Source organism: Lycium barbarum, chromosome 12, assembly GCF_019175385.1.
Source record: "Lycium barbarum isolate Lr01 chromosome 12, ASM1917538v2, whole genome shotgun sequence".
In the NCBI taxonomy this organism is placed as follows: domain Eukaryota; kingdom Viridiplantae; phylum Streptophyta; class Magnoliopsida; order Solanales; family Solanaceae; genus Lycium; species Lycium barbarum.
Genome location: NC_083348.1, coordinates 74,486,813 through 74,558,901, shown reverse-complemented (window position 1 = coordinate 74,558,901; position 72,089 = coordinate 74,486,813). Strand labels below are relative to the sequence as shown.

The following is a 72,089-nucleotide window of genomic DNA, read 5'->3' as shown; positions in this document are numbered from 1 at the left end:
TTATTTGAGGTGTTTGACTAGAAATCGAATTACTTCTTCTTTGAAAAAGGAGAAACTTATTTTTTAAGACAAAATTATACTAAAAATTATATTTACCAAACAATCCTTCATTAATTTAACACATGTATCTCCCAAATATAAATACAACACTGTTCTCCTTTTTTTTTTTTTTGGTTTAACTATATTTATATTATGCAAATTTACTAGTTATTCATAAAGAGGGCCCAGATTGGAACTTCTTCCTTTTGGCTTTTCCATTATAAATGACTTTATTTCTCAGAGATGAGATAGGAAAATTATACTAATATAAACAAATTACTTCTCAGTGCAAGTCCAAATCATAAAATTCCTCTGTTCTGTCCCCCCCTGGGTTTTAGAAAGAAAAAAAAATGATTCAACCTTTTTTGAACTCTTTCTTTTTTCTTGTCTGGAAAATTAATTTCCTAAACAAGCAAAAGAGGAAAATTAAATTATGATAGTTCCTGTTGCCTTCAATTTATTTGTTCTCATTCTCCTACTTTTTTATTAAAAAAATACTCCATGTCCTAATATATAGCTTAAGGAACAACATATAAAGGGTAAAGAGAAGAACGAAGAAAGTTAGAGAAGGAAACATACCTTGGATAACTAGAACACGTCCTTATTTTAGTTGTCATTTAAATTGGAGTAGACAAAATACCCAGAAAGATAGGATTTCTGACTTGTCATTTATAATGTTGAGGCTCAGTCATCTCCGATCTTAAAGTCAACTGATATTAATAAAATAGTTGTACTAATATTTTAACTGTAGTTGGAGCCGTTTAGACATGATTTAAAATTATGAGATGAAATTATGTTTGAACATGCAATTTGAATTTTTTAAGTTGTATTTTTTTTATAGACATAAAAAATATCACAAGTTGTGAAAACTATCAAAACTTTCTCAATTTTTATACAATCTTACCAAATAACCAAGTCATAGTTCATAACAAAATTAATAATACGCTACTAGAAGACCTTTCTAAAAAATACAACATCAATTGATCAAACTTAACCCATAAAAAGAAAAATTTAACATGAATAGTAATGTAACTACTCTTTAATACAATCCTCCCATATGATACGAACATAAATAACGGTTGGTAGAAGTTAACGGGGTTGGTAAATGGTTGATGGAGTAATTGTTAAAGATATCTATCAACTTATGGGTCTTTTTTTACAAAATATAACCTTATGGGTTAAGTTTTACATTTAAAAAATTTGAAGTTATGATTTGAAATCTCAAATCATGCCTTTTTGGATGATGTGAGATTTCATCCCATGAGATGAAATCGCATGTCCAAACGCTGGTTTCATCTCATGACTTGAAATCATGACATGAAATCGCATGTCCAAACGCCTACTTAATATAGGAGTATATTTTCTTCGGAGATATCCTATCAAGTTTCGTTCACAACACTAAAACATTCCTTATGGTTAATGATAATATGCTTATCTCTCTTATTTTGATTTTTTTTTGTAATAATTTTTTTAACATATTTATAACCAGGGATAATTTCAGAGACCTCCCCTCAGGTATGAATTAATAACACAACCTCTCTCGTGATAGGTATGAATTAATAACACAACCTCTCTCGTGATTTACGAAATTACGATTACCTCCCTGATTTTTTTTTAACGATTCTCTGAAGTTAATTATTATTAATGTAAAAATTATGTTTCGACTAAATTGCCAATCGAGAGACCAACCTAACCTCTTTTCTTGATCCTGACTCATGATTTACATGTAGTATGTTTTGCCAGGAGACTTCGTTTCGTGGTTTGCAAATGTTCAATTTATAAGGGGAAATAGATTAACAGCAAATTAGACCAAGTTTTCCAAAACTTTGTTCTCCATAGAGTTAAAAAATTTACCGAGTCTCTAGAGTCTAGACCTCACCAGTTTTATTTTCCAAGATTAGAACATATAAGTTTACTGTGAAAATAACATATATGAGAACATTTATGCCATTAATTAGACGAGAGTTGGAAATATAAAAAGGTTAACAAACATATATGTATCAAATAAAAAGTTTAACTGCTTCTCAAAATAACAAGTTATTGGCTGCAATCGTTCAATACATACAGGGCAATTTGCAGGATTGCCCTTCGCTGGGGGTGGTCTTTAATTTTTACCCCTCAAATTTGTGGTCTTTAACTTTCGTTGCAAATTCTGCCTTGCGATTTTTATTTTTTTTACTGAGCTGGAGTTCGAACCCACAACCTCGGGATATTAAGCGAAGGCCAAAACTTAAAGACCACCAATTTGAAGGGAAAAAATTAAAGACCACCCCAAACGAAGAAAATCCACCCAAAAAAAAAAAAAAAAGATACATACAGGCACATCTCATGATCCTAAGGTTTTGATGGATTAAGAACATAGGTGTCTTAAAGGGCAAATTAGCTCAAAGATAACTTCTTACACTAAAATAAATAAATAATTTAAAATGATTGTTGCAAAGAAATCAAAATGAGGGAGGTAACCGTAATATCGTAAACCACTAGAGAGGTTAGTGTTATTAAACCATACCTGATGGGAGGTTTCTGAAATTATCCGTTATAATTAATATAAAAGAGATAATTTACCCTTATTAATATAATCTTTTGTTTTAAATTTATAAACATCTTTATTAAAGAATTTCTCTTTAATAAAAACCTAAATCCCTTGGCTAAAAAAAATTGAAAATAGCATAACAATGGAGGAATAGATTTATAAAATTGAAAATAGTGTTTTAAATTTATAAACATCTCTCGTTCCCCGGATGCAACAAAACTTGTGTATTATCCCGCAAGGAAGTTAGCATCTTTGACACTGGTTCGTTAGTTTTGTTACCTTTTTTTAAAGTAAAAACTATTTATGTACATTCTTGTAATTCTTTTTCTTGCTTTTGGGGTTTCTTAGAATTGTATCAATTGTTGAGTCTTTTGTTTGTGCAAAGTTGCGATTGCTCCACAAACGCAGTGAACTATGCACAATCAGAGTTTTTAATCATCAAACTTGTCTAAAACTCATACCCGATTCTTTCGGTCTCAACCCAATTCATACTTAAAAGTTATAAATTGACTATATCAACATAACAAGTTCAAAACATAATCTAGAATGTAAATATACAAAATGAGAGGTCAAGTTAATTACATTAATTGCTACTATTAATTTCGATCGTGGAAAAGATCAAGTAACATGTGCATTTATGCGAGTATCCATTAATATCAAAGTACGTATTCCCACCGTTCACTTTTATTTGTCCAGTTTGGATTTTGCACATTCTTTAACAAAAAAATGATTGATATGAATATTTTATCACAATACTCATATTAATTGATGAGCTTTGAATTGCTTGTCCTTGTGCCGAGGGTCTACCGGAAACAACCTCTCTACCTCCCAAGGTAGGGTTAAGGTCTGCGTACACTCGACCCTCCTCAGACCCACTTTGTGGATTTCACTAGGTATGTTGTTGTTGTTGTACTCATATTAATTGATATTTATTCTTAGGTCTTGGGAAATTATTTGGGGATTAAGTAATTAATGTTAAGGGTAACAGATGAAAAATTATATATACGCCTTTCTCTTGATATGATAAAAGTGACAAGTAAAAGTGAAAGTGTATTTTTAGTATAGTGGACAAGTAAAAGTGAACGGGAGAGTAAAATATACTCCCTCCATTTTAAAATAAATGTTGTTTTAATTACCTTTTCATTTTGTTTCAAAATATTTGGTGTTTTACATAATCAAGAATGCATTAATGATGTTCTTCCAACTTTACCTTATTTAAATAAAGAGAGTTTTATATGATCAAGAAACTAATACTAAGGAGCTACATTTTTTTCAAGATACATTTTAGGAATAAGTAGTTTTCTTAAGAGGTGCGTCCAAATTAAAATCATCACTTATTTTGAAATATTTAATATTTGACTTACTGGCATTTGCATGTTCAATGTACCTCACAAAGTTATGACCTCGTGCATATAATAAATAGAAAGCTACTGGAGAATGGAGATACAGCTAAGACTACAGTTGCCAGATAGATTTTGATTAGGTCTATGGATTGAAGAGCTAATTGTATGAAAGTGGAGGAATTTCAAGGACCCGTTTGGCCATAAAACTTACTTCCTCCGTTTCTATCTTTACAAGTAAGGATAAGGTCTGCGTACGTTCTATCCTCTCCAGACCTCATTTGATGGCCGGTGAGATTATACTGGGTATGTTATTGTTGTCTGGTTTTGATTTGACATAAAGTTTAAGAAAGTAAAGAAGACTTTTAAATCTTGTGGTCTTAAATTAAAGATGTATTGAGTGTATCAAAATGTTCTTTAATCTTGTGGTCTTAAACTTATCACGTAGAAAGTTAGACTAAAAAGTTGCAAAAAAAACCCATTCTTTTTTAAACGGACAAAAAAGGAAAGTAAAACAAACACTTTGCAATAGAAGGAGTATCTTTTATTTTTAGAATAATTTTTCACTTTATTTGAAATCACTTTTTGATCATGAAAATTCCAAAACAAACTTAAAGTTGTATTACAAATTAAATTTGAAAACCAACTTATAACCTGTTTTCCAATATACCCTTCTAGCTTCTCATTCATTACATGATCAGCCCTCAAATAAAATAATAACCTTTCTCTCTTTCCTCTACTTTTCTTTACTATACTTCTTGCTTTATTATTTTATAACATGCTTTAATTATACATTAAAAAAAAAATTAAAAAAAAAAACTCCTTTTGAAGTTTATAATGTTGCCACGAGAATCTAGTAGTTGCTCACTGGTAAAGTTCTTGTAAAAACATATTGAGATCTGATGCAGGGACCAAAATAATGTATTCTTACATCAATTTATTATTGCTCATATTAAATAAATACATGACTTGATTAGCATGAAACTGCCCGTAAATTAACATGATCTGGTACATGAAGAAAGATCGATGAGCCCGTTTGGATTAGCCGAAAAAAAAAACGATTTTTAAGCATAAGTGCTTAAAGTACTTTTTAAGTGCTGAAACTTATTTAATAAATAAGCAATAACGTGTTTGAATAAAAGTGTTGAAGCTGAAAATAAGTTGTTGATGTGTTTGGTACACAAGTGTTGTTAAGCACTTTTTTCTATTAAAATGACTGAAATACCCTTAAAGTTGTTAACACTGTAAAGAAGCTGATTACTATAAGATTTTTAATTCTAAAATTGATTCAAATAAAATTAATTTATATTTTAATGAAGTTTCAAAATAAACTGATTATATAAGTTAAATTTATAAATATATGTTACTTTTATTTTTTGAAAATATAAAATTTGGATAAAGCACGGGGAAAGGCAGGGATCTTACTGGGACCTTTCCAATTCACGTTCATAAATAATAGTGGCTACCTATCTTTTGCTTTGAGGGATAGACTAAGCAGAGATATAGCAAACAAGCTGGGGCGGATTTAGAGCAACACCTTCGGTAAAAAAATTGCAGTGTATATATAGGATAGATTTTCTGTGTTTATGTACATATATCAACTTTTGAACACTTTGAATAAATGCAAAGGTTAGCTGAAGCGGTCCAGGGTATTCAAAATTGTCATTGCGTCCTAGGTTCGATTCCTATTGACAACATTATTTTTTATATTTAGCTTTTGTTATTATTTTGAACCCTAGTGAAAATCCTGAATCCGCCGCTGCAAACAAGTATCCCTTGTATTTATAAGGCAAAACAAGAAAAACGTTGCTACCTGTTGCAATCACATTTAGCCCCAGTGCAACTCCAATTACTAGCATTTAGCAGCAGTGAAACTACTTTTGGCTTCATTTAACTAATGGATGCAAAGATAGAGGAAAAGAAGAGGAGGAAGAGCTGGCAGTGGAGACTGAAGAAAAGAGGAGAAAGATAACACTTTAGAGGAGAAAGATAACACTTTAGGGCTTTTTGGCAGTGAGTGTAATATTGGAATTAAAAAAAATATAAGGGTTAAAAGAGTAAAATTGTTAGTTAAACTAAAATGGCTTTTAAGTCAAAAAGTAAAAAGTTAGAGTTCCTCAACTTTTTGCTTTAGGCTTATTTTAAGCAAATTTTAACTTATTTTAAGCATTTTTTTATTTTGCCAAACACTCAAAAAAAATTAAATTTGAATGCTGCATAAGACCTGAAATTTTTTGGCATCTAAATAATTAACCATGAAAGAGAAGTTTAAAAATATTTGTGATTTGTTTTATATATGCATTTTGTTAACCTATCGGTTCATAAAAGCCCCCAACATTATTATTTGTTTCAAATGTATCTTTGAACAAATTAAAAAGGTTCAAATATAAATTTGGGTCCATCAACTTGTGAGACAAAAAGAAATCATACACAACTAATATTGGTTATGTGCGGCATAAGATAAAGTTTTTCATATAAAAGTCTATTTGGCAAAGCTTCTTCGAGGCTAAAAGCACTTTTAAAAAAAATATATATATATATATACACACACTTTTTTTGAGATTTAAGATGTTTGACCAACCAAAAAAAAGTGTCTTTGAGCAGCAGTAATAGCAGTTTTCCTAGAAGATATGTCGGCATCCCTAGCGTCATTTGCAAAGCAGATATCTAGTGTTTCATCCTCCTCGTTCTTCCTAAAAAATATATACATCTTGCAGGATTGTGGAGAAAAAAAATTACTTCCAACAACTTGTAATTGCATAGGGTGTGCTTTAACACACTTTGATAATCATAGAGTATTTGGTTCTTTCAAGTTCTTAATTCTTACATGCTGGCTAGTAGTAGTAGAGGCGTTTAACCTCATTAAGATTTGCAAGGTAAAACTTCCTTACTTGTACTTATTCTTTTTTGAGGTTCTTTTACTATTAATAAAAAGATCACTCAGGGTAAATAGCTGAGTGATCCAATATTCACTTAAAAGAAGCAGTTTTCATGCGGTTGAAAAGAAACAAGTACAAATTATATTTTTTTCATAAAAGTAGAAGTAGAAGCAGAAAATTAAATTTTTTCAAGACAAAAATATTCTTACTATAAATTTGTATTTACCAAATAATCTCTCATTAATTTAAAAATCTACCTTTCAATTAAATTATACCTGTTAACCGGGTTAACCGGAACCGGACCGGTAACCGGTTAGGGAACCGACCGGTTTTCGGTTAAAAAATCGGAACCGCTTAACCGGTTTCGGTTTACCGGTTTGAAATCCCAAACCGGAACCGGTCCGGTTCAAAGTGGTTAAAACCTTTTTGTTTTTTGGTTTTTTGTTTTTTGTATTATATATATATATATATATATATATATATATATATATTATAGTATTTATTAGTATATTGTAGGTATATTTACAGATGTTATACAAGTTTATAATTAAAGTTTAAATATTTACTGACTAACAGGCTAACAGCAAGTCAGCAATACAGAATAGTGCTTTTCGTATACATATATATGTATAACTTATATATACTTAATATATGTACTATATACTATATATATATATATATTATAAGTATATTCTTAATATATTTTAGTTATTTTTCAAGTATATAACTTTCTAATTTTTAATTTAAGTAGATGTATATTATAAGTATATTCTTAGTATATTTTAGGTATATTCCTAACTTAATAAAAGTAAAAATATGAACACAAGTAAATAGAAGAAGGCTCAATGACCCATATATTTTATTCATTCTTGGATAACATTTATTTGCAAGTTGTATTTTTTTTTTTAACTTGCAAATAATACATGAGTTGTACAAAAATAGTAGAATAATAAATCACCAATTTTGAACCATTTCGTTAATTTCCCCCACATCATATTCGGTCATGGAAATATCTTCAAAGTCTTCCATTTGGTCTGGTCCACTAGCTATCAAATCTTCAATTTCTTCCTCTTCGCCTTCCTCCGCTTCTAAGTTTTGGTTGCGTCGTTCCGATCTAATCCAATCGCGAATGCACACTAGTACTTGCAAGCTAAAGCCGGATAATGAATGTCTATGGTCTCCAATTTGCTGTCTTCCTTGACTAAAGCCGTTTTTTTTTTTTTTAATTTCACCGGTTAAACCGGTTTAACCGGTCCGGTTCCGATTTTACCGGTTCCGATTTCAAAAATATCGGAACCGGACCGGTAAATTTTTAAATGGTTAACCGGAACCGGTTACTGGTTTTAACCGGTTAAACCAAACCGGTTTACAGGTTTAAATTAAATACAAACTCCTTTCTCTTTTATTTTGGTTTTGGGATCCATCATATATTTTCCTCTCTTTTGTTTTCTTTTCTATCTCCCTCCGCTGCTGTTCTTACTCTTTGGAATAGTTCGTTAATTATAAGTACGAATTACTTTTTCCTTTTTCTATCTGTCTCTTTGCTCTATCTCTCCGTTTTCTCTTTGAAATAACAAAATTATGGCTAGAAAAGCTGTGAGTTAATAATTTTTTTCCACATAAATTGAAAAAATTTCATAATAAATATTTAAATAAATTCTCTCTTTAAATAATCCTAAAATGTGTCTTGTATTGAGGAGCCCCACATCCGATAAAAAGGGATGGTTGATCTCCTTATATGAACTTGTACAATAATCCTTCCCTCATGAGCTAGCTTTTGAAGGACCGATGTCCATTTTTTTACATCTTGATACTTGTTTTTTTTTCATAACACTTAAGCACTTCTTGAGAAGATTGCTCAAACACAACATACTTATCAAATATTGAAAAAGTTAATTTTCAAATAAATTAACTAAACACAAATAGTTTTTCTCTCAGTATACTTCTCTGAAAAGTTGTTTCGATAAAAGTGCCTCTAGAAATAAATAACTTTTGGCAACTGGGCCAATCAAAATCTAAGAAGAAAGTATGTTTTTGAAATTTATGGTCTAAAATAAGATAGAGATATTTGTGTAACTATATAAAAAAAGATATCTCCTTAAGATTAAAATAAAAAGTTTAAAACTAAGTGGCAATTAGTAATTAGTAAGGGGGCAACATAATAAATGAGATAATATAAATTTTAGTCTCGCACTCACCAATATATATATATATATATATATATAAAGCAGAGACATAGACCCGTTAATGTGGCAGCCTCACAAACCAGCATTTGTATTTATCTATTTTCTCCTATTTTTGCCAATTCTACTTTTACAAAATCAGGGAAAAAAACCCCAACAATCGCTGATTACCCAGTAACGGATGGAAAATCAAAATGTAACCTCTTAATTTTTCCAGAATCGTCACTGCTTGTCTTCTTTTAAACCTCTTTCATATCCATGAAAAGGTGCTAATCATGCTAAATCCTTACAGATTTCCAGTAAACATGCAATGTCCAGTCGAACACCCGAAACAAACGAGGATCACAAACAAACACAATCGAACCGGATTTTCCCTAACATCGAGCAGGATCACAAAGAAACAAAAAGAAACACAATAGCACAAGATCACAAAGGATCAGAAAAGCGCAAAATCACAAAGAAACAATAATTCCTTCGACGGATATAATACAACATATTAACCCGTCGACTTAAGGTGAGTCTTCAACAAAAACCTAGGTGACGTGATATTCACGGACAAGTATCTGACTGGAACGGAGGGCGCGCGAATGGAATTGGCAACCTTATGGTGTTCCCAATACATTGGTTGGTGCTCTTTGGTGGTTTAACTTTCATGTTCGTAGATCTGATCAAGGATCCGGCAACCAAGGTTAAAGACATTTGGAGAAGATGAAGTTATACATGCATGCTTGGGTTCACAATCACAAAAATCATCTTTCCTTTTTCATTTTATCAGTGTGCTAATTATTAATCTTCCAGCACACATGTTAGGCCATGCGATTGTTAATTACTGACTTCCATAAGAGTTTGTAATTCATTTTGCAATTATTTGTAGGTTAAATCTATTGTTAAAACGTATTTGTGTAGAGCTTTGAGTTTGTTTTTGTTATATTCTCTGCTTTCATCTTGTGTTACAGAGTATCTCTTCTCAAGCATCTTATTTTTAGGAATTTTTCCAGCCATCTCCAGCATTATAACAGATGCACAAGTATTTTGAAGAAATGCCTTCAACTGTTCATGTCCACGTCAAAACAAAGTGGTAAAAGCATTGCCAAGTTCAGGTTTTTAAGTGCAGTTAACTTCAAGATCTCCAACTTTTTTTATATGAACTCGATATAGTGATGCTTGTGGGCGTTAGCAATACCTACAAATAAGCAATTAATGTTTATCTTCCTTAATATAGTAGTATCATTTTTTTTTTTGTCTCTTAGGCTTCACAATGTAAACACAATAAGAAAAAAAAAACTGAGATTATTAGTGCCAACGAAAATAATAGAATTGTGTTAAACAACTCCTAACCCAATTAAACTCGTGAATCGTGATATTGCCGATTGAACTCATAATTTATATAGGTAGCTCGAACAGGAGTTATTATGTTATTATTATAAAAATACAAAATATTGTAAACATTTAAACTACTACTCCTATATTATATGGAGGAAGATGGAAAAAGGGGATAACATCTCAGGTTTCATTCCCTAGATTTTCGCATTACCATTTCTTTTGCTTTTTCATTAACTATTTGTTTTATCTTCTATCCTTTCAGCCTTTCTTATTCATGTTTCACATAGTGTGTTGTGCGTTGGTTGCAACTGTAAGAATATAAGAGTGTGTTGACATTCCTTTTGTTTTTAGTCTTAGGTTTCTCCTTTAATTTTCTTTCTGCTACTGCAATTGTTTTTTCTATATTCTACTATGGATGTTCACAATAATAAGGATCCTTTATATTGGGATCGCTTCAGTTAAGGTTATAAATTCACCTCATCTAAATGATAATTAGGATTATATTTAATTAATCATATATTGTTGTAATACATTCTTAATCGTTTCATTATTTGTACTCATAACCAAATATGGCTTTATGATAGTGATTATGTTTAAATAATCTGTACGATTGCAGAATGGTATCAATGTTTAGTCTAAAATTCGTTTTGGTGACTTTTTGGTTGAAAACATTCTTGACTGTTGAGAAGAAGATGATTTCCCATGTATTAAAATTTGACCTCTGTTATGATCTGCTAGCGCTTGCTTCGTTAGAGGATTGTTGTTGTTTATCAATGAGTGTATTTGTCGTGTTTGATATTTGGTTTCAATTTAGGATCGGTTATGATTAATGTCAAAGACTTACATCTATGGGACAACATAATTACTCAGTAATGCACATGTCTCTTCTTCTCAGGAGGGGAACAGAGGTACCAAATATGTTGTTAAAGCAATGAAGCCCCTTTATGATACATAAGTAATATTGTTTCATGTTTTTGTTTTCATGCAGTAGCTATCTGTTATGGTCCTCTGTAAGTTCTTGCTAATATGTTTTATAAAAAAGCAATTAACCGAGAAAGGACAATTGTATCGAGGCACAACATAGTGTGATAGCTGAAAGATCAAAGAATATTGCTTCTGGCATTTCCAGTTGGAGGTTTTCAAGAGGTGTGATAATCTGTAGTTTCTATTTTATGATTTAAACCAATACATCTAAAATATATAGGCAACTAAAAATTTAGGTCATACTTCGTCGGAATTTTAATAACCTCAGTCGAAACTTGTGTTCCCACTTCTTTTTTTTGTGCGTTTAGTTTCATTTTTTTTAGAGTGTTTAATTTCTTTACTTTTCAGTATTTCATAGGGGTGTCAATGGTACGGTTCGGACGATTATTTTATAAAATTTATACCATACCAATTTTTTAGTTATTTGATTTTGTAAAATCAAAATTAAACTTTTCGAAATCGTCCCATCTTCTTGGTTTTTCTTCCGTATCGGTACGGTTCGGTTAACTTTCGGTTTCTTTTTAGAAAAAGAACATCATGTTATAGTCACTAGTAAAAGTTAAAGACACGATATCATACATACTTCTATAGAACTTTGGCAAAAACTCTCTAGACATTTTTACTATTTAAAGGGTGATGAATCAAGAAAACAATAAAGATTGATCCCACTATTTACGATAGTGTAAAACAATGTTAAAGTATAATTTAGATCGCACAAGGGGGCAAAAATAAAAAAAGATGAAACTCAAGAACGGAGTCTACTAAAATTAAGAATCCAATAAGATAAATTTAAAATCATACAAGAAGAAAGATATCTAATACTTTGTAGCTTTCTATCCAAGATCGTTGAAATACGTTGTAACTTACAAGCTAGTTACTACTCGAGATGTTAGAACTAATTTAATTTCAATAGGAGTAGTATAATAGGTTTCAACGTTGGTACTTTAGGTGTTAATTATGTTGCCGGCTTGTAGTCGTTTTCATCATCCCGAAGCCAAGGCGAAAATTTTAATCTTTTAAAATATTTAAATTTAATATATAGAATATATTTTATACATATAAACTTATTCGGTACGGTTCAGAATTTTTCGGTTTATTTTTATAAAATTAAAAACCAACCTAATTATTTGGTACGGTTATAAATTTGTATAAAAACTGTCGGTTTTATTAAAAAAATCTAAAAATCAGTTCGGTAGGGTACAGTTCGGTCGGTTAAGTCAGTTTTTGAAAACCATTGACACCCCTAGTATTTCATGTTTTTTAATGTTTGAATAGAAGAAAACTTTAGAGAAACAAAATCTTTATACTATTTAATGAATGAAAGAAAGAAAATACCTAAATTTAATATATACTCGACTAAGAGAACTATGTGTTAAAACCACATATACACACATTATATCTAAATAAAAGTGAAATTATTTTCAGTTTTTGTAAAAATAATATTATAATGAAATATGCAATTTGTCAAGGCTCTAATTCTAATAATGATACAGTTGTGATTTCATCAATTTTTAGAATTAATGTTTTCTGCATAAACATGAAAATTTTACCCCAATTATTTTGACAAAATTTATAAAATAGAAAACTTTATAAATTGACTAGTGCACCGCGCGAAGCGCGGATATATTCCCTGGTTAGTAATAACAAAAAGAACTGAAGATGGCCAAGTAATTTATATTCCGTTTAAACACTATAACAGAGTTCCTTTAGTTAAGGGATCAACTAGATTACTGGTAGTGGTGCTAACGTGTTCAATTATAATTCTCTGCTTGCTTATTCACAAAATTTCTGACATTCAAATAGTCATATTTAGTACTCTATTGGTGTTTGTGCACGACATTACGCCAACTCTCAAATATGAAGTAGATTGTCAGCCAGTCAACCTATCTTATTAAGGTAATCGAACTTAAAATTTTAAAGAAAGGACACGAATAAATAGAATTAATAAAAATTGACTTGCAATATTCCTTTCTTTATTATCTCTTTTGTCATATTTACGAGTATAACATTACAAGATTAGTTGTCAATCAAGAGTTCACATTTCAAGTCAACTATCCTTTGATAGATCCAAAAAAAAAAAAAAAAAAAAAGATTGCCTGATTAGATGTCAAGGAGAAAATAGTTAGGGGTTCAAAATTACTGCATGATGATGGATATTGAAGATGAAGTTAATTTCAAGCCGTTGACTAAGAATGTATATCTCGAGAAGTATGACAAATTATTGTTGACGATAACACTATACCACCTACAAAGTGGCAAAGCGGAGACAAATGGATTTACAAGACCAAATATAAATTAACAGAAAAAGCAGGTCGCTTTATGACACGATTAGTTGTTATAGAATACAATTACAAGGAAAATATGTTGGTAAATAACCCATGTTGAAGAGAAATTTACTAAAAGAAATTGACACTCGTGATTTTTTTAATACTCCTACTACATTTTTACCAAGGTGTTTGACTTCTACCAGGCTTAATATTACTTATAGCATGCTCAAGTTTGAATATTTTGGTCTAAGATAGCAATGTTGATATTAAATCAAAATTAATAATCATAAAGTATTTAGTATTTGATACTTATTAATTTATTTTAATTCATGTTTAAATAGGTTAACATTTCGATCGAGACAAAAGCAAAGTCAACCCTGATTGCCTCTATTTAAAATTTGGTTCTTAATTAACAGTCAAGTGGTATGTAGACATCAGCAGATGGCTTGTTCTTTCTTGATGATCAGTTCCACATCGGATAAAAAAGAGAAGAGTGGTCTTCTTAATTATATGCACTTAGACAATTCTCCTCTCATGAGCTAATTTTAAGATTTAGTTAGATCTAAAAATTATATTGTAATCGACTTCATTTCGCGCCAAAAGCAAAGTCAACCTAATTGCCTCTATTAATTAAATTTGCTTCTTAATTACTAAAATTTGGACAGCGGAGAGATGACTTCTTCTTTGTCCCCTCATTAAAAGGCACTTGATGTGGTATCACATACTCTAATTTGAGATTCATCATCTCAAGATACAAACGCAAGCATAATCGTAAGCACTGCTTGCGTAATAACTATACACGACTTTATCTTAATTAATTATTTACCTATATATTAATGCAACTATTTCATTTGACAGTATTTTCTTATTGGTCTTTTTCAAAAATTATTGTAATATATTTGCTCTATCTCTCCTCTTTCTCTTTGAAATAACAAAATTATGGTTAGAAAAATATGAGTTAATATATTTTTTTCTACATAACTTGAAAGGCTTTCATAATAAATATTTAAATAATTTCTCTCTTTAAATAATCCTAAAATGTGTCTTGTGTTGAGGAGCCCCAAATTGGATAAAGGGAGGATCTCCTTATATGAACTTGGATCCTCCCGTCATGAACTAGTTTTTTAGTTGAGTTAGGACCAAGGTCCTTTTCTTTTTTACATATTGATACTTGTTCTTTTTCGTAATTTGACACTTAAGCACTTCTTGAAAAGATTGGTCAAGCATAAATTAACCAAACACAAATAGTTTTTCTCTCAATGTACTTCTCTGAAAAGTTGTTTTGATAAAAATGCTTCTAGAAATAAATAACGTTTGACAACTTGGCCAACCAGAATCTAAGAAAGAAAGAATGCTTTTGAAATTTATGGTCTAAATTAAAGACATAAATATTTGTGTAACTATAAAAAATATCTCATTAAGATTAAAATATGAAGTTTAAAATTAAGTGGCAATTAGGAAGGGGCAACATGATAGATAAGATGATATAAATTTTAATCTCCTACTGACCAATTAGTCATAACAAGAAGAACTGAAAATGACCAAGTAATTTTTATTCCGTTTAAACACTATAACAGAGTTCCTTTAGTTAAGGGATCAACTAGATTACTGGTAGTGGTGCTAACATGTTCAATTATAATTCTATGCTTGCTTATTCACAAAATTACTGACATTCAACTACTTCATATTTAGTATTCTATTGGCTGTGCACGACACTACGCCAACTCTCAAATATGAAGTAGATTGTCAACCCGTCAACCTATCTTATTAAGGTAATCAACTTAAAATTTTTAAGAGGACCCGAATAAATAGAATTAATAAAAATTGACTTGCAACATCCCTTTCTTTATTATTTCTCTTTTGTCATATTTATGTATAACATTACAAGATTAGTTGTCAATCACGAGTTCACATTTCAAGTCAACTATCCTTTGATAGATCCAAAAATTGCCTAATTTGTTGTCATTTGTCAAGGGAGAGGCAGGTCGCTTTAAGACACGACTCATTGTTATAGAATATAAGTTGAAGGAAAATATGTTGGTAATAATTTGAAGAGGTTTAAAATAACCCATGTTGAAGAGAAATTTACTTGGCACTCTTGATTTTGTTAATACTCCTAGTACATTTTTACCAAGGTGCTTGACTTCTACCAGGCTTGATATTACTTATAGCATGCTCAAGTTTGAATATTTTGGTCTAAGATAGGCAATGTTAGTATTAAATCAAAATTAAATCATACTAATGTATTTGTATTTGATATTTATTAATTTTATTTAATTCATGTCTAAATAAGCGAATGTTTCGATCGAGCCAAAAGCAAAGTCAACCTTATTGCCTCTATTTAAATTTGGCTCTTAATTACACAAAATTTGGAAGTAATTCACAGTGAAGTGGTATGCAGACAGCAGCGGATGACTTATTCTTTGTCCCTTTAGTGATAGACACTTGATGTGGAATCACATGCTTTAATTTAATTAGTTTTTATAATAACAACGTAATTTAGATACTTTGTATTGTCGGTGTTATATGTCAAAACGTGTTCCTTTTGTTGTATTACCTAAAACGTGAGACTCAAGGAGTAAATATTACTGTGATCGACTTCATTATCTGGCCAAAAGCAAAGTCAACCTGATTGCCTCTATTAATTTAAGGGCAAAGGGGCAAATATACCCCTCAGCTATAGGATATGGAGCAAATATACCCTCCGTTAAAAAAAAAGGAGAATTTATGCCCTCACCGTTAATGAAAAGGGACATATATACCCCTCAACTATAGGATATGGAGCAAATATACCCCTCGTTACAAAATTGGTGCAAATATACCCATGTCATTTTAAAATGGTGCAAATATACCCCTGTCGTTTTAAAATGGTGCAAATATACCCTTTTCACTGACAGATTTAAAAAAAAAAATTTAGGTTATTTTTTAATTAAAAAATATCACGTGACTTTAAAAAAAAGTCTACCCATTTTTTTGTGTAGACATACTTTTCTAAGGCCACATAGTAATTTTTTCTTTGGATAGGTGGGGTCTGTTCGTTTAAAAAAAATATCTCCGTGACTTTAAAAAAATTAAGTCTACTCATTTTTTAAAAAGAACCAGACCTTACCCATCAAAAACAAAATTACTATGTGGCCTTAGAAAAGTATGTCTACACAAAAAAATGGGTAGACTTTTTTTAAAGTCAGGTGATATTTTTTAATTAAAAAATAACCTAAATATATATTTTTTTAAATCCGTCAGTGAAAAGGGTAGACTTATTTTTTTAAAAGTCACGGAGATATTTTTTTTAAACGACCAGACTCCACCTATAAAAAAAAATTACTATGTGGCCTTAGAAAAGTATGTCTACGCAAAAAAATGAGTAGACTTTTTTTTAAAGTCACATGATATTTTTAATTAAAAAATAACTTAAATATTTTTTTTTAAAAAATCCGTCAGTGAAAAGGGTAGACTTATTTTTTTAAAAGTCAAGGAGATATTTTTTTTAAACGAACAGACCCACCTATAAAAAAAAATACTATGTGGCCTTAGAAAAGTATGTCTATACAAAAAAATGGGTAGACTTTTTTTTAAAGTCACGTGATATTTTTTAATTAAAAAATAACCTAATTTTTTTTTTAAATCCGTCAGTGAAAAGAGTATATTTGCACCATTTTAAAACGACAGGGGTATATTTGCACCATTTTAAAATGACATGGGTATATTTGCACCAATTTTGTAACGAGGGGTATATTTGCTCCATATCCTATAGTTGAGGGGTATATATGCCCTTTTTCATTAACGGCGAGGGCATAAATCCTCTTTTTTTTAACGGAGGATATATTTGCTCCATATCCTATAGTTGAGGGGTATATTTGCCCCTTTGGCCTTAATTTAATTTGCTTCTTAATTACTACTAAAATTGGACAGCAGATGTGACTTGTTCTTTGTCCCCTCAGTGAAAGGCACTTGATGTGGAATCACATACTTTAATTTGAGATTCATCATCTCAAGATAGAAACGCAAGCATAAACGTAAGCACTGCTTGCGTAATAACTATACGCGACTTTTTCTTTAATTAATTGTTTACCTATATATTAATGCAACTGTTTTATTTTGTTTCATACTATTTTCTTATTATTCTTTTTCAAAAATAATAGTAATTTATTTCTATATCTTTTTAATAAAAAAAATTTATGGTCACTTAAATATTATGTTATATTTTATATCGTAAATTTTGTTAAAAAAATTATAACCATACAAATATTATGACATATTTAACAAGGAAAAGCTCAAATATGCCATCGAACTATCCGAAATAGCTCATTTATATCACTCATTAATAGTTGAGCTCATTTATGTCATTATCGTGACCGAAATGGCTGATCCATGCCACTTACCGTTAACAGCTCAAATGGTTGGTTTTAGAATACCAGATTTTACACGTGACATCCAATTAAAGTTCAATGTCACTAAATTAACCCATCCCCTATTAAATTAAAACTCATCCTGAACTGACCCAATACCCCGACTCATTTCCTTTTAACCCAAACCCAAACTTATTTCCCTCATTACAGAGGTGATCAAAACCCAAAACCCAGCGTTGAGGGTCCATCACAGTGGATTGCTAACTTACGATGAACAGACGATTAGCTCTATTAAACTACCACTCTTCAATTACTAGATGAATTAACTTGGTGCTTAGTCAAATAAAAATAATGTGAACACTATGCAAAGAATATTAACGGCAAGATCTATTACAGTCGATTGCTAACTTATGATAAACTGAAAAAAAGAGGTTCTTGATCTCACCCTACTAAGAGAGATAATTCACTTTCGAAAAGATACAAGACCACTGGAATTAGGTCAACTCCAACTCAATGTTGGGTCTTCATCACCCCCCGCACTACAAGAAAGAAGACATTTGACAATAATTTTTTTTTTGTTGCCATAGATAGGTTATTGTTGCAAAAAGTACTATTGGCGACAATATTTTTTTTGTTGTTGCATAAATTTTTCCCAACGGCTGTTACTGCAACGACGTGCACCAACCTTTTTTTTAGTTGTCAAAAGTACTTTTTACAATAACAGTCAATACTATATGGCAACAAAACTAAATTTTTGGTAACAAAAAAAAGTTCATTTTTAAAAGATTCATCATATATGCCAACAATAAAACTAAGTTGTTGCTAAATATTAACTTTTACCAACTATATTATTTTTGTAGCCAAAAAAGCTGTTGCAATTTCTATACTTTCTTGTAGTGCGATTTTCAGTTTTGATTTTTGTAGTGAGGGAAATAAGATTTGGGTTTGGGTTAAACGGGTTCTGGGTCAGGTTCTAATTTAATTTGGGAAGGGTTAATTTAGTGACATGGAACTTTAATAGGACGCCACGTGTAAAATTTGGTATTTTAAAACTAATCATTTGAGTTGTTAACGGTAAGTGGCATGGATGAGCCATTTCGGTCACAACAATGGCACAAATGAGCCAAACTATTAACGAGTGACATGGATGAGTCATTTCGAATAGTTCGATGGTATATTTGAGTTTTTCCCTATTTGAAATCATAAACTTTTAACAAGAAAAACTTTTAAATTCGGTATCGAGCCAAATTATACTTAAAAAAATTAAAAACATGGATGAATTATTAATTAAACTCCATAAGGTTAAAGGATGTGGTACCGTACTTTTCACTCTAGGTTATGTTTGGCACGACACACACATCTTTTATGTTTAGTTATTTTGAAAATCTGAAACAAAAATTTGACCGGAAACAGTTTTCGTTAAATTAGAAAAATTAACTTCCTTCCTTCACTTATATGAAACACAACTTTAATTGTACGTGCGTTACTCGTGAACTCTGCGTCTTTCAACTGAAAAAAATACATAAAAATTGAATAAGGATGAATTACATAAAATAGCAATTGACGACGAGATAATGAGACGACATTCATCTAAATGGAAAAATAATTATTCTTATTGATGCAATAGTTGAATTTAAAGTAATTAAATAACCCGCAAAGAGGAGGATTTTATGTGAGTTAGTTATAGTAATATTTTTTATTATAGATATTTTATTGTATAAGATTTTAATATATTATGTTGTTGTATCGACCTAATATATAAATTGAACTTTGGAGATAAAGAAATGCTTGAAATCATTTTAGATATGCGTGTTACCCATGTATTCCTATCAACTAGTATAATTTGACCAAAAAAAAGCACATAAATATGCTTAAATAATATATTTAAGTTAGAAAATAAAAACTAAAGTAAAAATTCAGATTCCCTAAAACAATAAAGGTTAATGATATTTAACTAACTCTGCAAAGGAAAAATTCATACATCACAACTCACAAGTCTTCCAAATTCAAATGTCTTATTGAGACCGACACATTAGCGAATTTCGCAAAAGCAACACGAGTGCCACATTTTTCATTAATTGAGTTTCTGGTTTAAAATAAAATGAAAAAAATACCAAAATACGTTAAAATGATACACATGCAAATTTTTACACAACTAAATTCTTTACTCAAATTTAAATTTTTAAATATTACAAATTCCTAAGCACTTCAAATAAGAAAAAATCTAATATCTAAAACTCTAACTAATTTAACACATTTTACCAAATTCACATTCATTAAAGAAAAAGACAGAATATAGAGGGATACAAACAAAATTGCAAAATCATTTTAAACAATGAAGCCAATAGAAGAGATAGGTATACTTTGTAACCATAAATTGAAAAAAGAATCAGAAGAGCAAATGACTCGTGCATTATTATCTTCGACTATCAAAATCATTATCGGTGTAGCTGTATCAAGCCTTTCCTCGAGGGATATCCAGAAAAATCTCACAAATTATCATATCTAACTCCCTATATAACCTTATGAGTATGAAGTTCAATTTATTTTTAAGTAATTAGATTTTTGGAACGTCTTCCGTTTACCCCGTAACTCTGCATTCCAATTAAAAATCAAAATTTATAACACAATCACTTGCATTGGTTATCTTCAGCAAGTCAAGAAAAAAAGCAAACAAATTGCCAAAGAAACTTTCAAATTCTTAGAACTTGTTATAAAGTTTTGTCATAATAATTAGTCTTTAGTTATTTTCTATAAAAAGAAGACTCCTGATCCTAAAACGAGTTTTATATATTTCTCTGAAGGATTAAAATATCGACCTGCATTTCGCTAAGGAATTTGGACTTTTATATATAGAAGTACATTAAATAAGAAATATGAATGTTTCTATATATAGGTATATATAGTATATAATATCTATATATATCGTGTGATATATTGATTCCAACTATACTTACATTATTGGTGATCAAGAGAGTGCAGACATACAAAACTATAATGGAGAGCCAGCCTTCCCGGTATTACTCAGCATCTAATTCAGATTATCAACCTCCTAATTCCAGTCCCCAGCCTGTTCTATTTCTTAGTAAGTTACAGCCTCTACTATGAATTTTCTTAACTTACTCACCAAGAATGCTTCTTTTTAATTTACTTTTCAGATGGCAAGAAACTGAAGTATCTTACTGTATATCAGATACTATATCAAGCTGCTTTGAAAGATAATTGGAGAATTGCTGAACCAATTTTAAAGAAGGATCCAAGTTTTGCCACTCATCAGATATCGGAGCGGGGTGAAACAGTGCTTCACATAGCAGCAGCAGCAAGAAGCACCAAAATTTTGGGACAGCTAATGAAACTAATGAAAACAGGTGACTTGGAACTGCTAAATCTTGATGGAAGTACGGCATTCTGTTTTGCAGCTGCATCGGGGCTTGTTGAAATTGCTAAAGCAATGAAGGAAAAGAATCCGAATCTGCCTAACATCCGCGGTGAGGACAATGCATTACCAATCACTGTGGCTGCTATGGTTGGGAACAAAGCTATGGTTTCATACCTTTATGGGGTCACAAACCTTGATGCGCTACAGGAAAAAGACCGATACGATCTTCTGGAAACGTTTATCCAGAACGAGATGTATGGTACGTAACATTATATTCCCTCCGTCCCATAATAAGTGTCACCTTAGTCAAATTTTTTTGTCCCATAATAAGTGTTATCTTAGAAAACCTAAGTCATAAATTGGCTAGTTTTTTTCAATTTTACCCTTAGAAAATAAATTAACATCTAAATGAAGATTGAAAAAGCCACATAGTAACTTGATATTGTTGGATTCCCAATGTTAAAAGATTTACTTTTTGTGCATGCTCTAATCAAAAGGTAAAAGTAATTTATTTTTATTATATAGGGATAGTTTGGTAAACTTCACATTGCATTATTGATTTCTTAATATGCGTATTTTTGGCTAAGGTGATACTTATTGTGGGATCGAGGGAGTAATATGTTTCTTGACTGAACATGAAACCTTATAAATGTTAATTTGCAGATGTGGCATTGAATATATTCGAGAAGGACCGGAAATTAGCCAGTCAGGTGTTAGAAGGAGATACACCAGTCTTAAATGCGTTAGCTAGGAAGTCTTTAGTGATCAGTAACCAAAATCAAGGAGGAAACTGGGAGAGATATCTCATTGTACGAGCTTGTTCGCCGGCGTGGAGAATGTTTAAGAGTGCGATTTCCATGGCCAGGAGGCAATTCATTCCATGTAAGATCTACTAAATCAACTACTATTTTAATTAATTACTTGACTGGAAACACCTTACTGTAATTGCTTAAACGATTAACTTTAAAAACTTGATAAATTACCCCTTCCAGTTCCTCTAGCTAAGTCACTGATTGGTTAAAAGTTTCCTAGTTAAAATTTTGATTTCCCTTCCACGAAAATCAAGATTATTACCCTCCAGAAAATTCAACGTCCTGTGTTTTTATTATACCTTTTTGTACTTTGGATTGACTGGTAGCTGAACCTCTGTTGAAAAGCTTTTTCGCTTAGTCTCCCGTTCTGTTCATGTGAAATTTAATCATATCTATTTTGACTTAATTTTATAATATTGGCTCTTAAGTAGGTTAATTTTATAATACTAGTTTCTAGACATGTGCGTTGCACGTGTATCCTATGCTGATCGGTACAAACATTTTAAACAATACAAATAATATGAAAATATGATTGTGATGAGTTACACCAAATTTTAAGGGGAATATATAAAGCTCAAATGGATGAATGATGAGTCATTCGAGCGTAAAATGATTAGACCGATGTCGTTTAAAAGCTAGATTTGGTTAGATAAATACAAATGCCATACCAAATATGCAACTTGATAATTGTCTTGCCTTTTTATGTTTCAACAACATATAGTTTACATGTGACTATGACCAGCATGGTAAATAATAACTAATTGAAAACTTGAAAGGGAAAATTACAGTTGAAATGGATGAATAGTAACCAAAAAAGGATTGACAAACAAAAAAGAATACATAATTACATGTGTAATTACAAAATAAATAAATGAAGAGTGAACGGTTCTCAAGTTGTTCAAATATAATAACGATTCTCAAGTTGATCGAATGCAATAGAATAACCGGTTTTAAGGTCATTTGAATACTCCGAAAATTAAGCTGATAAATTAATGGACGAATAAGGCCGTATGAAGTAATTTGACGGGCCTGAAAGTTCTTGAGGAAGTCAAGATCTTCCACCAACTTGATCAAGATGCATGTTTGCGTTCATAACCTAAAATTAGAAAAATAAGGCAATCGTAATTGAGAGGCAATATTGAACAAAGTCTTCTAGTTTTTAATGTCCAGAATATCTCAAAAACATAAAAATAGGTAAAGAATAAATAAAATAACACCTTTTGACAGGTCTAGTGTGAAGCCTTTCAATCAACTTATATTATATTCTAAAAATATATAAATAAGTAAAATTAAATTAAATAGTACCATGATAAGTAGACGAAATCTTGAGAAGTCTTCAATCAAATCTTGAAAATTTTACTTGCTACTCTTCTTTCACTGAACAAAAAGAACATAAAGGAAATCATTAAAATTCAGGATAACAAAAACAAAATTAATAAGTAGAAATAATTGGTGATCACCGTGAGCTATAGGAAGGGGAATTACCATGATGGAAAATTTTGAAAAACTTTTCTTTACCTTAATAGCTAGTCAAGCACCATATAAGTTTACTTGAAATATATAATTACCTAATTAAGTAAGGGAAGAAGAAAGAACCAAATATTAATAGGTGCATTTAAAACTTTTGGGAAACTAAAGCATAAGGAAGAGAAAAACTTGGAAAAAAAAAAGAGGAAAAGATAAATTGAAGGAGACTTGTAACGGATAAAAAGGAAATGGTAGTAAATTAAGAAGGAAAAGATGAAAAATAAATGCAATAAATTATTTACAGAGAGGTTACAACTTTTGGGTTCTGCAATACACAATAAACGTGGGTTTTTAAAGCACTTTGAAAATTGCTAATAGATAGATAGAGGACTTTTTGGTTAAGGGCAAAATCATACAGGGCATTTTCGTAATCCAACTTCTAACTTAAAGACTTCCCTTATACTATGACTAGTGCATTTATCCGCGCTTCACGCGGTTATTATTATTATTATTATTATTATTATTATTATTATTATTATTATTTTAGTATTATTAAAATCATAAAAAAATATGTATATAATTATTTTGCAGAAAGAGTTTGTACAAAATATTATAGATTAAATATGAAAAACTCAATCTAAAATGGTACATGTAAATTTAAATAAGAAAATCATATATAACCACCCAACATAGTAGAGTAGAACACTTCAAAAATAGAAATTTCAGATAAGATGAGGAAAAATAATGTGATAAAAAATTTGCATCTAAAGTATTTAAAATTTTTGTGCCATATATATGATGGTAAAAATTAGAAAAATATTCATATAAATAATAAATTCTAGCCGCGCTTCGCGCAGTTATAAAAGAGTTTTAAGATCTAAAATCTAAATATTTTTGTTAGAATTAGAACTTCTTAATCTAATGTTTTGAAACTTAGATTTTAGTGTGCATATGTAGGCATTTTACTACATAATTGTTGATCTAATTCTATAGTGGATACAGTTATACAGGTGTTTTGAATAGTTATTTAAACTTTTGTTTTTCTAAAGTTTCTTCTATTCAAATAAAAAAAAAAAGAAAGGAAAAGTAGAAAAAAGTAAAAGAAAAGAAGAAGAAAAGAGATTAAATAGCAAAGCAAGTTTTCGCTATGTATTTCTTTATTTTCCGATCATGGTTCTTTTTTTTTCTTTTTCTTTTATAATATTCCTTAATCTCATACATCTGAATTCTGCTCCCAAAAAATGAGTACTGTCACACCCCATTTTAACCCGGAGATTAAATTAGAAGTACGACGTATTGGAGATTCCTGTTTTTGTTTATTTTTAAGGAGTCGCCACCTAATTATTTATGGTGAATTAGGACACCTAAAGTTTATTAAAGTTATGTTTAAAGTTAACTCTGTTTAAGGTCTGCGGAACTTAAGATTTTGGATAAGGGTTCAATTAGTCTAAAGGGAAGGTATTAGGCATCCTTTAAGACCCATTAACAATGGTTGACCGACCGGACTTATAATTAATTAGGCTAAGTGTAAATATAGTATTATAGAAAAAGGAAAATAATTTTGTAAGTATGGCTAAAGTTATAGATAAATATGTACGAATGCTATTTAAAATAGAACTTGTAAAATAATAATAATAATAATAATAATAATTTGTATAAAAGTGTACCTTTAATGCTATTTTGAAATACGACTTATAAATGTTGTTAAAATTTTAAACGAGAGTAGAAATGTATAATACTTGTGGAAAAGTAATAATTTGTGTAAAAGAATATTCTAAATGTTAAATGAGACTTAAAGATACTCCTAAGACCTTAAATGAAAATATAATAATGTTATTCAAAAATATGATTTGCAGAAAATAAGATAATTTACCTATGAATAATAACCCTTTGAAATATGATTTGACAATATGATACTTAGGTAAAGATGATATTATGTGAATATGGTGGTGTAAAAATGCCTAGACTTATATTCTTAATAGGACGCAAAGGAAGTGAATTTTATTTCTTACTAACTTATTTAATTAATTCGGCTAAAGATATGCATAGTTGAACGTGTCTTAAAAATAAGGTTTATAAAGAATACTCAGATTAATAATTTACATATTAGTGACGTTTTTTGAAAATTCTAAGATAGTAAAATAAAGTATGATTTCTTTGACTTGAAAAATATGAATTTGCTATCGAATATCAATTATACTAAAAATAAATATTATAGATTCTATAAATAATTTTTAAAAAAATGAAACTTCATGGAATTGATTATCATTAGTTTCCTTGAATTAACTACCCATTATCCAACTAAACTCCACTAATTTGCTAAAAAGGTTCATCTAGATTAACAAACAAAAGAATTAATCATACAACAAAATTAGATGCACAAAGATAAAATAGAAGAGCAAAGAAATTAAATGGGCTCAGTCCGTTAAAGAGTGATGTTGCCTGCTACTGTAGCGGTTCACATTTTATTGGGCTTTGGCCCAGATTCTGCATTCTATTTGTTGCGGGCTGACTCGAGAGGAGGTTTGTTGGGTTTTAGCCCAACACCGAATGCGGGAGGAGATGAGTCCCTCGGACTCGTATGTGATGTTCATGCATAAAAAAAATGGAAAAAAGAAAAAGATTAGTATATAATTGATAGATGAGACTAAACATACATAATGTAATTTCAAAACAGACCATAAAGTTTAGGCACTGCCACAATCAGTAAATTAATAGTACCGACCATATAGTTTAAGCAGAAATGAAACGCATTTGCCCACAGAAGCATGAAGACTCTTACACATAAACTTACGGTATTTAGGAATGCTCAAGGTCCCATAAGAGAGGCTTGAGATATACCATCCTTTATACTAAGTACACTATGGTGTCTATGCAAAGGCTGAATCAAATGGAAATCACTGGTGGTGCAAAACTTATGCCCAGCTTAGACAGAATACGTTAACATTCTGCGGGGCATACAGAATTCAACAAAAAGCATCCAAGCTACAGTAGACACCTTTCAAATTTATTTAGTATAGGATTACCATATGATGAGCCCAACAGATTTCAAACCAAGCGAGAGGGCCGCTGCCATCGAGCATCAGCTGAAACCATATTTCTCACCAAGCCAAATTCCCAAAATATAATAACAACATGTGCGGGAAAAGAGAGAGATAAATACACCAAATAGGTTCGGGTAGAGGGGGCAATATACCAGGCAGTTTGGGGTATACATATCATGCGCAGCCTCAGTTAAACAAGTATAGCAGAATTATTTAAGAAAATAAACCCATGTAAGCGAAGTATATAGGCAGTTTTAGGAAGCACATTATGCAGGCGGAGTCTCTTGGGTCTAAATATCAGTTTTAGTAAAGGTGAGCCCAAATGTGAAACTAACTATATTTTTCTTTGTCATGTTTTTATAATGCCTAACAGCTTAGCAGATTAGAGGATGAGGTATGGATCAAAATAGAACCTACTGATCGCATAAGCTTACCACAATCATACTTAAGGTCTCACCATATGAAATTAGTTGCACTCAACAAAGACTAATTGAAGTAAGGCAAGGAAGTACAAATTATGCTTCTTTTCCTCAGTTTTTGTAGACTAAATAAGGGTAGGTTGATGTTACCAAAAACATGATTCATAAAAAAAAAGAAATGATTTTAAAGAGGACCAAACAGCAACATGGCATTCTACTTAACACTGAATGATGCAACATATACTGTTGAAACTGTCGAGAACCCAACTGTATTCAAAGGGACCATTTAGCGTTCGTTTAGATATGGATAACTCCTCAAACTGATCCTGAGCAATCAGATAGCTAAATATATGTGAAGTGTAGCATCAACATATGACAACAATTCAGGCATAACTGATCTTGTCTTTAGAGGCAATAATCATGCACTCAGTAGCAAAAAAAAAAATTCCCAAAGGGGGACAGCCATCAGCCCACCAGAGCCCCAAGGAGCATTTGGGTTTTAACAATTCCCCATGTCATGCAATGAAAGAAAGGTGGAGGAGGGAATATTTGCACACAAAGGTTATAACTAGACTCTATAAGACACAATACCATCATTTGGTTTAACTTCTAGTGGAGACAAATTAAAGTGATAAAGAGTCGAAGTCTCACAGTTTTAAGGAACTAATGGTCAAATTCAAGGAATACTTAGGAACGACACCTCAAATAAATGAAAGATACGCTAATGCTAAAGTTGATGTGCTGTCACAAGAAAGGATAATGCGGTAGCGGTGTCGTTGAGTCTCAAAATGAAACTCATCGAATCCAGTGTTCATGCAAACAAAGAAAGACACAAAGGATAAATATTAGAAAGCGATATTTTTATACTCAACAAAAAATAAAACACCAAGAATTCCTAGTAAACAATGGCTAAACATAATTCTGAGATGCATAAGGGTCTGAAAAGTACTTTGTTGCATTTTTAGTATTCAAACAGGTTCATACCACACGTACATCTGAAGCATATGTTAATTTTTAGCATTTTAATATCATTAGAAGTTACAAAGCAGCTCCTTTTATCCATTACACCGCAGCTTTCAGTTACGTGAAAAACAGAAAACAAACGTAGTGAAGTGTAATTAAAGTTGTCCAACAAAGCAAGATCTCACTCCTGCAGATATTTCAGTGAATAATTCCTAGCCACCATTAAAGCCATTAACATTGGAAGCACATCGCTAAACACAAGATCCCTTTCGAGACACTAACAGGAGCTTAAAACATGTTTGCTAACATTTATTTCATGTATTCCACTCATGACCCCAAACTAAAACGAAAGACGGGAACGAGTGAAGGAGTTGGATTGACCTCTTGTGATGCAATGAACCACATGAACAACCAGAGCATAATTTCTAATAGGCTTCTAAATATAGCATTTATTAGCTAACATTCAACATATTTATGCAGAGATGAACACCTTAACCATATGGCTGAATATTGACTCCTTGAACTATGCTAATGAAACAAACTATAATGGGCCATATAAGGATTTTAGCAAAGAAGCAGATAATAGTCAGATTCAGATTCCTGAAGCAATATGATGATAAGTTTCAACTAACAATAACATTAAATATCTCAATCATTCGAACTGGACATATTACATATTAGGGGTGACAGACTGAATCATTTACAAGCAACGAACGGATCTGAATATGTGATCGTATTTGAAGTATCTAATGCTAGCTCGAGGTTGATAGATTAAAACAAGTTCCATTATCAGGTCATGTAATTGGATAATCCAGCAATTAAAACTAATAGAGGCCCAGCCTGTCGCCGAAAACAGGATGAACAGCATACCCATGTAAATAAGGACCTAAAAAAAACCTAAACTCACTGAATACAATATAAACTATGAGACTGCTTTTGCCTTATCTATTTCTACCCATTATTTATTCGAAGTAGAATCTGGAAGTTGGACATATCAAACGAGGCACATTAACTCGGAGAACAGATTGGGATCGAGATAGCAACACTACGGATATTTGTGACTACTAATCAACAAATTCGACTAACTATCGGAACGGGCTGATTAGAGAAGCCATTACGTTTAACTCCATATTCTGAGCTGATCTATTCAAAACCAACAGATAATCGCAGAACCAAATAACTACTGAAGCAAGAAAAGCAAATAAAGGAAAAGATTGGAAAGTTATTATTTTCTTCTACATACGGACATTTTCAAACCGCCTCATTTCTATATCAAGATGAAATTGTGAAACTATAGAAAATATTTCTGTACCTGATTACTTAATCATAGTTGAAATTAACCCTGCTAAAGCATAATGTGATATCTGGTCGCATAATAGCAGTAATTCGGACCCAATAAAACAATCTTTGATCAAAACATCAACTCACAAACATTGTTTAACTAACATAACCAGCAGTTAAATTAAACATTACTCGTTACTAAACCGAAATTAGACTAACTAAAACTTGGACATACACAATACTACTAAACTGGTAAATTGAAAATTAACCAAAAACTGAAGCAACAACATATACGAATAACATCACAGATTTTAAATTCGAAATAAAAGAGCACGCTGACCTTTTGTGGGTGCAGTGAAGTGGGTATCGACGTCTCGAATCTATGCTCGAACTCGAACGAACCCGAACTCGATTAGAATAATTAAAGTTTCAAAACGAAGAAATAGAAATAGAGTAATTGTTCCCCCACGGCTAAAGTTCACCGGGAAAAAAAAAATCAAGTGTGGAAAATGGTGTGAGTCTCTCAAAAAATACTGAAAACAATTCCCAGAATCTGAAAATCCTTCAAGATACCGAAAAAAATCCCCCCTTTTGACAGAACAATTCGTCCTAGTTTTATAGGGTTTTCGATTCGGGTTTGAGGAAAAGAGAGAGGAGCGTAGGAGTCAGCGGCGTGGGGGACAAGGGGAAGTGGAGAGGAGCGGATAACGTGGGTGACAGGGGAAGTGGAAGAGAGCGTGGAGAGAGAGAGATGAGTGAGAAAGGGAAGGGAGAGAAAAAGGAGAAGATGATGATGATGAAGGAGGCGGAAAATGAGGGAGAAAGAAAGAGATGAGAGGTTAGGGTATTAGTATGTTGGGCCGGGTCGGGTCAAAAGAATGGGCTAGTCCGTTTGGGCTGGCCTATTAATTTTAAATGTGGGTTGAAAATGTGGGTTAAGTATTAAAGATGTGGCCTAATTATTTGGGTATGAAAATGATATTGTATTTGTATTTTTGGGCCATTAATTTGGCTAAAAAATATTGGTCCTTCCTCCGCTATTTTAATTATTTTCGGGCTTCTAATTTAATAACTGGTATAATATATATTATGTAAAGATAAATAGTAATTAGTATATAGAAAGTAAGGATTTACAAAGTGTTGTCTTGTAATTAATTTAACGATTCCAAACCCGAAAGTGAAATGACGATGAACATTTAAAATTTGTGATAAATTAATACTTGTAATGTTAAAATAAAAGTAGCGAATATAAATAGCAGTGAAAATAAAGTATCTAGCTCGTCAATAAATTTAGACGTCCGAGTGAATAAAATTAAATAAAGGAGGGACAAAATTGGGTGTCAACAAGTACTATTTTCCTTATTTTCTTTTTCGCCCCTAAGCAAAATAATCCATTGTCACATATCAATTTAAGATAATCAAGAATTTTTATATTCAATAAATAGTTAAAAGGATTACTCTATCCGAAAGAGTATTTAAAATGAATATATATCTAAAAGCCTGTAGATTATGCAAAATTATTGATTTAATTTGACTTTGTTAAAATATGAAAAGAGCTGGGAAAAAAACTCCCTCTGTTTCAACCACTTGACTTATGTGAAAAGAAGGAAAAGATTTTGGATAACAATCAACGGGTTTTTCATATAAGATTTTGAGTGACATGTTATAAAGGCAAATTTCATATTTCTTGGAACTAATTCTTAATTATGGCAGAATCATTCAGAGATATACGTTGCATTCTTAATGATTGTATTTATTTTCTTTCCTTTTTCTAATCAATTCTGAAGTGTAAACACATTTTGTCCCAAATATAATGTTCATTCGAACCATAATTATAAAATATGTACATTTGTGGCTTAAAAAATATATTCCGATAAACATTTCTTACCTTCAAATTTATAGGTCTATTCCAGTGCTTCTAGTTATCTCTCACTTGTTCCTGAATATTATTTCCAAACCCACCGGAATTTTACTGTTAAGAGAATTAAGATAGAGAACGCCAAAGTTTTGTGATCTGATGTGACAGAGAAGAAAGTAAATATCATATTAAAGAGGCGAAGGATTGACCTGCGAGGCTGGGCCACCATAATTCCGCCACTTCTGCATTTACCGCCAGTTTCATGGTCGCACAACTATTTTTTACAGCTTTAAAGTTGCTACTACTTTTTTTTTCCAAATCTTTCCTCCTTTACATCTTTCAGATTAGGTCTCAATTAGTTCTTCTCGTTTTTGTTTTCTTCATCCCTTTTTTATTATCTTTCTCTCCTACTCTAGTGTTAACTGTGTTTTTTTTTCATTCAGAATGAGTAGTTAACTATGTTTTGGTAGCATATATGTGTGGAAACTTGAAAGTTTTCTTGAATCTTTCGTTTGATCCAGTGTATAACGGCTTCTTAATCCTTGTTAATTGTGTCATTTAATGCTAAGATGAAAACTGAAATGGAGGTATCAATCGGTGTGTCCTCTTTCTTTTTTAGAATTTTTTCTTACCTTTGTTGTGTTGTTTTTGAAGCATAAAAATCCAAAAAAGGGAGAAAAAAGATAAATGCCAATGGAGGCCATAGAGAGGTGCCACATAGGATTGTCTATGCCTAGCTTTATATTATATATAGATTGGCTCTTAAGTAGCAGCCATGCTAAACTTGTCTCAAACAGCTATATTGGTTCTTTGTTCCCCGTGGGCTAAGAGCTGCAGCGTTAGTCTCATCACTCGCACTAATGGGAAAACAGTGAATTCGTTGCTGTTACGTAGGGGTGTATATGGACCGGGTTGGTTCGGATTTTTTAAACACTAAACCAAACCAATTGCGTCGGGTTTTTAAATTTATACACCAAACCAAACCAATAAAATTCGGATTTTTCAACCTCGGGTTTTCTCGGGTTATTCGGTTTTCTTGGGTTTTTCGGGTTTTTTTCCGGAATAGTCTTGACACAAAATATATAACTTTTACTTCAAATATTTCTTTAGTCCTAGTAAGATACAACTATATAATTAAGGTGTTTCTTAAGAAAATAAAACAAAACGTGAGAAGAGTGATGACATTGTATTAAAATGTTCAACAAAAGCTAATATAATCGATTAAAATAAATATTGCTAATTAACAAGCCATAAAAGAAAATGACCATAATCTAATAATACTAAGTCATGCTAAAATAAGTATTAATTACATAACAAAAGAAAAAAAAAATTAAGTTATGTATTTTTACTCTCTAAATCTATTATGCAAAACTAAAGAATAGATATCCAACATAATTGTCATTTCTAGTGGTAAATTGAATTTCTTTTGTTAGCATTAGTGTTGAGTTGGTTTTGGTTTGGACTTTATTTGAGTTACTAATATCCATAGGATATAAAACTTATTGACATTCAAAATTCTAAGTTCAATCTTGAATAATATGATAATAGATAAAAAAAAATTATGAAAAAATTTAAGAAATATTTATAAATTACATTACAAATAAATATTTTTATGTATAAAACATTTTAAAAATTGAATACATATACTGTCGGGTTGGTTTGGTTCGGTTTGACTTTTTTTTAGTTAAAACCAAACCAAACCAATTATGGTCGGGTTTTTTTTTTCAACACCCAACCAAGTCAAATCAAACCACTAGTCGGGTTTTTTTCTCGGTTTGACTCGGTTTATCGGTTTGGTGCGGTTTATCGGTTTACTTTGTACACCCCTACTGTTACGGATGATTTAGGAATTTGTATCCAATATTTGTTTGTAATGCTAATATTGCTTCAAATTTTAGGGATCAAAGTTCAGGTACTCCAGGAAAAAGCTTTAATGAAGGAGCAAGCTGGTCTTCTACTTGAAGAGCTCTGGGCAGAGTGTCAAAGAAGTTCAGAGGATAAGCTACTTAAGCTAGTCGAAACGGAAAGTTTGCTCCATACGGCTGCAAAAACAGGAAATGTAGAGTTTTTAGTTGTGGCTATTAGCAATAATCCTGATCTCATATGGAAAGTCGACAAATATAACAGGACCATTTTCCACGTTGCTGTTTTATACAGAGAGGAAAAAGTCTTCAGTCTTATACACCAAATTGGAGCAATTAAAGACTTACTTATTCTACTAACAGATGAAAATGACAATAACATTCTACATTTGGCTGGAAAGTTAGGGCAGCCAGTCCATAAACATAAAATACAGCTAGCGCCTTCAGCAGCTGGTGCAGAATCAGTTCAGCAGCCAGAGCCTTCATATAATGCTAAAGTTATAAAATCACTTGAGCAGCTGTTGCAATCTGTTAAGGTAAAAAAATTCTTATTTGTTTTCTTTAAACAAAATTTCAGTTTCAACCTCCATTTCCCTTTTCCTCTCTGTTACAATCTTTTTAAACTATACACATGTTTCTAGTAATGACTTTCAAATCCACTTCTCAAAGTAAGAAAGTGTACACAGTTGTCGCTATATAATTTACCCAACTATGAGTCGGCGGCGAATTTTAGGGCAATCACAATTCTCACCAATTAAGCTAAGCTAAACACTTTTCAATAGTTGATTTTCTTTAAAAACAAATAAAGAAAAACTAACTAGAAAACAGTTAAAGTGATCAATGACCTTCACAAGCAAGAGAAATAAAGGGATATGGAAAACAGGGAATCAACTAACATCAAGAACGATCCATTGTATGTAATTAACTAACTAATTAGTCATGGGTCTAGCAAATTAGCCTTTGAATCTCAATTATCACTAATGTCTCTCGACTACTCAGCGGGTTTATCTTAGTTAATTCTCTCGAATCAAACTAAGAAACATTAAAAGCATCCAATTAAAGAAAGGAGCAACAAATTCTCATAAAGTTTGCTCCTACCTTCAATCTATGGTGAATGGGTGATGAATTCTTCCTTCCAAATTTTGAAAAATGGCTAAAGATGAAAATAATATCCCCAAGTCTTGCTTTTATAGATCCCAAATTATCCAAAATCAAAACATGACCAAAATAGCCTTAGATTTTGGGAATTGCAGTTCTGGCCACTTTTTGCACTTCAAGCTAGTTTTTTTCATTTTCTCCAATTTGGCCTTCTTTTGGCTTGATTTCTTTTCAATCACATAAACTTGCTAAATTGAAGTAAACCACAGTAAGTGCACTATTTTCTCAATTTGGCCTTCTTTTGGCTTGATTTCTTTTCAATCACATAAACATGCTAAATTGAAGTAAACCACAGTAAGTGCACTATTTTCTCGATTAACCATAACAAAAGTCTAAGCATAAAGAAGCATCCGCTGATCATGACTTTATAAATCTCCATCTTCTGTTTTTCCGTACAGAGTCTGGCACTTTTCTTGTTTGTTTTGTCTTTATGTGGCCGGTCTTTCTTTCCCTTTTTCTGATCAAAAGATCCTTTTTGATGTACTGAATTCGTACCATATACAGCGATCAGCTCAATTGAAAGAGAGGGCGCGGTGGACATACAATTCTTCTTTTCAGTTCTTGCCTGTTGTACTGCACTACTGCGTGATAAAAAAGTTCATTTATTGATTGGATTCACTTAGCAATCCACCAGTTTAATTTAACATGATATAGAAAGTATTGTATAATTAAAACGCTCCGTGTTTTGGATTATCACTGTTTTAATAATGAGCCAGTATTACAGGGGGAAGAGAGGAATATGCCGCCATCATTTCTCAGGGTGTCTGGAGCAGCCCTTCAAATGCAAAGAGAGATGTTGTGGTTTAAGGTGAGATTTTGCCTATAAGTAAAAAATTTAGTCAGAAGCTCAGTCTTATTGCATTTCAAATGTCTGCTACTTCAATTTTTAGTATGAATTGCGATACAATATTCTTTAGTTTATCGTTTACTTTGAAGGCGAGTTATGGCTTTTAATTTTTGTTGCTGATAATTAGGGGCAGAGCCAGGTAATGGCTAGGGGGTACACCCGAACCCCCTTCGGTGATTTTTTTTTTATGTATATGTAGTAGATGTAAAACCCCTTGGTTTTTTCGTTTGTTTATTCTTTATATTTTTGAACCCCTTAGTGAAAATCCCGGCTCTGCCACTACTGATAAGTGATAATCATTTGATGGGAATGATTATTGATTGGCTAGGAAATGGAGAAAATTGTACCACCTTCACACCTCAGGATGAAAAACAAGGATGGGAAAACCCCGAGGCAATTATTCACAGAGGAGCACAAGCAATTACTAAAACAAGGGGAAATGTGGATGAAAGACACTGCAAATTCTTGTATGATTGTTGCAACTTTGATTGCCACTATGGTGTTTGCTGCTGGCTTTACTGTTCCAGGTGGTAATAACGGTGATAACGGTATCCCAATATTGCTAAAATTGAATGCCTTTGCGGTTTTTGTCATATCGGATGCACTGGCACTCTTCGGTTCAATTGTTTCCATCATTATGTTCTTGTCCATTCTGACGTCGCGCTATGCTGAAGACGATTTTCTTGTGTCATTGCCTGCAAAGTTACTGTTTGGACTCACGACGCTGTTTGTCTCGATAGTTAGCATGCTCGTGGCTTTTGCAGCAACCTTCTTCTTGGTCTATAGTAATCATGTGGCTTGGGAGCCAAAGCTCGTTGCTGCTTGTGCTGCTATTCCTGTAGCTTTATTTGGGTGTTTACAGTATAAACTATGGTTTGATGTGGCAAAATCGACATACTGGTCCAAGTATCATTTTAGACAGGGAAAGCACACTCTCTATTAACAACGGGGCCTGCGCTGCAGATAAGCGGGCTATTGGAATATCTTTTATTGTAATAAGAACCAGGATTCTTGTTTTAGAAGGTGATGGCCTGTTTTAAATAGAGTAATTGTAGTATTTTATTCTTATTCTAATCCGGCAGCATTTTATCTTATTCTAAATAAAGTAATTGTAATATTTGGGTATGAAACTTTGGAAAAATTTTGCGCCAATGCTATTTGGTATTTACATATTGCAAAGCCAGTTCCATCAGGCAAGATCTAGTGACATCTAGTTAGAGGGTGGCTTTTCCAAACAGACCCTTCGGGAAAGACATCAAGTCCAGGCATATTTAATTATTATCCCCTAATAATGAGTTTTGTATTCTAAAAAAGATAGCTTACTTGGTTCTTAAGTGAATTTCTTAATACCAATACATGAGTTAACCAAAGCTATTGGGTTCTATCGAACTCATAGTTTTCTCTCTAGCTCTGTCCCTGCCGTGTTTAGCCCACCTGAACTGATTTGGCTAGCCAGCCTTTTCCCTTGTTTACTTCATATGGGTTGGTGACAAGGCCCGAATTCTGAGCTTCTATGTGATAATTAACTTAGAGGCGTTGAGATGGACCTCTTTTCCCCTCCATTTTCTTTGCTGGATGTACCCATAATCTGGCAACATTGACAAGACAAAACACCAAGGTGTACTAATCTGAGTATATATGTGCACTGTTGTTTTGATTTATACATGATGGCCGACGAGTTATATATTCAATGTCGTATTCTGGTAAAGGGAATTCGAATGAACTCCTTCCGCCCATCTAGCTTCGCCTCTGCCCCTGGACTTGGGCTATTTACAACGGAGCAAGAGCAAGATGGTATTTCTGTTGACTAGTTTAAAACTAGCTGGGAAAGATTGGGAAAAGAGGTTTCAGCATGAACTAGCTAGTATGCAAAAGTATAACTCATACAGTAACTGAATTCCAACGAACGCCAACGTGACAGTAACAGAAAAAGTACATTAATCTTCAAATACCAACTTTAACAGCAAAAAAAAAAAAAAAAAAAAAGAGAGAGAGAGAGAGATCTGAAACCATTGAGTTTTGATTTATTCTCGATCTTCCTCTACCGACTATTAACTTCAATACTTGCCTACTTGGTATACTTATTTTTGTTTTTTCCATTGGCAATGCGCGCTTCTTTAACTAACCTTTTCTTTTCCTTTTTGGATTTTGCAGCTTTCCACAGCCATGAGGCATCTTCCTCCTCCTCCACTTGACCTTCTTCATGCTTGTCCGTTTGCAGTGCATCACTTTGGATATTATTTTTCAGTATTTCCGCCTACTTTGGTTTTACTTCAGCATCTTTCTTTTGTGGCACCCTTGGTTCAGAGCGCTAGTTTATAATAGTACTGATTGGTTGCTGGTATTCTTGATCTCTTACAGTCATTTGTTTGTTAATTTGACGAACATAACCAGGACTAATTTGGTGGTTATTAGCTGACTCCCTAAAAGGTGCATCGCCAATACTTGGGTTTTGTAATTGTGGATTGTTAATACTTTTGTTTTGTGGTGTTGGCTGGGACGTGGCAACAACTTTTGTTAAATTGAAGTTTGACTCGTTTAGTGATTTATTTTTAGTATTGTTCCTTTGGCTAACTGACATACCAGAATAGACATGCATTGCATCATGCACGATTATTCCCAAAGACTGCTCTGCTGGGACATTGGTTTCTAGCTCAACAGCAAATTTAGCAGCAGCAATCCCCACTGACACTTCGCATGACATCTAAACCGGCTCACAACGAAGCTATTGTCCCACCAACCAAGCAATCTCCAGCTCCTGTAACCCTCACTACTGATGCAGGAAGTGCAGGGAAATGGACAGTATAAAAATCCGAGAACAAGTTATACCTTGAAGGACCAAGGAATTGACCAGTTAACCATTTTTCATCGACAGCATCACATAACTGTTTACTTAAGGAAGGAGGTCGCTTACCCTTAAAATCAAGCCCACCAAGATCGGACTTGGATTTGGAGCATAAGAATGCCCCAAGTGATCCGATTGTAATAATAATTACCTTAACTGAAGAATTCAATTCCTAGCACTTTCTATGAAGCTTCCTCCAAATCTATGAATGACAAAGGATGCTTCCTCACACCTATGAGTCACCTTCCTCTCACCCAACATTGAAGCTTCCTCCAAGCCTCCTCACACATTCCTCCTAACTTACTCCTACCTAGTTTGGGTCCTATAAATAGAGAAGCTTGTAAAGCTTTCTATCATCAGACATTAGATCATCACAGCACAACCAAGAAGAGTTGTGTAATATCCTTGAGAGATTTGTGAAGTGTTTTTGAGAGTTTTTTTTTTGTTAGAACTTGTATGTCTCTTCTTTCTATTCTTGAAAGTAATAGAGGTATTTTTCTCTCATATTTGCTCGATACTTTAATTCTCCCCAACAAGTAAAGATTATGCTCACGGCTACCAACTACACGCTGTGGAAACCTCGGATGGAAGATTTCCTTAGTTGTAAAGACTTTTTTGATCCAATAGAGCTGAAGGGTATTAATCCTGACCCGCCCAAGTCAATAGAGTGGAAGAAAATTAATAGAAAAACTATTGATCAAGTCCGACAATGGATTGACCATAGTGTCTTCCACCACGTTGCACAAGAAATCGACGCTTATGCCCTTTGGAAGAAGTTGGAAGACATGTACTAGGCCAAGACCGCTCGGAATAAGGCCCTTCTGATGAGACGCCTTGTCAATATGAAGCTCAAAAGTGGAACTTCTGTTGCCGAACATACCAGTGAGTTCCAGAGTCTGGTAAATCAATTATCTTGTGTAGAAATGCCACTTGGAGACGAAATGCAATCTCTACTACTTCTTAGTTCCCTTCCTGATAGTTGGGAAACACTAGTTGTTACTCTCAACAACTCAGCCCCAGATGGCAAACTTACCATGTCTGTGGTCAAGGATGCATTGTTCAATGAAGAGGCAAGAAGGAAAGACATGAGCACAGATCAGACTCATGCCCTTGTGACGGAGAATCGAGGAAGATCACAAGGAAAACAACAAAGAAATAGTAGAGGAAAATGGCAAAGTAGAGGCAAAAGTCGGGGGAGATCATCGGGTGGCCGGAAACCTTCTTATACCTGCCACCGTTGCGATATAGAGGGTCACATGAAGAAGAATTGCTACAAATGGCTAGAGGAGCAAGGCAAGAACAGTTCTCAACCGAAGAACAAGGGTGGTGAAGCGCTCATCACAATCTCAGGTGATGTAGCATACTGTACTACCCATGATGAGACATGCCTTCACGTGTCAAGAGAAGACACGGAATGGGTGGTATATACTACAGCATCCTACCACGTAACTCCCCACAGGTACTACTTCACAACATACAAAGCTGGAGACTTTGGAGCGGTGAAGATGGGCAATTCTAGTTCCTCTGGAATAGCCGGAATTGGTGATGTACAAATAAAGACAGGTACCGGGAGCACAATCACTTTGAAGGATGTCAGACATGTGCCAAATCTTCGGCTCAATCTCCTGTCAGTGGTATCTCTTGACAAACAAGGGTATGAAAACCATTTTAGCAGAGGCACATGGAAAATGTCAAAGGGCGTTTTTACAATTGCTCGAGGACATGTTTGTGGCACATTGTACAAAACGCATTTGAGAATTTGTACAGACAGCCTCAACATTGCAGAGGACGCTTCTCAGGATTTATGGCACCAGAGACTCGGCCACATGAGCGAGAAAGGGTTGACTACCTTGATGAAGAAGAATCTTATCAATGTTGACAAGAACGCTGCACTATTTCCTTGCAATCATTGTATATTTGGTAAGCAACACAGAGTATCATTTAATTTCACTTCAACAAAACGATCAGAGTTGTTAAGTTTGGTACACTCTGATGTCTGCGGTCCTATTGAGGTTGAATCACTTGGTGGAAGCAGATATTTTCTGACTTTTATCGATGATGCTTCTCGGAAAGTGTGGGTGTATTTCCTGAAGACGAAGGACCAGGTGTTCGAGTGCTTCAAATCATTTCACGTCTTGGTAGAACGTGAAACAGAAAAGAAGCTGAAATGTCTCTGATCTGATAATGGAGGCGACTATACTTCCAAGGCGTTCAATGCATATTGCAGAGCATATGGCATTCGACATGAAAAGTCAGTACCACACACCCCTCAGCACAATGGCGTTGCTGAAAGAATGAACCGGACTATCATGGAGCGTGTCCGGAGCATGCTGAACATGGCTAAACTTCCAAAGCCATTTTGGGGAGAAGCAGTCAATACCGTATGTTATCTCATCAACCGATCACCTTTAGTACCACTCAACTTTGAAGTTCCAGAGAGGCTATGGACATGTAAGGATCCTACATACTCACATCTTAGAGTATTTGGTTGTTCATCATATGCACATGTATCCAAAGAGCTCAGGCAGAAGCTTGATGCGAGAACTATACCATGCATTTTCATTGGCTACGGAAATGAAGAGTTTGGATACAGGTTATGGGATCCCAAGGAGAAAAAAGTGAGCAGAAGTAGGGATGTTGTGTTTCACGAAAATTTGACAATAGAAGATATTGAAAAATCCACGATGTCTCAGAAGTCAAATGAGGGTGCTCAAGTTTCAAATGAAGCACCAGAATTGTTCTTGAGAAATAATGACGAAGTGCCAGAAGAAAACTCAGAAGCAAAAGAAGATGAGGAGACAGAAGAGAGTGCTCAGCAAGGGGAGCCACAACCCACATCACCAGAACCATAACACGACACAGATGATGGTAGTTCTTCTCAGATGGTTCCAACTGCTCATAGATCTAAACGAGGCCATATACCATCAAAGAGGTACTCATCATCTGAATACCTTTTGCTTACTGAAGATGGAGAACCGGAGAGTTTTCAAGAAGCTATGTCTCATAAGGATAAAGCAAAATGGCTGATAGCAATGCAGGATGAGTTAGAATCTCTATAGAAAAATCAAACTTATGAGATCGTAGAACTTCCTAAAGGGAAGAAGGCACTGAGAAACAAATGGGTGTTCAAGTTAAAGAAGGATGCAAGCGGACAAGTGGTGAAACACAAAGCTCGGTTGGTTGTCAAAGGGTTCCAACAGAAGAAAGGAATTGATTTTGATGAGATCTTTGCACCAGTTGTCAAGATGACCTCAATCCGAGTTATACTTGTCTTGGCAGCAAGTATGAACTTGGAGGTTGAACAGATGGATGTGAAGACAGCATTTCTTCACGAAGATTTGAAAGAAGAAATCTATATGCAGCAGCCAGAAGGTTTTGAGGTTTCAAGTGATAATCTCGTGTGCAAGCTATCTAAAAGCTTGTATGGTTTGAAGCAGGCACCAAGGCAGTGGAATAAGAAGTTTGACTCATGCATGAAGAGTCAAGGCTACAAGAAGACTACTGCGGATGAGTGTGTATACATCAAGAAACTTTCAGACGGTACCTTCATTGCTCTTCTACTATATGTAGACGACATGTTGATCATTGGGAAAGATCAAATGAAGATAAACCAACTGAAGAAAGAACTCTCTAAGTCTTTTGATATGAAAGACTTAGGACCGGTGCAACAGATTCTTGGGATGCAGATCACTCGAGACAAGAAGAATCGCAAGTTATGGCTATCTCAAGAGAATTACATTGAACGGGTACTTGAGAGATTCAACATGAATAATACCAAACCAGATAGTGTTCCACTTGCGAATCACTTCAAGTTGAGCAAAAGAACATGTCCCACATCCAAGGAAGAGATCGGGGAGATGTCAGCGGTGCCCTATTCTTCAGCATTTGGAAGTCTGATGTATGCCATAGTATGCACACGGCCAGATATCGCTCATGCAGTGGGTACAGTGAGTCGATTTCTCTCTAACCCCGGGAAGGAGCATTGGGAGGCAGTTAAATGGATTCTTAGATACTTGAATGGTACCACGAAATTATGTCTTTGCTACGGAGGAGCTGATCCAGTCTTGGAAGGCTATACAGATGCTGATATGGCCGGAGATATTGATAGTAGAAAATCTACTTCAGGATATATCTACACTTTTGCAGGGGGAGCTGTTTCTTGGCAATCAAGATTGCAGAAGTGTGTCGCTTTATCTACAACAGAAGCAGAATACATTGCTTCCACTGAAGCTGGTAAAGAAATGTTGTGGCTAAAGCGCTATCTCCAAGAACTTGGGATCCAGCAGAAAGAGTACAAGATACATTGTGACAGTCAGAATGCTCTAGACTTGAGCAAGAACTCCATGTACCATTCTCGTACAAAACATATTGATGTTCGGTATCACTGGATACGCGAGACAATTGATCAACAACTGTTGAGACTAGTGAAGATCAACACAAAGGAGAATCCATCAGACATGTTGACAAAGGTGGTGACACGAGATAAGCTAGAGCTATGCAGAGACATAGTCGGGATGCTTGTTCTGAATATGCACGGAAGGGGAGAATTGAAGAATTCAATTTCTAGGACATATCCAGTTACAAGCAAATTGAAGAATTCAATTCCTAGCACTTTCTATGAAGCTTCCTCCAAATCTATGAATGACAAAGGATGCTTCCTCACACCTAGGAGTCACCTTCCTCTCACCCACCATTGAAGCTTCCTCCAAGCCTTCTCACACCTTCCTCCTAACTTCCTCCTACCTAGATTTGGTCCTATAAATAGAGAAGCTTGTAAAGCTTTCTATCATCAGCCATTAGATCATCACAGCACAACCAAGAAGAGTTGTGTAATATCTTGAGAGATTTGTGAGGTGTTTTTTGAGAGTTTTTTTTGTTAGAGCTTGTATGTCTCTTCTTTATATTCTTGAAAGTAATAGAAGTATTTTTCTCTCATATTTGCTCGATACTTTAATTTCCCCCAACATTAACTCCCTTGTATAGTGAAACCTGAATTGCAGGTTTAAGCAATTGATAAGTTGTGTTACATCCTATGTTTTGATGATTTGTCAAAGGGCTAGAAAATGGAGAGGGACCTGGTCTATTATATGTTCTCTCTGTATATTGTACAGTCCACAACAATAGTTGTAAAGCTGCACACAAGTACAACAGAGATGCTGCAGTTCGGCTTTAAGTCAAATGTGAGGAGTGGTCTCTATTCTACCCATATGTTCCCTAATATATATACAACTTGCTCCAACATATTTGGTATCACTTGGAAAACCTAGAATCACTTAAAAGTACAGCCTTCACGAGATTCTCCAAGTGTTCAAAACAAAGCTGACCACAGACTGAAGGACCAGATCCCAACAATTGAACATGCAAATGTCCCTTATTTTGTCTTGAGCTTTGTTTATGTTCTCTATTTTGTAAACCTACTCTTCTCCAAAGAAGCTGTTGTGGTACCCTTGGTTAAAGTTAGCTAAGTTGTATTAGTTTGGTTTAGCTAGAGTTAGTCAAACGTTGTTGAGCGCATGGCTAGAGTTAGTCATAGCGTGCAGCTTACAATAGGATTATTGTAAGAGTGATGGATTAAGGGTTTAATTCCTAGATTACAAAAGGGTGTAATATGAAATTGCTCAGTGGAGTTGAAATCCTACGTGGTAGGTCGTGGTTTTTAATCCCTTAAGCAAGAAGTTTTCCACGATAAAATCTTGTCTAAATTACTTACTGCACATGTATAAGGGAACTGATAGACAACCAGGTCCCTTTATATTTCGTTTAATGAGTGCATAGCCTACATTATTTGATATCAGAGCGGGTTCTTTCTAAAAGGTTAACACCTAGAAAGAGGCGTTCAAATAGCTGCTCCACTAAACTTAAAGGAAGGACAATCAATTACAAAACCATCAGGGGCTAGTGAAAAACACTACGGATAGTGTGCTTCAAGCGATGATGAACTCGACATGGAATGCTTCATTCATAGACTTCGAAGGATGATTGAAAAGCTCGGAAACACCAGTGGAAAATCAGGTCGCCCCAGAAAAGAAAGTCCTCCCCACAAGCAAGCTTACGATAAATATGAGTCAATTCCTGCCCTCATGGCCAAGTTAGATTGTCACACCCCAACCTTGGAGGGTGTGGCGGCACCCGAAGGGCCGAGCAAACCAACTGTGATATCTAAACTGTGTAATATGAATCATAGGCCGACAGGACTGCTGAATAACAACTGTAAGAAGTATATCATGACAAGCTGCAAGCAGAAAAGGGCCAATAACATATTTATGCATAACTGAGGCCGACAAGGCCGACAAGACACATCAACACTAAATGATAGTCTGTAAGCCTCTAAGAGTATTAAAATGCAATAACTGGTCGGGACAGGGCCCCGCCGTACCCAACCCCATCTAAATATATGTATATACATGCATGCGTCCTATTTGATGACTCTGACCAGCAACTCCGGAGAATGGAGTGCGAACATCCCTGATGAACTCTGGTACCCTACTCAGAAAGGGCACCAATCCGTCAACCTGTACCTGTAGGCATGATCACAGCGTCCCCAAATAAAAGGACGTCAGTACGAATAATGTACTGAGTATGTAAGACATGAATAACAATATAATAAAAGTATGAAAGGAACATAAGATAGGGGAAGTAACTTGTACATTTGATTGCCTCTTAAGGCGGATATCATGCATGCTTAGCTTTTAAAAAATATATTTTCATACATATATAATATAAGTGTTAGCGCTGCGGAAGGTGCAGCCCGATCCATAAATGTTAGTGCTGCGAAACGTGCAGCCCAATCCATATATCATATCATACCGCGTTTGGGGTATCCCGCGTCCGGGGTATCATCATAACCTGCCCACTGCAGTGGTGTGCACAATATGTGCCGTACCCGACCGACTATAGCGCATCTCAGTAATGAATATATATATATATATATATATATATATATATATATATATATATATATATATATATATAAGTGCAATGAAAGACTGACCTCAGAAGAGATATCATAAGAAGAGTCGAGGTGACCTATCGTCGTAACCCTCCGACTATCGTTATTGTCGCTACGTTTTTTATCTTTTCAATTCAACAAACAACACGTGGAGAATAGTAGATATACTTCAATAATGATTATATAAGCGTTAATGATCGGCTCAACTGAATAAAATACCATTAGCTCAACCTCAACATGAAGAATAACATAGTGAACAATGATGTGGCGTGATTTTACGCCACAATCGATGCTTTTCTGCTATAAGTTTTACTTGTTTTTAAGCAAGTCTATGTGATTTTACGTGGTTTTTAGTGTTTTTCAGGAAACGGAACAGATTCGGAATGAAAACAGTTGAAAGTACAGAAGAGGTCGTAATCTCAGTTTACGGTCCGTATTCTCAAACACGGGCCGTATTCCATGGGTGTATTAAAGAATAAGAAGAACCAGAAAGGCAGGTTAAGGAAATAGTGATTTACGAACAACTTTTACGGACCGTATTTCACTTTACGGTTCATATTTCAAAGCGTATTTAACCATTCGAGCATCTGGCAAAAAGTCGAAGTTTTGGAAGTTGAAAGACGACTGGGCAGTTTACAGACCGTAAACCAAATTACGGTCCGTATCTCAAAAGATTGAAGTCGCTCAGAACTGGAAGGAAGACCTAGTTGTAAACTGTTTTACGGTCTGTATTTCACTTTACGTACCGTATTTCGTATCAACGGGGACCAAAGTGCAAATCTACAACTTTCACGTTTTCAGAACCTATAAATAGTCATTGTAGGGTTTTAATAGTTATCAGTTATTGTATTTTGACTCTTGTCTTAGAACTTTAAATACTCTCTAGTTTTTGAAGGTTCAAACATCAATTCAAGTATTATCAATTTCCTCTTTTCTTCCAAAGTAAGCAATTATGAATTCTTCAATTTCTTATTTCTTGTTCTTTGTCATGAGTAGCTAAATTCCCTTACTAGGGTTGTGAACCCAATGATGGGTGTTGTGTGATTGGGTTGTGATTGATATACACATAATGAATTATTAGGGTTTATTCATTCTTCATTCATAATTAATGGTTGCAAACATTTATTAAAGCCATACACCTTGATTTATTTGGGAAAATAATTAGGGTTGGTAAGAATAAATAACAAGGACTCAAAGCTTTAAACTTTGTTTAATAAATTCACTTAGGAATAAGAAGAAGTTACTTGGCATGATTAATCGTTCTTCATAGTTACTTTCTTATATTTGGGAAAATCATAGAAAGAGATAATATTTATTTATTGGGAAATAGTAGAGATTTATATAGAGATTAAGTGCATTCATATAATGATCCATTAGAAGTGTATCAAGATCAATACCCATGATCATACACTCTATCTAACGGGGACACAACCTTAGTTTCTTTTTACCATAAATTTCCACCAAAGCAAGTAGATAGCAATTAGTCATAGAAGAACCAACTATTACCAAAACCATCGGATTAAGACATTAGACCAAAGCTTAGCATCCTATGACTTTAGTAACCTTTTCACACCATATTCCCTGTGGGATTCGACCCCAACCTTGTTGGGTTACTATATTTGACAACGTCCGCGTTATACCATTAATAGGTGTAATTTGAGCGTATCAAACAACCTTTTTTCAATTCACAAGAAAGATATGTGATGCGGGAAAGTACTACTACACAAGCCATATTTAAATCAAGGAAACAAACTTTAGCATTAGGGAATCAAATCAACTCAACTTTAACGGAAATACTACCACGATAAACATTATACTTCTCTCGGTAAACAAGAAGGATAAGAAATGTGAGAAAGTGTTTCAATGTTAACTATTCATGAGAAGAAGTAAGGTTAATCATTTTGGAACACCCTCGATACATGTTTGACGAAAATGATAACCAAATGGAATATGGAAGCATGGAGATTTCTTTTATACAAGTCATATATGAAGTGGATATTAGCTCGTTCATTCTTGGATATGATCGACACAAGTCAAAGGAATAACGTTTTAAAAAAAGGCATTTGAATTCTAGTCATGCCAAGAAAAGAAGAGACAATCACGACATACCTTAACGACGAAGTTTTCCACGTTCCATCAGTCCTTGAATAACTTACGAATGATAACCTACATCATACGACCAATTTGGGATCAATTCCAGGTTCATAGCTTATGGAAATACTCATTGAGGTATTTCATCAAACAACTTGCGAGTGTAAGTTCCTAGGGTCATTTATAGTTCAATTTCTTCATTCAAGACTACCATTTTCTTCTCCTTTACCCCTACTCTTCCTTATCAATCCATCCATAACTTCATAATTCCAAGAAATGCATTTAAACCACAAGAAACAACTCAAACAATCAAGTTCATCCATAAGAATTTATATGAGTTCATAAGAGTGGTATTCATGAGATTTTCTCCCCAATTTCTAAGTTAAATACTTGGAGAAGCTTAAGAGAATCATTAAGATGAGGAAAAATACCTTAATTTATGAAAAACACTCCAAAACAAATATTACTTCAAGTCTAAGAATTCTTCCAAGAAGCGAAACGATGAAGAAACAGAGGTTCTATGATTACTACGAGATTCCTTATGTTGAGACGACTTGATTAGCTCTTGGATTTGGTATTGATTCATAGAGGAGAGTTTGAGAGAGTATATGATATTTTTAGGGTTTGGATTTTGGGAGAAATGAAGTTTCAATTCGTTTTGGGGATTATTTATATGAGATGATTTAAGTTGCCACCGACTTTGGCTTTTCTGTCCCATGGAAGTTTACACTCTTGGACGGAAATACAAATATCTCTCTACTCTGATCTCATATCAATGAACGGTAGAATGCACTAGAAACTAGACATGTAGAACTTAAATTTGGTGGGTGTATCATCCCGTAACTCCAAGTATATTGAGAGAAATCTCCGAGACATCTGACCCAAATTTCAGTGAAATTTACAAACTTAACTTGCAACGCCTTTTGTCGACTTTCGTATTACAACTCGTTTGACTTCCAAACTTAACAAGAAACCATTATACGATTCAAATACTTCATATAATTATTTTCTTATCATGTTAAGCACTCTTAATCTTACCCAAAAGTACAAGTTATTGTATTCCCAACTTGCCGACTTTTGACGAAACTCATCCTTCCTTGATCCATTCAGTCTCCAAACCTTCTGCCACTTACTAATCTTATTTATAGACTCTTATAACTATTTATATTAATAAGCTCAGTCCCTTTTAACCTCAAGATAATTTCAGTCGAACTAAAGTCGGCTAATTCATAATGCGACTTTAACGTGCGAAAATCCGGGTTTTAACATAGATGTAGATGGTAATGATGAACAAGATAAGGATGAGGCGAAATGAGGTGGTCATAGATGGTACATGGATAGTCGCTGCTCAAAACACATGACCGGGAAAAAAGATTATTTTCTTTCACTTAAAGTCTTTCAAGGTGGAAGTGGAATGTGTCTTTTGGAAACGGCAAAAAAGGGTACATTTTTGGAGTGGGTAAAGTTGGAAGGACACTCTCTCATGCTATTCAGAATGTGTACTATGTAAATGGTCTGAAATATAGCCTGCTAAGTGTGTCCCAAATCCGTGACAAAGGGAATGAATTAAAGTTCCGGTCATGCTCCTGCACTGTTACAAATCTCACAACTGGTAAAGTGGTGTTGATGGCTAAAAGATTTAAGAATATATATGTTGCATATTTTAGTCCTTAAAGTGAAAATATTTTGGTCCTCAAAGTGAAAATGATCTCACTTGTCTAAGTGCAATAGAGGATGATCTTGAGCTCTGGCATAGAAGACTGGGGCATGAAGCTATTTGTTACAAAACAAACTTGCTGTGAAGGAGCTGATTCGTGGACTACCAAAAGCAAAATTTATAAATCACAAGACTTACGATTCTTGCATAAAAGAGAAACAAGTAAGATCCTCCTTCAAACCAAAAAGAGAAGTAAGTACCTCAAGACCACTTGAACTTCTTCACATGGATCTATGGGGACCGATAAGAATTCCAAGTAGAGGAGGAAAGAAATACATTTTTGTGATTGTGGATGACTCTTCCAGATTTACCTGGACCTTTTAAAAAAAACAAAGATGAAACATTCCCTGTGTTTTATGCCTTTATAAAACAGATCCAAGTAAAGTATGGTGTGCATATTGTAAGCATTAGATATAATCACGGTACTGAATTTGAAAATGCAAAGTTTGACAAGTTCTGTGTGGAAAATGGTATTAGTCCCAACTTTTCTGCCCCCAGAACACCTCAACAAAATGGAGTTGTTGAGCAAAAAAATAGAACTCTTGAAGATATGTCCAGAACGATGTTGATAGCAAGTGATGTGTCTAAAAGTTTTTGGGCTGAAGCTGTCAACACAGCCTATCATATAATAAATAGATGTATAGTCAGGTCTCTGCTTAAAAAGACTCCTTATAAGCTGTTAAATGGAAGAAACCCCAAGCTGACATACTTACGAGCCTTTAGCTATAAATGTTTTGTCCTAAACAACGACAGAGAAGCACTGGGAAAGTTTGACGCTAAGAGTGATAAAGGGATCTTTCTAGGTTAATCATCCCACAGCAAGGCTACAAGGTCTACAACAAAAGGACGCAATGTGTACAGGAAAGTGTACACGTGATCTTTAATGAGTCAAACTCCCAATAAAATGACAAGGCTCCGAATAATGAGGATGAGGATGGAACCTTTCCAAAAGTACCAAATGAAGCAATTGAGATATCAAATGGAAAGACAGAGTTGATGAATCAAATCAAGGAAGTTGATGAAGTAGATGTTAATAGTCCCTTAAAAGGTGTGGAGGAACTTGATTCTCAGATCACTATACTTGAAGCAGAACGTAGGGTGGTAGATGCGGTCTCCGGCACTCCTGAAGCTGATCAAAGAAGTGGAAGCCACGTATCAATCAATGCAAATGATGGATCCAACACTGAGGAAACTGGTCCGTCTACTTGGAAGCACAGAGGATCTCATCCTCTTCAAAACGTGATTACTCCCTCGGACTCAGGTATTCAAACCAGATCTAAGGCGAGAAATATGTTCATATTCTCTATTTTCCTATCCCAAATTGAGCCAAAACTTCAAAGAAGCCTTGACGGATGCTGACTGGAAAGCTGCTATACAAGAAAAGCTGCACCAATTTCAAAAAAATAAGGTGTGGCACCTGGTCCCCAGACTATCAGATAGAACAGTGATAGGGACCAGATGGTTCTTTCGCAACAAACTTGATGAATAGGGCAACATTACCAGAAACAAGGCCAAGCTGGTAGTTCAAGGATACAATCAAGAAGAAGGAATAGATTATGATGAAAATGTTTGCTCCTATAGCTAGAATGGAGGAAATCAGGATTCTCATAGCCTTTTCATCTCACATGGGATTCAAATTGTTCTAAATGGATGTCAAAAGTGCATTTTTGAATGGGTACCTCAAGGAGGAAGTCTTTGTCAAGCAACCCCCTAGCTTTGAAAATCATGAACATTCGGAGCATGTGTTCAAGCTTGACAAGACATTATATGTTCTAAAGCAAGCTCCTCTAGCTTGGTATTAAAGATTGTCAAAATTTCTTCTTGAATATGGCTTTACCAGATGAAAGATCGACAATACCATATTTCTGAAGAAAAAAGGAAGAAACTTGTTAATTGTACAAGTCTGTGTAGATTATATTATTTTTGGTGCTACAAATAATTCATTATGTGTAGAATTTGCAAAGCCCATGGGGAGTGAGTTCGAGATAATATATAAGGGCATCATAGGATCTCTATTATACTTAATAGCTAACAGGCCTGATATAGTGTTCAGTGTAGGGTTATGTGTGAGACTTCAATCTTGTCCCAAAGAATCTCATCTGAAGGTTGAAAAAAGAATATTGAGATATCTAAAGGGAACTCCAAACTTAGTCCTTTATTATCCATCAGGAGATTGCTTTGAATTGTTTGGATATGCCGATGTTGACTATGCTGAGTATCTGGTATATAGGAAGAGCACTTCTGGCATGGCACATTTTCTAGGATCATGTTTGATATCTTGGGGAACAAAGAAACAAAACTCAGTGACTTTCTCCACTGCCGAAGTTGAATATACTGTTGTTGCATCCTGCTGCGCTCTGTTGTGGATCAAGCAACAACTCGAAGACTTCGGTATTCTCACCGATTGTGTACCTTTGCCGTGTGACAACACAAGTGCACTCAGTATGGCTAAAAATCCTGTACATCTCAAACAAACCAAGCATATTGATGGCAGACACCATTTCCTGAGAGATAATGTTGAAAAAGATCTAATATGCATGAAGTTTTGCAAGACAGAAGACCAGATTGTTGATATCTTCACAAAGGCCTTGAGCAGGGAGCATTTTGAAACAAGTCGTCTTGAGGTGGGCTTGATCAAGCCTAACTGATTTTTCATATTTTTGGCTATGATAGGAGAAGAGTTACAATGCAATAAAGTGTTTTTCGATAGCATCTAACTCACTTTTATCCTGTTACAGGTATACACGTATGATAGTCTCAAACCAACGCAATCTTATATGACAGTGCACATCCTAGAGTCTCTCTTAAATCTGTCATAAACTAGTCAAGGGACCTACTTCTTGTGACTCAGGTTAGTAATCCTTTTAATGCATGTATAAATTGTGCAACTATTATAATGCCATGTCATCTCTAAATCGAACCACTAAATTCTACTCAGCTACCTTCTCTCTCTCCTCGTTCAAGTCCACAACCATTCTTTACTCCTCCTTACCATCATACTAGATTCACCCTCAGTATTATTTTTCTCCCTCACCAATTTATTATCAAGTATTGATATTATCGTTTTCAGTATGTCCTCTTTAGCCAAAACTGTTTCTACCTCCTCTCCTTTCAAATTCGCATCCTCTGCCTCTGCACCCAAATCCCCAAGTTCCTCTGACAACAATCTACCATCCCAAGATCCAAAATCTCTGGCCTCTCTCGAAATCACAAAAATCTATCGCCTAGAAAATTTGTAGCCTTCCTGCCCAATTCTGACCAAGCTGACCATCTTGACCTAACCAAAAAGATTGAAATACAAGGTCAGGAAACTGCAAATAAAGCCATTTCCAATTTTCCAGAAGGTAAGTCAATGAGAATTGAAATGAATAAACCAGTGAACAAAGATGGGTTTGTCTTTTCTGCCCCCGAAGGAAACTTACCTTCCTCTGAAAGAAAAAAGGGAATAGCAGAATCGTCCATAGAGCTAGATGGGTGCACTTCAACAAGGGAAAAACAATGATCCAATATCCCACACAGTGACACTGCAATGTTTATTGTTCTTGCATAAACCTTACAAAGCATGAAAAATGATGAGGATGTTATTGGTAATTTATAATTTGGGTCTGCAAAGCTAACAAAAGACTCCAAAGAGGGACCTGCACTCTCGCCCCGAGAGGAATCTAGGTCTTCTGCACTCTATGCCAAAGAACATGGGTATACACATGACTTAATGAGGACAGGGATATCGTGCTGGATGAAAATGTTGTCGATTTCTGCTGGTATGAAAAGTGTGATCCAAAAGGGAAAGTCGCAGAAACCAAAACCCTCCAAACAATAAACCATCAAGTCACGAGTCACCAGGCCTCGTTCCTCCCTAAAGAGCTTGAGTAGAAGTCGCAGGGAATCCGGACTCTCTATACACCAGCAGAGTGGTAGAAATGCTACTCACCTCGGAAGGGAACGTAAAGAAGATTGGAAGGGGTCTAAGAGGAAGGTTGTAAATGCTGATATTCATAAGGTTACTGCTGGCAATGGTCTTTTCGAAGCAGATCTATCTGGAAAGACACAGGAGTCTGGCTCCTCTTGTGCCTTGGAGGCTGCCAATGCTGAAATCGTGCGTCTGCAAGTCGCAAATGAACGGCTTTAGCAAAAAGTCATTGTCCTTCACGACCATACGCTGCAAGATCAGCGCACCAGTAATGTACATTTTGATAAACTCTTGACGACCCTTCTCCCTCAGCTTTCCTCTTCCTCTTCTGTTGACACCCAATTTTGTCCCTCTTTTATTTAATTTACTCGAGTTTCTAAATTTTTTGACGAGCTAAATACTTTATTTTTCACAATATTTTATTGTCACTACTATTAATATCACTGCTTTTATTTTTAACATTATGAGCATTACTTTATCACAAATTTTAAACGGTTAGTCATCGTTTCGTTTTCGGGTTTGGAATCGTTAAATTAATTACAAGACAACACTTTGTAAAATATTTATTTTTCTACATATTAATTATTTATTGTCTTTACATAGTATATGTTGTATTAGTTATTAAATTAGAAGCCCAAAAATAATTAAATAGCGGAGGAAGGACCAATATTTTTCAGCCAAATTAATGGCCCAAAATACAAATACAATATTATTTCCCTACCCAAATAACAACCCACATTTCAATACCTAACCCACATTCTCAACCCATATTTTCAACCCACACCACAATACCCGGTCCAGCCCATACCTTACCCGATCCGGCCCAACCCCCTTATTTTACCCTATCTCTTTTATCTTTCACTTCCTCCTTTCTCTTTCTCCTCTACGCCACCGCTCCCCTTCCCTTTCCACTCTCCTCTCACGCCCTCTCCCACTTACCCCAGTCCCCCACGTTCTCTGTCACTTCCACCACGCTTGTCCCCCGCTCCTCTCTCTCCTCATATTTCCCTATAAAGAACAGAATCATTAAACATTTTTTAGGAGGATTTTTGGAGGATTCAGTATCTTTTAGGGGATTTTCAGTATTTTGGGAATGATTCAGTATTTGGACGGACACCCACCATCCTCCGACCATGATTTTCACTTTTCCGGTGAAATTTAGCCGGGGATTACTCAACGTTCTCAGAGAGATTTTTTTTTATCCATAACCTACCCTAAATTTCACACTACTTTGATTTGTTAACATTGTTATAGAAGAATTTCCGGGTTTCGAGTTTTTTTTAGCAGTTTGTATTTTTTTAAAAGACAACACTGATTAGTTTCTTTTCAATATACGGACCCCTCTTGAATCACTATATCTGAAAACACTCATTTGGAGTGTTAGATTATTCATTTTCATAAATTCGGCTTTTACTTTGGAGTCGAGGTAGATTCGAGGCGATCGATACCCAGTTGACTGCAATCGCAAAAGGTCAGCACCGTCCCTCTTATGCTCTTTTTGTTCAGAATAGCATATTCTGTTATGAATGCAATTTATTAGGTTTAGAGGTGATGAAATGATTATACGACATATAGATGTTGGTTGCTGATTCAATGTGGTCTCAAATCGATGTTCTGTGCTCAGTTCTATTAGCAATCATGTATTAGACCTAGTTGTATTTCCAGTTTGATTAGTATGCCTATATGAAGATAAACATGTCTTAGACCATGATACCAGTCCTATCCGAGTGTTTGTTTATAGAAAACTCATGAAATAAATCTGTCAATACCTATACTAGTTTTAATAGTCTTTGTTATGTGTTAGTAGTGTAATATGACTGTATCCAGGGTCCGTTGTGGGGTTTAGATGTTGCATATAGGAATTCGACAACAAAAATACTCTATTTCGCAGTTTGTCCATGTTCAGTCCTATTTGCGTAATCCCCTATCTGTGGCTAACAGTATCTATTAACACATCTCGCATTGCCTATGACTTTTTTTTTTTTTGAAATGACGAGCATACCATGCATTATCACATGCCTACTTGCTTATTCTAAACAACGATGAACTTGCTCTAGCTTCAACTATTGGGTCCATAGACTGTCTTTGTCATAGGAGTTGTTGGGATTTTCTGTGTGATATAGCTTATTGTATTTTTGCTGTGTTTGTTAAAAAAATGGAATTGGCAAATGATTTATGCTCAGTGGATATCCTGTAGTCCCCTTCCCTATCTCAATCTTTCTAGGGTTAACAAACCAGTCCCGAAATCCTTCAAAATGTTTCATACGTGGAAGTTGGCTTGTTAAGTAGTTAGCTTTGATTCTGCCCACTCTTTCCTTCTTGATCTCGGTCCATGTTTAACTAATTTATAGTGCTATCTGAACTTGGGAAGTTATACGAAGTTGGGTTTGTAGTCTGCTTTTTCAACGCTTGCCCTATGAGAAGTTTGTTTCCCTGGTTTCTTTATGTGTAATAGAAATCATGCCTTTAGTGTTTTATTTTGGACATACGACTATTTTTTTTGAAGCATGTGTTTGACTGGGATTTCTATGTTTTAAGAATCATGTTCGGGGGTTTCGTTCCTCAAATCGTTAAAAGCGAGTGTAAAGATCATGGTCCGAACATTTGTAATCTTCTATACAAGTTAAAACTATGATCATGGTTTTTATGTTAAAATGTGTGTTGAATGAAACGTTCTTGAGCTGGAAACACGCTGACTGAGAGTAGTCCCCTGTTTTAATAAAATCATTAAGTTGTTGTACTGCTGTTTTCTGAATTGCTACTGTCTTCTGAATTGTTGAATTTACCGAATCACTGTTTGTAACCTTCTTGTCATTTATGTATTTTTTTTTTTTTTTTTTTCTGTCCATTATGATATTTTTTTATAATTAGCTTATCGTAAGTTTTAGTAAATTTCCTCTCTAGCTAAATCAGCTTCCCTGTATTGTTTGTGCCAAAATATGATGTTTGTTCTTCATGTGTCCTTTGTTTAGTTGAAGTTTATGTTAGATTAAGTTTGTGTCGTTTAGGATATGTATGTGAATGTCGATGATAGTTCATTTACAGGGATTTCTTCTTTATTTTCTTTCTTGTAAATCATACACCATTTAGTACTTAGTTTATCTTCATTATCATTTCAAGTTCAATCTGGTTCAGTACTTTTACTTTCTCTCTCTTCTCTCTCCTCCACCATCAACAGTAACATATCCCTCCCCCCACCCCACCTGCCACCACATCCGGCGATCAGGTAACGTCGGCCTCCTTTCCGGCCAGATCTACTTTTTTTTTCTCTCTTTCCTTTTCTTCTTCTTCTCTTCTTCTTCTTCTTCTTCTTCTTCTCCTTCTCTTCTCCTTTTCCCCTTTTTTATCTGCTCCTGGCGCTGCCAGAACACAGCTGCGTCATCGCCGGAGACTTTTTCCGGCACCATTTTCCGGCCAGCCCTCTCCCTCTCCTTTTTTCTTTTTTCTTTTTCTTTTCTTGTTCCCCCTCTTCTCTGCTCCTGTTTCAGGACTCTGTGAAAATAATTCCGGCAGTGAACAGTGAACAGTAACTCCGGCAGTGAACAGTGAACAGTACTCGGACGTTGAACAGTGTTTTCCTGCGGCGATCAGGTTCATTTCAACTGGAGTTGGTACCTCCGGTTACCATATTCATTATTTGTCCATACACTTGTAGTTACATTTTTTGCTAACTTTAGACTTTTGAATAGTTTATTAGTTCATACTCATTTTCGTGGCTTTACTTAGTGATGGTAGACTAGGGTCATGTTCTCGTTCAGGGACGGGGGCGAGGGTTAGGAGGGGTAAGTGGGTTAAAGGAGCGTCTAGGTTGAGAGTAGGATCTTGGAACATTGGAACGTTAACGGGGAAGTCCATAGAGCTAGTTAAGATTCTTCAGAAGAGGAAGATTAATATAGCTTGTATCCAAGAGACCAAATGGGTAGGTCCTAAAGCTAAGGAGGTAGACGGGTATAAGTTGTGGTTCTCTGGTAGGTCGAAGTATAGAAATGGGGTGGGCATTTTAGTAGATAGTGAATTAAGGGATCAGGTGGTAGAGGTTAGGAGAGTCACTGATAGGATGATGTCGATTAAGGTGGTCGTTGAAGGACTCACTTTGAACATTATTAGTGTATATGCGCCGCAAGTGGGCTTAGGCGACGAGGAGAAGAGGCGCTTTTGAGAGGATTTGGACGAATTAGTGGGAGGCATACCGCCTACTGAGAAGCTATTCGTGGGAGGTGATTTCAATGGACACATCGGACCTATTTCGGGAGGTTATGATGATGTGCATGGAGGCTTTGGCTTCGGGGACAGGAATGGAGGAGAAGTCTCACTTTTGGATTTTGCAAGAGCTTTTGGATTGGTGATAGCCAATTTGAGTTTCCCAAAGAAGGAGGAACACTTGGTAACCTTCCGTAGTTCGGTGGCTAAGACTCAAATTGACTTTTTACTCCTTAGGAAGGATGATAAAGGTCTGTGCAAGGATTGTAAGGTCATCCCGAGCGAATATCTTACAACCCGACATAAGCTCTTGGTGATGGATTTAGCGATCAAGATGACGAGGAAGAAGAGGGTCGTGGAGGACCGACCTAGGATCAGATGGGGGAGTTTGACCACTATTAGTGCCCTGGAGATGGGAGAGAAATTGAAGGATATGGGGGCCTGGGATAGTAGTGGGGATGCGACCAGTATGTGGGATAAGACGGCTAGTTGCATTAGGGTGGTAGCAAGGGAAGTGTTGGGGGTCTCGACAGGTAGTCGTGGTCAGCATCGAGGGGACTGGTGGTGGAATGGAGAAGTTCAAGGGAAGGTGAAAGCAAATAAGGTGGCTTATGCGAAGTTGATAGAAAGCAAAGATGAGGTGGAGAAGTGGACGAATACAGAACTTTATAAGATGGCGAGGGAGGAGGCGAAGTTGGCGGTTTCTACGGCAAAAACGGCAGCTTTTGAACGCATGTATGCTGACCTAGAAGAGAAAGGAGGGGAACAGAAATTGTTCAGGCTAGCCAAGGCAAGGGAGAGAAAGGCACGTGATATGGATCAAGTAAAATGCATTAAAGACGAGCATGGCAAAGTATTGCTAGAGGAAACTGGCATTAGACGGAGATGGCAGTCATACTTCTCCAAACTCTTGAATGAAGAAGGGGACAGAGACATTGTGTTGGGTGATTTAGAACATACAGAAAGGCGTCGCGACTTTGGCTATTGCAGGAGTATTAAGGTTGACGAGGTTAAGAGTGCTGTTCGTAGGATGCGCAGGGGAAGAGCAACCGAACCTGATGAGATTCCGGGGGAATTCTGGAAGAGCGCGGCCCCGGAAGGTTTGGAGTGGCTGACTAGGTTGTTTAATGTCATCTTTAAGACGGCATTGATGCCCGAAGAATGGAGGGCGAGTGTAATGATCCCTCTATACAAGAATAAGGGAGATATCCAGAGTTGCAACAACTATAGAGGTATCAAGCTGCTAAGCCATATTATGAAAGTGTGGGAAAGGGTGGTGGAGATGAGGGTGAGGAGAGGTGTTTCTATTTCAGAAAACCAGTTCGGATTCATGCCGGGACGTTCAACTACAGAAGCCATCCATCTTATGAGAAGGTTGGTGGAGCAGTATAGGGAGAGGAAGAGGGACTTACACATGGTATTCATCGACCTAGAAAAGGCTTATGACAAAGTTCCAAGACAGATCCTATGGAAATGCTTGAAGGCTAAAAGTGTACCTATGGCATACATTAGGGTGATCAAGGACATGTATGAGGGAGCCAAAACCAGGGTGAGGACAGTAGGAGGAGACTCAGAGCACTTTCCAGTTATGATGGGGTTGCATCAAGGATCAGCTCTTAGTCTGTTTTTATTTTCCTTGGTGATGGATGGATTGACACGGCAAATTCAAAGTGAGGTGCCATGGTGTATGCTTTTCGCGGACGACATAGTCCTGATTGACGAGACTCGTAGCGGAGTTAACGCTAAGCTGGAGTGTTGGAGACATACTCTGGAGTCTAAAGGGTTTACGCTGAGTAGGACCAAAACAGAGTACTTGGAGTGTAAGTTTAGTGAAGCAACTCATGAGGCTGACTTGGAAGTAAGGCTTGGTACCCAGGCCATCCAGAAGAAAAGTAGTTTCAAGTACCTTGGGTCTATTGTGCAAGGCAGTGGGGAGATTGACGATGATGTCACACATCGTATTGGGGCAGGGTGGATGAAATGGAGGCTTGCTTCCGGAGTGCTATGTGACAAAAAGGTGCCACCAAAACTTAAGGGCAAGTTCTACAAAGTGGTGGTTAGACCGACTATGCTGTATGGGGCGGAGTGTTGGCCAGTTAAGATCTCTCACGTTCAAAAGATGAAAGTTGCCGAGATGATAATGTTGAGATGGATGTGTGGCCACACCAGGAGTGACAGAATTAGTAATGAGGATATTCGAGATAAGGTGGGGGTGGCTTCGGTGGAAGATAAGATGCAAGAAGCAAGATTGAGATGGTTTGGGCATGTGAAGAGGAGAGATACAGATGCCCCAGTGCGGAGGTGTGAGAGGTTGGCCATGGATGGTTTCAGACGAGGTAGGGGTAGGCCGAAGAAGTATTGGGGAGAGGTAATTAGACACGACATGGCGCAATTACAGCTTACCGAGGACATGACCTTAGAGAGGAGGGTTTGGAGGACCCAAATTAGGGTAGAAGGCTAGTAGATAGTCTCGTTATCCGTTCTTATTAGTAGTCGCATTATTGCAATATAATTTCTTGTGCTCCGATTTCTGCTATTATCTGTTATTATGTGTTATTTCCTGTGCTTTGGTTATCCTGTGTCATCTGCTCCGATTTCTGCTATTATCGGTTATTTTCTGTGCTCTGATTATCCTGTATTATCTGTGTCGCTTGCATTATTTCATTTCCATATCGCTTTAAATCTCTTATCCGAATCTATTAACCTTATCTAACCTTATCTAACTTCTTATTATGCTTTTATTGAGCCGGGGGTCTTTCGGAAACAGCCGTCCTACCTTGGTAGGAGTCAGGTCTGCCTACACTCTACCCTCCCCAGACCCTACGATGTGGGATTTCACTGGGTTGTTGTTGTTGTTGTTGTATCATTTCAAGTTCAAGTAAAATCAGTCCTTTAGCTATTGCTCCCCCTGCATTTTGCGCCATTGTTTAGATTCGGAATTTCTTTAGGCATTAAGTATGAGTTTTGATCCATTTCTTCGATTGAATAGGTCTGTTCCTAATTCGAAATGTAGTAAAGTGGGTTCTCCCAAATCAAGTGGGGTCTGGTGATTTAGGATCTAATGTTTGTTTAATGTTCATCACCCCTAATGGCTATTCTTCTATGGTTGTTTCCTTTTCCCAGAATCTTTCTTTTTCCCTTGTTCGAAAATCAAAAAATACCTAGTTCATTTTGTGATCCTTTTTTTTTTTTTTTCTATTTATCACTCTTTAAGACAAATTCGTGATGATTCTGTGCTAAAGAATTCTTAGCATACGCCTTGTCTCGCTTTCGCGGGGTTTTGATTGTGCTTATTTTTTGTATGGTGTTGTATATGGTCTGGTTATTACAGTGAATGTTGCACATGGACTATATTTGGATGTTACTGTTATGTGTCCGTTAAATAGCAATGCCAACCCCTTTGTTGATTGCTGACCATAAATCTGTTGCTGAGCATTCGTAGACTATTTTCTTATTGCCTAACTTTCGTCTGGCTGATACACGTGTAAAGCATGGAATCAATTCCATTCTTTCTCAATTCTGTGTTCTTTTCAATTACTACATGAAGCCACTCTTATTAGTCGACTACCTATGTTTTCCCTTTGCTAATCCCACTTTTCTTTTTTTTTCTTTTGCATGACACACCGGAGCCGAAGAGTCTCATTTTAAGACTCAACGACACTGCTACCGCATGGAATCCGCAACCATATACTAAATTCGCTGGGCCGAAGTCCAACAGCAAACAGTCGCAGCAGTTCTATAAAATGAGCTAAACCCATTTAATTCCATTTGCTCTTTATTTCGTACATTTGAGTTGTATTGTACAACTAGTACTTTACTTGGTTTGTTATCTTAGCTAGAATAAACCTTAGTGGAATTAGTGGGTTGATACGATGGGTAGTTAATTTAAAAGAGAGCTAGCAATTCATAGGTTTCATTTTTTTTATGTTAAATTATTTATAGTATCTATACTATTTATTTTTTATTAGGATAATTGATTCTTAAAATATCATGACTGCATATTTTGAAATCAAGATTCACTATTACTATCTTAGAAATTTAAAAAGTTACTAATTTTACACTAACGTTAACTTATTTTTGAGAAATAAAAGGCAAACTAGTTCCCATGGATAACTTTTTCACTTTAATTCCTTTCCAAATTTGTTGAAACGACCTTTACATAGTTTATATTGAACTAGTACTTTTTTCCATAAAACCCTTTAAAAGTTTATTAATATTAATCTTACAAACGACTGTTCTAACTTGTTAATCGACATAATTTATTTTCTCTAAATACATATAAATGTTATACATCCCGTTTCTTTTAGTTTATTACTACAAGTCTTATTTTAAATAGCATTCTTATATATCTATTTATAACTTTAGCAATACTTACAAAGTTATTTTCTTTTTTCTATAATACTATATTTACACTTAGCTTAATTAATTATAAATCCGGTCGGTTAACCATTGTTAATGGGTCTTAAAGGATGCCTAATACCTTCCCTTTATACTAATTGAACCCTTACCTAGAATCTTTTGGTTTCATAGACTTTACAATAATATCAACTTTAGATAACTACTTTAATAAACTTTAGGTGTCCTAATTCACCGTAAATAATTAGGTGGCGACTCCTTAAAATAACAAAAAATAGGAATCACCAATATGTTGTACTCTACTTTAACCCGGTTAAAATGGGGTATGACATCTTCCTCATTGGTTCTTCCTCCTCCTTAAGTTTGCATTTGTTTTCACTTCTCCCAGCTGTATGATCTGGCACTATGACAGGTACCTTCTTATACACTATTGATCTGATTGCTATCCCCTGTTTTCCATCTTTGCTATTATGGGAGTCCCTATGCATTATTCACTATTACTCGCTTGCTCGTTCATAAACTGTTTGTGTCGTGTTTCCCCAGTGGCTCTGAGTTAATGCTATTAAACTTCTTTGTGCCTGATTATCTTTGCCTCTTTTTGTTGATGCCAAAAAGGTGAAAAAGATTATTAGATGCTTGTTCAAAGATGAAGGGAAGAGAAAGAAGAAAAGAAGAAAAAATTTCTTCTGTATTTCGTTTTGGGAGGAACTGGTTCTCAGGGGAAACACGATAACATGCGCCTTGCTTTAAAAATGAGTCTCTGAGGCCGGGGGAACAACAACTCGATGTTTTTCATCATAAAAAAGGGGGAAATTTCTAAGTTGTGTTACATCCTATGTTTGATAATCTGTCAAAAGCCTGAAAAATAGAGAGAGACCTGGTCTATTATATGTTCTCTCTGTATATTGTACAGTGTACAACAACAACTGTAAAGCTGCACACAAGTATAGCGGAGCTGCTGCAGTTCGGCTTTAAGTCAAATGTGAGGAGTGGTCTCTATTCTACCCATATGTTCCCTAATATGTATACAACTTGCTCCAACATATTAGGTATCACTTGGAAAACCTAGAATCACTTAAAAGTGCAGCCGTCACGAGATTCTCCAAGTGTTCAAAACAAAGCTGACCTCGGACTGAAGGACCAGATCCCAACAATTGAAGATGTAAATATCCCTTAGTGTGTCTTGATCTTTGTTTATGTTCGCTGTCTTGTAAACCTACTCTTCTCTAAAGAAGCTGTTGTGGGTATTCTGAATTCTCAGTAGTTGTACATTTATTTGTAAGATGTTGAGTGGTATCCTTAGCTAGAGTTAGTTAAGGTGTATTAGTTTGGTTTGGCTAGAGATAGTCAAACATTGTTGAGCGCATGGCTAAAGTTAGTCATAGCGTGTAGCTTACAATAGGGTTATTGCAAGGGTGAGGGATTAAGGGTTTAATTCCTAGATAACAAGAGGGTGTAATCTGAAGTTGCTCGGTGTAGTGGAGTTAAAATCCTACGTGGTAGGTTGTGGTTTTTAATCCTTGAGCAAGGAGTTTTCCACGATAAAATCTTGTCTAAATTACTTACTACACTGCATAAGGAAAGCGGTAGACAACCAAGTCCCATCATATTTCGTTTAGTGAGCACATAGCCTACATTAGCAATTCAAACAAAGATTCCAAGGTACTGCTATAATCTCTCCGAACTGGAGAAAACATGTCTCTGCCAAATACGACATTTTCCATGGCAATAAGTTCATCTTCATTGCCCGATACAAACCTTACATAGTGGACCACGAAAGCAATTCTTCTAGATTTGGCAATTGATACAGGGTCAAACCAGACAGGGGTACCAAACTGAGCGGCCATTTGGCAAGATGCCTCCAGACTAAGAGAACTCAAGTTTGCATCAACCATCAAAATTGGGGTAGTGCTTATTTTGACCTTGAAATGTCCAATCCAATCAGGGGTGAGAAACATTTCAATTGATTCAACAATAGCCAATTCGCCTTTCCCATCAAAGGTATTGCAACTGACAGCAGTGTCAATATTTTTCTCTCTCAGAACACCCTGTTCGGATAATCCAGTAGATTTCCATTGTACCCATAGCAAATTTCCTGACTAGTCATGTCCAAGAGCACTTATCATAAATGGTTTTGCTTTAAGCTTAGACATGCACTCAACAACATTCCTTGCTACACCACCCGATATATAGGCAACTTTTCCTGGAGAGGCCAATAACCTTGTATAATCATTAGGAGTTTGATTTATATCCATGCTCCTTAATCTGTCAAGACGTGTGATAGGAGTGGTATTTATATCCAACACCATAACTCCGATCACTACAGGTTGCGTTGCAATTCGCTGAGGTGGTGGTGCTGGATTTGATGCAATTAGTTGAGGTGGTGGTGATGTTGCTGGCGGATTTGATGCAATTCGCTAAGGTGATACCGACTGTGAATAGTTTTCAATCCTATTCTGATCTTGAAAAGGCTTCACGTTAAGCCTTCCTATTGTTAGTCAACTCTCAGCCATGATCACTTGCAATCTGCATTCTTATAAATCATAAAAATTTGTAAATCATCATGAACCTTTAGAGGATGTTTATAAGTACTTTTTAACTTGTATATGTGGTTGGTAAAAACTCAAAGGGCTTGTAAGTTAAAATACTAAAAACTATAAGGTTGGTAATTCCAATTTCTGACTTTTCAGCTTATAAGTATTTTACTAATTCACCCTTAATAGTTTTTTTAATTCTCAAAATACCTATCCTAAAATAAAATTCCTAACTTCTTCTTCATCCTTGGTTTTATGAACTTTTATATTTATATTCTTCTAGTAAAAAAACTTAATAGTATTTTAGTCATTTTGATAAAGGAACAGTTTATCAACACTCAACTGAGCTCCTAAAAACATAGACAAATGATATGACACATTATGTTTTATTTTATGTCATGTATTTTCATGTATTTGACTAGGTCCTGAGTTTAAAAAGGAAACTAATAACTTATTTGTTCAAGCTTCTAAGCAGCCAAAGTATTTTTTACTTTTAATTTTTTTTTTATTTGAGGTGTCTGGCAAAGTAATTAAAGATGCTCTTAAACAGGAGCGTAAACAATTTTTCAGTTATTGGAAGAAGATAGAAATTTCTTCTTTGGAAGAAGCAAAAATAGAACATAAAAATTTTCAAGAAAAAAAATATTCTTATAAAAAAATTATATTTACCAATTAACAGTCTCTCATTTATTTAACACACTAGTGACCTTTGCCCGGCCCAACATGAAGAAAATTCTATTATTCTATTATACACTATTTAAAACTTTTAACTAAAGAAAAAAAGAAAGAAAGAAAAAACTAATCCTTTTTTGCCTACCTAAGAAAAATGTAAACATAAAGTGAAGATATTAAAAATGGTTCCTGTACTATAAATGATCAATATTTACTGTCCCTAAGCTTAATTCGAAAATAATTAAAAGTAATAATGTAACTTCATCCTGTTATTTCTCGGCTATAGTTGGTATAATTATGAGCATACTCAGCCATTATAAAAAATAATTAAATATTTCTTTTGATGTTATTTTAAATAATAAACTGTCTCAATTTTTCAACTTTTCTAATGGCAATTACTCGAACACTAAATTTGTATGTCAAAACATGACTAGTATAAAAGTAAGCATTCTAAAAATTTATAATGAAATTCTTGTTAAAATCTCTTTAGGGTAATTATGTCATATACAATGAGATAGATGTAGTACAAAATAATCATTCTAGCCTTAATTTATAATTTCTCTATTAGTATAATTTTAAGAAATTGTTGCAGTCTAAAGTAAAACAACTGTCAGTGAACACGTAAGAAAGCAAAATAAACAGTAAGCCAAAAGAAGAGATGGGGTCCACGTGTTAAAAAAAAATCCAAATCAAATGCACGGAAAGAAAATAGGGTGCACATGCGTAAAAAAAGCTTTGGGGCCGCTTTTTTTTGGCAGACACGTGTAACATTGAAAATATCATTGAGAATGACGGTTTTCCCTCCATTCACATTGACCGGAAGCTCCTCCATTCTCTCTTATTAATAGTAATAATAAGAAAAAGTAATAAAATAATATCTCTCTCAGATAATACAACCCTCTTCTTATCTTAGGAGTGTTTGAACCTGGTTTGAAATTATAAGATGAAACTATGATTTGAAATTATATTTAGATATATAATTTAAATTTTTTCAGTTGTATTTTTTTTATAGACATAAAAATTTTACAAATTGTGAAAACTATCAAAATATTTTCAATTCTATATAATCTTACCAAAGGAGTAAGTCATAGTTCATAACAAAATTAATATGATACTAGAAGGTCTTTCTAAAAAATACAACATTAATTGATCAAGCTTTAATTCAATAAAAATAATATTTAACATAAATAGTAGTGTAACGGCTCTTTAATATAATTCTCCCACACGGCAGGCACAAATAAAGATTGGTAAATGATTGGTAGGAGTAATTGTTAAAAATATCAACCAATTTATGAGTTTTTTTTTACAAAATATAAACTTATGCGTCAAGTTTTATATTTAAAAAATTTAAAGTCATGGTTTGAAACCCAAATCATGCTTTTTTGGATGATTTGGGATCTCAAACCATAATTTGAAACCATGAGATGAAATGCATGGCCAAACGCCGATTTCATCTCATGGTCTCAAATCGAATGTCCAAACGCCTACTTACTTTCTTTGGTTTAATTATATTCACATTGATTAAAAATTTCATATTGATATTTTTATTTTATGGTTTAAATTTCAACTAAAAAATAAATTTAAAAAATTTCTCTATTTAATAATACTCCCTCCATCCACTTTTATTTGTCCGCTTTTAACTTTGCACGCCCCTTAAGATTTAATAAATGAAGTATATATTTTACTATAATACCCATATTAATTAGTGTATAGTCTCAGTGGACTTGGAGAATAATTTGAAAATGAGTAATTAATGTTAAGGGTAAAATAAGAAAAAAATTGTCTTTCCTTGATATGCTAAAGTGGATAAGTAAAAGAGATAATTTATTTTTAGTATAGTGAATAAGTAAAAGTGAACGGAGGGAGTACAAATTGTAAAGTAAACCTTAATACTGTTTTTTTTTTTCAATTTAACATTCAAAACACTTCTTAAAATTATTGGTCAAACACAATATACTCATAAATCAAAGCACTTGTCAAATGAATTGCTTCTCAAAATGCTAGATGATGTGAAGCCCGTGCAAGCATGAGCCCAACACAAAAAATGAGTCAGTCTGATAACAAAATTATGAAAGTTTTATTACATAAACACAATTACAATTCAAATAGCATTTGTTATAATCCTATATTTTTACGTACAGACTAAGGGGTTGAGCGCTAACTTTGGCGAGCTCCTTGCCTTCCACGATTGAAATGAAGGGTTCAAATCCCATTAATTGCATATAATTCCTTTTTCCTAATTGCTCTCTCTCTGGAAGTAATACGATGATTTTTTTTTTTACAAAACATTAAAGAATATGTGTACACACGTCTTAATGTTTTACGGGTTCAATCTAAATCGACCTTTTTTCTTTTAGTTTTCTCTATGTTTAGCATTAATTTTTCATGAACTTATTATGACTCAGTTTCGGATACACCCCTTATATTTTAAAATCAAACACTTAGACCTCCTATGCTACAAAAATTATACACCTCCACCCTATGAGGTATATATATTTGTCCTAAGTATATTAAAATGTAATTATTAAAAATAAATTACAATTATAAATAAGAAGCTATTATGTATTTATTTTATGAAATTTAATAAAGAAGATAAATATTTCTTTGAATATCTTTATTCACGCATTTGATTAAAATAGAGAATAAATATTTTTGAAACATGGATGTTTAGAAACTTATTAATAAGAAATGAATACAACTTACTTAATAAGATATACCAGACTATTAGTAATAATTTTCTACACTATAAACATAATTTACTTTTATTTTATTAAAAGATATAAAAATCTTTTAAATATTAATTAACACATTTTTTTTAATATTCTGTTCATTTTGTACAATAACCAAATGTGGAAGTAAAATTTAATCATACCTTATATCTGAAATTTTTTCTTCGAATGAAATAAATAAAAAATCTTACCGTAAATATTTATTATTTTATGCTTATATAAATGGAGCAGTAATGATCCGGTCCACGCAAAATATCACTACATCATTGAGGACTCCACTCATGACTTCTTTATGTAATGGCTTAAATAAATACCCTGAAAATAAATTTTAATCTCCAATAACTAACATGTTGACGATCCATGTGGCTCACTTACTCTTCTAATATAGTATAAACGTACTTATTTTTAGAAGATAAGTGGGGTGCTCAATGCTTCCTGAAGTAACTGTTATGTCAATTCTATAACCAAGGATGTCATAGTTTCCAGCAACGTCAAAATTCTCCATTGGCTTAACTGACTTGATGTTAAACTCATTGTTAGCAATCAATAAACCTCCAATGTTGATATTATTTTGTTTCTTGGTGTCAACTTCAAATGCTTTACACTCATCTAACTCTAGTCCTTCTAGCTTTTCTTCCATCAATTTAAACTTGCTGTTAAACCCATGGTTAATAATCAAGATACCTTCAATGTAGCAGGTTTTAATGCAGACAACACTAAGCTTCCCTTCTGAGGTAGCAGGATTGTTTAGCTCATCAGAGAGAGCTACTAAAGGCCTTTTAATCTCCATAACATGTTGTTCATCAAGTTTCATTTCCTTGCTTTCATCTACAACCATTTCTATGAGAATTTTTCAATCAAGTAGTTCAACTCCAAATGCTTCACACTCATCTAACTTCAGTTTCTCCAGCTTTTCTTTCATCACAATAAAGGAATGCTCATCATCTAGAATGCTATTCAATTCAGACACACCCATACCATCAACCCACGGTTCTACAATTAGTTTAGGTGTTTCTTCTGTTATTAGGACGAACGACTTCTCAATCTTTTCCCATGGCGATGTTCTCATATCACTCTCAAAGATGACCCATAAATTGCGAGAAGTCATGACCTTGGAAAAAACTAAACCAAAATGAGCTTGCCATTAGAGCACTTCTTTCCAATCACTATAAAAAGATCCTGTGTCCATACCACTCCTATTATTCAAGTAAAGCCAACCAAGATGCATAGTTTCCAAAGTCCAGCGACATCGGCCAGCACCTAAGGACACTAGGCCACGTCCAGCCACATAGCCCCTCGGCTTAGTTGATCGAACATGGGATGGCCATGTTAAGGGATTTACATGATGGACCCTTGCACAATGCTATAACGGTTTTAGGATCATGTAGCGGTCAGGTTGCCCGACATCAGTGTGGGCGTGTGGCCAGACTGCCCGACACGGACGTGGGCCTGTGGCCAGATTGGCCGACATGGGTGTGGGCGTGTGGCCAGATTGGCCGACACGGGCGTGGGCGTGTGGCCAGATTGGCCGACATGAGCGTAGGCGTGTGGCCACACTGCCCGACATGGGCGCTGACGTGTGCAGGCAAGACATGGGGTGCGCCATTATGGCGTGTGGCTTAGGTGTCAAGACATGGCAAGACCACGGGGCATAGGATATTAGTGAAAGGAATTGCAATATGCTGTTTCATATAGCAGTGTACGGGAACGGAAGAAATAATGAAAGCATGGATGGATTATGGTGTAGTAGCTATGCTTTGAATTATGTCATATTTGAAATTGATACGTATGTTCTTGCTCTTGCATCTGGTGAAATGGAGTGTGACCAAAACTTAAATTACTTTTTCTCAATAAAAGAGTATGACCAAGTGGTGTTTGCTATAGTGAATCGATTATTTGATGTGTTATGCATCTACGGTATTATTATTTTTTATCTTGTAAAAGTGCATAGCAAGCAAGCATTCAGCTGAAAGATTCTTTGGGATGGTGGGTAAGGTGGATCATCTTCGAATCGGGTAGTTTTATGAGAGTTATCACTCAGTGTATGTTTAACATATTCAATAAAACATTCTTTACGGTGTTGTTTTTGCATTGTTGAGTTACCTGTGGGAAAGTCTAGTTTCGCAGGTAGTTTTCTCCATTGACTTTATGGACTCGAATTTTTTTAAAGCTGAGTTATAATTTTTTGTTGGGTGAGGTCTCTCTGTGGTCATTTCTAAGTAATTATGTGCCTTAAACTGGCTGTCATTTTCTTGTAACAGCTGTAACTGTTAAGATTTAAGAACTTATGTTGATAGTGTGTTCGTTTTTGAGATATTGTTTTATACCTTCCCTCTGATTTCTTTCGGGGGAAAATGGATCTTTACAGACTACTTAAACTCCAATTGCGCGCACAAAAGCTTATGAGAAGTACTGCGTTGATGACTATCCATTAGGAACAAATGCAATTGTGGCAGTTTTGGCTTATTCAGGGTAAGAGTTCTGTACTGTGCCTAGTCTTTTTCTATCAGCGGAAACATAAAATACATATCTTCATGTTATGCAGATATGACATGTTGGATGCTATGGTCTTAAATAAATCATCTGTGGATCGTGGTTTGTGTCATGGGCATATACACCAGGTATCATTTTACCTTTTAACCTTTTAATAACCTGTTTGGGCTTTGGATTGATCCAAAAACGACTTTCTTGTGCAACCTATGTTTTTCCATACAATTTCATCTACTGAACTATGATTTTCCTCTTGGCGCTACATTGGTGGAGTCTTAAGTTTTTGAGCACCAAAGTTTTATCTATGACAAATTTTTGGAAGGATGATAAGATATTTGGGCCTTTAGGTAAAATGAGAGGAAAAACTATTGGGCTATTTTACAAGTGTTAGGTTTTTGAGCATTTTAATATTGCAAATATCTTTCACATTTTGTCCAAATTCCTCACATGTTTTGTGCCTTGCCATGCAATTTTATTTTCATTTGAGTAGCCACAAAAGTTGACCATATCTTTCACATTTTTTATGAAAAAAAATGTGAAGACTATGGTAGCCACCATATGAACATATTTGGTCTTAGTTTCACATTGTTTTGTAGTATAAAATGTGACAATGTTTTTCACATTTTTTGTTGATCATGATTTTCACATTTGTGTTGACCATGATTTTCACATTTTTTGTTGAACATGTTTTTCACATTTTCATCCATTATAAAAGGATGAATTATGATTCACCAATTGATACATTCAAGAAAAAAATAAGTTCAATCCTTAACTTGTGGGTGTAGAGAGGAAAAGTGAGGAAAGTGAAAAATAAAAGAGTTTATTAGTTGAAGGAAGGTGTTCTTTTGGTGGAGCTTTGGACTCAACATCTTGTCCAGAGTTCGTTGAGTTATACGACGTGTTCGGGCTGTTGTATCCTGGAGGGGACAAGTCAGAAAGATTACTGCTGGACCGGTAAATTTGCTGCAGTGGGCTTGAATCTCCTTAAAGAGAACGAGATATCCGCGCCTCAGCCATAAATTTTTTTTATTGCTTCATTGTTATTTTTCAATTGTAATTGTAATTTCACTGCAAGATCACCAACAATTTTAAGGAGATTCAGATGGCTACAATTGAAAAATCGGCGGATGTCAAAGTAGGAGATCTTAACAAGCCATTTCGGTTCAACGGTACTCATTTTAAGAGATGGAAGGGTAAAATACTTTTCTACTTAAGTCTTCTCAATGTTTCTTATGTGTTAACTGAGAAGAATCCAAATAAAACAGACAACACTTCCATGAATGATGAAGAACTTATTTTTCTTCTTAACAAAGCAGGCTTCAAACAAATTATTGAGTCTGATCAATATGTAATAATGAAAAAAGGTATTTTTGTGGGAAAGGGGTATGCTTGTGATGGGATGTTCAAGCTGAATGTTGAGATGAATAAAGTTACTAATTCTGTTTACATGCTTTCTTCCACTAATTTTTGGCATGCTCGTTTGTGTCATATTAATAATCGTTATGTGGGAATCATGAGTAGTTTAGGATTAATCCCAATGATTAAAAAGGATTTTGAAAAATGTGAGGCTTGTAGTAAAGCCAAAATCACAAAAAGGCCTCATTTCCAAGTTGAAAGAAAAACTGAAATATTAGAGTTAATACATACTGATATTTGTGAACTTGGAGGAATTTTAACTCGTGGAGGAAATAGATATTTTATCACTTTTATTGATGACTTTTCTAAGTATACATATGTTTTCTTGATGAAAAATAAAAGTGATGCTTTTGAAAATTTTAAAATTTATCTCCATGAAGTGATAGAGGCCGTGAATATGAGTCTAACGAGTTTGGTAGACAAATAAAAAGAATTAGAAGTGATAGAGGCCGTGAATATGAGTCTAACGAGTTTAATTATTTTATTAGATCGTTGGGAATAATTCATGAAACTACTCCACCTTACTCTCCTACATCTAATGGTGTAGCGAAGAGAAAAAATAGAACTTTGGTTGAGTTGACAAATGCCATGCTTATTGAGTCGAGTGCACCTTTAAATTTTTGGGGTGAAGCTATTTTAACTGCTTGTTATGTGTTAAATCGTGTGCCTCATAAAAAGACTAAATTAATACCATTTGAGTTGTGGAGAGGTCACAAGCCAAATTTGGGATATCTAAGAGTTTGGGGTTGTCTAGCTTATGTAAGGCTAATGGATCCCAAAATAAGTAAATTAGGTAAAAAAGTTACTACTTGTGCTTTTCTTGGTTATGCTTCAAATAGTACAGCCTATAGATTTTTTAGTTTTGAAGATAATATAATAATAGAATCAGGAGATGCTATTTTTCACGAAAATAAATTTTCATTTGATTCTAAAAAATAGTGGGGGTCATAGGACTAATGAAAATATTTTGTCACTACCTAGCTCTTCTACTTCTGGTTTGAGAAATAAAGAAAGTGATGATTTTGAGTTAAGAAGAAGCAAAAGAGCTAGAGTAGAAAAGGATTTTGGTCCTGATTTTTATGTTTTTAATGTTGGAGATGACCCTCTCAATTTACAAGAAGCTTTATCTTCACATGATGCTATTTTTTGGAAAGAGGCTGTAAATGATGAAATGGAGTCACTTATTTCCAATA

At 34.6% G+C, this 72,089-nt stretch overlaps 2 protein-coding genes across 2 annotated transcripts in view; one reads left to right on the top strand and one right to left on the bottom strand.

Annotated features, from left to right (window-relative positions):
* Positions 1 to 727, bottom strand: part of LOC132624828 (pseudouridine kinase-like) — a 4,690-nt gene extending 3,963 nt beyond the window's left edge. Inside the window, exon 1 of the mRNA XM_060339552.1 lies at positions 619 to 727. The gene's annotated coding sequence lies outside the window, so the exon portion shown is untranslated. The remainder of the gene's footprint in view (positions 1 to 618) is intronic.
* Positions 728 to 20,818: 20,091 nt separating this feature from the next.
* Positions 20,819 to 36,030, top strand: LOC132622304 (uncharacterized). Its single transcript, XM_060336889.1, has 6 exons — positions 20,819 to 20,982; positions 21,056 to 21,535; positions 21,940 to 22,158; positions 33,019 to 33,518; positions 34,865 to 34,948; positions 35,316 to 36,030. Exons 1-6 carry the CDS (start codon positions 20,895 to 20,897, stop codon positions 35,928 to 35,930), a joined length of 1,986 nt encoding a protein of 661 aa, XP_060192872.1. The 5' UTR covers positions 20,819 to 20,894; the 3' UTR covers positions 35,931 to 36,030.
* The last annotated feature ends 36,059 nt before the right edge of the window (positions 36,031 to 72,089 follow it).

Excerpts from the sequence above, each read along its gene's own strand:
- LOC132622304 (XM_060336889.1), top strand. The coding sequence starts at position 20,895 with ATGGAGAGCCAGCCTTCCCGGTATTACTCAGCATCTAATTCAGATTAT. Across the intron at positions 21,536-21,939 it reads TATCCAGAACGAGATGTATG|ATGTGGCATTGAATATATTC; the intron begins GTACGTAACATT and ends GTTAATTTGCAG. Across the intron at positions 33,519-34,864 it reads AGCTGTTGCAATCTGTTAAG|GGGGAAGAGAGGAATATGCC; the intron begins GTAAAAAAATTC and ends CCAGTATTACAG.